The 54,321-nt window shown below is 42.2% G+C and overlaps 1 protein-coding gene across 1 annotated transcript; it reads left to right on the top strand.

Moving 5' to 3' along the window:
* The first annotated feature begins 33,155 nt into the window (after positions 1 to 33,155).
* Positions 33,156 to 53,290, top strand: prickle2b (prickle homolog 2b). Its single transcript, XM_063474579.1, has 8 exons — positions 33,156 to 33,644; positions 39,192 to 39,375; positions 45,155 to 45,268; positions 45,978 to 46,115; positions 48,042 to 48,245; positions 48,842 to 49,028; positions 50,049 to 50,933; positions 51,090 to 53,290. Exons 2-8 carry the CDS (start codon positions 39,244 to 39,246, stop codon positions 52,040 to 52,042), a joined length of 2,613 nt encoding a protein of 870 aa, XP_063330649.1. The 5' UTR covers positions 33,156 to 33,644; positions 39,192 to 39,243; the 3' UTR covers positions 52,043 to 53,290.
* The last annotated feature ends 1,031 nt before the right edge of the window (positions 53,291 to 54,321 follow it).

Raw genomic sequence — 54,321 nt, 5'->3', positions numbered from 1 at the left:
TGACAACTAGACATGAGATGAGTTCACTGCTGAGCTGTGTGGACATACCAGGTCACAAGGCAAATTCCAGGGCTTTTTGTGGCTGCACGCGATAAGCATGGCCTTGAAAAGTGTCTGGATCACAGCTCACACTCTCTAAGGCTTCACTCATTTCATTGTGCAAACTTTCTAAGTTGAAATGTGAAATTTGTATCAGGATATCTTCTTGCACCTGAGCGTTTCGCGAGATGGCTGAGATTCTGTTCTTGTCGTTTGCATTATTAACTCAAAATGTGTGTATGTCTGTAAACGTCTGTGCTAACAGCAGCTCCAAGAGCTACTTGGAATCAAATTAAGGAGATGAGGTCAAAAGAGAAACTTGCATTGGTGGTTCTCCCTATAAATAAAGTTTTTACTGTCTTCTCAGATTTAAATGATTTGGGAAGGAAATGAAAGCTCTGTTCCATGAAATTCCTAAATAATGCATGTTATTAAAAATATTGATATAATAAAATGGCTCTATTCTATAGAATGATTCAAATTTTTTCTAAAGGAATAATCTAAAGTGTCCACTTACTTTTCCAGTCTGATTACTCTGTTTTGCAGACACTGTTTGATCAGTCAGATTGTATGTGTTTCTATCATTGCAAGCTAGATGAAGGGGTCTTGATCAAACTGATTCAGAAAGCTGAGCGTGCCAACTGATTGTATTGCACTTTCTTTTAGTTTTACTTTCTTTCTTCCTCTGCATTTTTTCTGAGCAGCGTTCAAGTTTTCAGAGAAATTTGTTTCTAGAGTCTACAGTTAGGGCTCAAGAAAACAGTTAGCATGTTGCGTCTACATAGGTTCTCTGTGGGTACTCCAGCTTCCTCCCATACTCCAAAGATATGGGTAGGATTTAGGTTAGTTAATGACTCTAAATTCTCTCTTTTAACCCGGCACATATTGGTAACATGTCCAGGGTGTACCTGGCCTGTCAACCCATGGCAGCTGGGATAGGCGATGGATGGATAGATGGAGTCTGCAATTACTTTGTTCTATTAGCAGATGTGCCTTGCCCATTTAAATTGTGCGCAAGGCATGTGTCTGTATCTCAGACATCAAAAATAAAAGGAAAAAGTCTCATTTACAGCACCGTAGAATTACTGCATATACTATACATCCTTACATAAAATTAAGAATCAGTTGTTTTTGGATTTTTGTTTTGTTTTATTTCCTTGTAAAACTAATATTTCTACATTATTTTTTTTTTAACTTTCTGATATCCTCCTTTTTTTAAAAAAAAATGTTGTATAGATGAGTACTGTTTCATATATAGGTCTTTTTAAATTGATAAAACAAATCTTTTATAGCAATAAATTACTGTGTATTGAGAGAACGCTAGAATATGAATAACTGCAAATCACACACATAATTGATCTGTACATAATGGGCATTTAGTACAGGTCTCTGCTACAATGCTGCAGGCTTTCTTCTTAAAACAATCAACTTTGATTTTGCAGTGTTTTTGGCCACCTCAGCTTTGCTCTCTTCATGTCTCTGGCCCTCATTTCCTTGTCTCTGTGGGACCGTGGGGTTGATTGATAACTTCATTTGTTCCTCAAGGGAAGAGGGGGATGAGTCGATGACTTATCCTCACTGTGTGTAGATGGAGGGAAGAGGAGATTTTTTTTTTTTCCCCCTTTCCCTCTCTACATTTTCCTGGACTCACCTCAGGCTCTCTTCACCCACAGCTTCTTTTCAACCATGACAAATGGTCTAATTTTTTAAAAGCATTAGGTCGGTCGTTAGGAAAGTGAGGTGTGAGGGCTTTCTTTTGTCTCAGCAGAGCTCTTGCAGTGTAGTCAGGGGATGCCCTTTTCCTGCTTGTTGCTGCTATTTTCTTCTGCACAAATGGGACCAATTGTGCCTGGCACAGCAGGCTGATTCTCAGAATATTTTGAGCATGATGGAAGGCTTTTGTACCAGATTTGAGTGATGTGGACTGCGGCAGATCAGTTTCCATAGTAGCCAGAAAGAAAACACAAGATGTGGTGATTTGTTGCCTATAACTGCTTTAATCTGTGCGGATGTTGCCAGAAATTGTGTGTTTTTAAAGCTGGTGACCGTAATCTTGTTATCATAATTGTTCCTGTATGACCGTCTTTTTTTGGGGGTTGTCATGTTTAATCCGTGTTTCTGTCTGTGTTTGATGTGTAAATGTAAGGAGAAAACCTGTGCATGTACTCAGGACACAGAACAAGTCTTTGTTGTCAGGTGCGGACAGGAGCCTCCTCTCTTGGCTGCGGTCCTGCTTGTTCTCCTGAAATCCCTCTAGATTTACAGCTGTGAATCTAGCTGTTCCACACTCCTGAGAACAGTAGGTGCACAGTGTGAGCGCCACTGAAGAAGTGATGACATCCTGCCCACATCACAGTTGCTGAGTGTGCCAGAAACCTCAAGCTCACACCGGTGCAGAGAGATCCTGCTTTCCTGTGCTCACTCTCACTGCACCGTTTCTCTTCCTGTATTTATTTGACATATGACTGGCAGGGAGGAATGGGGGTTACCTCCCTTCAGAGTCAGCCATTTTGGGCTTTGGTTGGTTTAGGAATCGGCATCCAGAGACCCATTACAAGGACGCAGTCAGCTTGGGCTGATTTAAGTTATCCGTTGCTCACTGAATGAACATTAGTGCAACTTTGACAGAAGAGGGCTTTTTTGAAAGTGCTCTAGCAGATGTTTCCATAGACTGCTGCCCCTGTGGATATAGAGGAGGCAGAGCAGACTGATTAACTGCTGAACAGGGACTACTACATTAATACTCTACTTACTATAAACTTAAAGATCAGTCCTTGTACAGCTGCGGCCAGCTAATTGGCATTAAAATTTAATACAGTTGAACACTGGTGCTCATTCATGCTGCATCCTTAAAGTGTAATATCTGCATCTTCAGGGTCGAAATATTAAGCTGCTATGTGGAAAAGACAGAACACACAGGCTTCATACATTCATGTGCTGCCACATAAATTAGGAACATTTTCCAGTTAGCTGGAGTCAAATTTGTCGCCTGTTAGTTCAAGAAGACCAATCTTTCATCGAATTCATACAATAATCCCATAAATAATCCCATAAACCCAATGTTGGCATAAAAAAGCGCTCTTAACTAAAAGAAGACTTTAACATTTGTCACTGCTATTGGCCAAAAAATTCTCCAACATAAAAATGAGGTAAAAGGGAAATCTGACAGTTGTATACTTTAGTTTAAACTGTGTATAATTTGTTAACGCCGGTGCTTTAGAGGTAATGGGAGGTGTGGTACGATGCATTGAAACAGAGCTCAGCTAGACATTTCTACGTGTTCTAGTCTAAGCCAACTTTCTCCTGTCGTTACTAAATATTTACTGTATGGTGCAGTCATACCTTCCAGTGATGGGCCCGGTGATTGCAGATAATTTTTTGTCTGAGACAGATTGCAAGTACTTGCGGTGACCCCTTTTGATCACAAGTCGATTTGTACAGGTTGTCTGGTGGGACACAATCTATCTCAGAGCAGTTGGGGTCATACTCAAACTGTCTGCAATCACGCTCAGACAGATTGGCGAAGATTTGCAAATAACTGTCGCTACTTTGCAAATGCAGACAGATCACCAGCAGGTTGCAATCAGTCTGAGTCGGTCTGCACCGATGAGTGCAACTTGTCTATGACACATCTCTTTGCAGCAGGGGACTCAAGTGTGAAAGTGACACTGTTGAGTTACTGGTCAGTCTAAGTTCCTGCCCTCACCTGTGACCACAAGCTCCGGGTGGTGACAGGGTGAGATTGCAAGCAGTGGAAATGAGTTTCCTCTGAAGGGTGAGGAGCTCGGTCATTTAGGAGAGGCTCGGAGTAGAGCAGCTACTCTTCCACATGCTAGTTTAGCCAACTGATGTTGTTGAGGTATCTGACTAGGGTGCCACCTGGGAGCTTCATAGGTGAGGTGTTCCAGTGTTCCAGGCATGAGCAGGCCCTGGGGTAAATCCAGGACATACTGGAGAGATTACACCTCTCAGCTGATTTGGGAGCACATTGGTGTGCCACTGGAGGAGATAGAGAGAGGGAGGTCTGAGCTGCTTAGACTGCTGGCCCTCATGACCCAGACCAAGATAAGCAGCAGGTGATGGATGGATGGATGGATGGATGGCCTTTTTTTTTTTTTTCAAACCATATGTAGTGAAAAGTCATAGACATTTAGGGATGAAATCAAAACAGCTGCAGAACTCCATGTCAAGCATTAAATAAAAATGTCAAGCATTACATAAAAATTACTTATTATTTTTATTTTTCTTCTGGAATGTGTTCTTCTATGAAAATAATAACTACCAATAACATGCTAACTCTTACCCACATGTTATGTCAATTTGCTCATCCATCAACTCTCAACTCACTTTAATCTTCACTTGTACTTTCTAACTCTCTGAAAAATAACAGAATGTGCATACTCCAACCAGGAATGTTGCTTTTGTTTGCACCAAAGTTTTGGTCTAAAGTTTGTTGAAATCCTGCTTGGTCTTCTGAATCCTCATGCATCAACTCTACGTCTCATTATCGCATGATGTCAGCAAAAGAAAACTGCCAGAGCATTTATGGGTTAAGTGCAAGTGGGGAATGAGCTTAGGAAAAACGCTGACTGCTGCTGTCAGGCCGTGGGTGGGGTTAATGTTGTGGACTGTTTGCCCTCTCAGCAACCAGCTTGGTGGTCAGCCCTGATTGCATCCGTCTGTTGAAAAACTCTGTCGTTCTGTCACTTCCTCTTTTGCTTTACTCACACACATACTGCCCTCACCCTGCTGACCATCTGCAAGCTCATCTCCTCATCACCCCAGCTCAAGGCGATCATTTCTCTCTCTCTCTCTCTCCCTCCCGCCCTCCCTCCCACATACTCACTGATCACAGAGCAATGAAAACAGATTTTTTCAATTAAGAAGTGCTGCTGAAAGTGTTTGCTTCAGGCTGCTGCACTGCTGCGGCTCTCTTTGCCCCCTCCTGAGATTGTCTGTCGGTTAGTGTGTTTCTTCCCCCCTTCCACCTCATTCCCAGCACAGCCAGAGGGGAGGGCAGGAAGCGGTGAGTAACTTTTAAACATTGTCATCTTTTTTCCTTGAGCTGATTTGCGGAGACGAGTTGTCTTTGGCATGATGTCAAGATTTTCCCCCTGGGTGGTGTAAATTGGGCATTTTTGACACCCCCCCCCCCTTTTTTTTTTTGAATAGCTAACCCCCTTGGTGATTGATTAGTTTTCTTAAGGCTTGTCTTAACAATATAGATTTGAAGGAATGTTTTAATTTTGGGAGTGTGTGCGCATACCACAACTATCTGGCCAGTCTGTGATGTGCTTGTTTAGGTTTACATCTGCACGTGTCTGTGCTTCCAAAAGCATGCGTAACGTTAAGTGACTCTGCCAGCAAGTTGGTGTGCATTTGCATCTCTGTGATGTACGTTCTCTTTTTTTTTTAGCAGTAAATTATCACAGAGTAATGACGACTGAGTTAAAAACGTCACTTCGGTCTTGTCTTTTCGGTTCCCTCGAGTGCTGCTTTGTTGGGCTGCCAGTGAAGCTGTCAGAAGTGGGTTGCTTCATCTTTAAACAAGGGGGAAAAAACATGTGTGTCAGGGGAGAAAGAATAAAAATGGTTAAAGGTGGTGGGATGGATTGAATTAGAGGAGTAGAGGAATCAAAAGTGAACGACAGAATGGAGAAGAAGGAAAGGCAGTTGAGAATCAGCACCTTGTCATCTCAGCTGTTGTGATTTAGATTGGCTGACAGCACACGAAGCTCCCAGCATCTCACAGCTGTGTGACATGCCTACCCTGTTTTATTTTTAACCTGGACACCTAAATTAGGCGTCTAGGTCCAAGCAGCATCCACACCATTGTCTCCAAAGCCTGTATGTATGTGTGTGTGTGGCTCCTTGTCTTTAGATATGCATGTGCCAGGGTGGGTGTGCAGGCTCTGTGTTTGACTGCGTCAGTAGATGCCTATATATGTCAGTGCTATGATATTCTACCACACAACGCTGAGCGCTCCTCTGTGCTGTGCTCTGACTCAAATCGAGTCAGATGTGACAAGTTTAAGAACAGTTTACATGTGCAAGATCCGGGGTTGGCCCACCAGCCTTTATTGACCGTGTGAGTGTGTCCGTAAATTGCCAAAGTGCATTCCACACAGACGTGCTGCCAGCTCTGTTGATGGCACCCTCGTGTGAGAGGCTGGTAAAAGACTAACATGGAGGGGGGAGTGAAGGGGGAGAGAAGAGGGGCTTGGATAAAGAGCAACTTCCTGTGCTCCAGGGAGCCGACAGTATCTTCACCTGGCCTGTGAGCAACCGTCCACAGAGACTACACCTATTTAAAAAATATTGAGCAAAATCATATCATCAGGAGAATTAAAATGGATTTATTGACAGTTCCTCTCCTGTCATCCTATTACCACTTGTTTCCGGACCTCAAGACAAAAACATCCCTCACTACAAGGTTTCTCTGCAGTGGAAGACTAGAATCTGCTTAACCCACTAAACTGGAAGGAAGAATAATGTAAGGGGTCAGGGATGATCGGAGGGGCATGCAAAACAGGGGGATAAATGGATTAAATTCTGAAAGCAGATCTTTAGATGCTCCTCAGGCGGTGAGTGTGGCAATTGAGTTGATGAGTGAGCGGTCCCCACACCCACAACCCCCATCCTTCCTCCTGCTGCCTGCATTTGTGCACCATGAACCGATCAATATCAGGGAGTTGGCTCGCAGTGGTGTATCAACTTAGAGTTACATTGATCTTACTTGCATTGATCTTACTCCTAATTATGTTTTATAGTCTGAATACGTAAACACATCTATACACTCTAAATGTAATAGCATTAGAGAAAACATCATTTTTACTAATCACAACATCAAATTTATAAATGATGGAATTTTGGTTGCATTATTTTGAAGGCCCACCTTTTTAACACTTTGGATTTAGCTGTGAAATTTCACCTCCCACATCATTCCTCACATGTCCGTCTTCTCCTGGCAATGTAGCACCGTCACAGCCGTGAAACGAGATGCATGTTAATAAATAAGATTAAGAATCCGCAGCCATGTTTGTGTGGTCAAAATAACAATGATACTGTGTAGCAGGTATAATTTTTGCCATGTTCAGTACATGGAAAGTGTAGCTGTCATAGTTCATCCTCCAACACATCACAAAATCCTGTAGGATTCGTCCTCTAGGCGCTGTGAATATCTGTGCTGTTCTAACTAGTAGCCGTGTGACTTCGTAGCAGGTGAAAGATCAAAATTCTGAAATGCTGATGTCAATACAGGAAGAGTGAGGCTGCCAGAACTCATATTTTTCATCTTCTTCTTCTTCTCCATGACTCTTTTTGTACAAACATTCACTATAATTCGTGCAAAAATGAAATGATAAACATTCCCATCCTGCTGCCAGCGCAGCAAAAATGTACTTGTACTTGTCAGGCTCTATGCGCCTCAAACAGCTGGACGAAGAATATAATTTAATAGCAGATGAAAAGGCACGAGATACAAGGCGACTTTGTACGGACAAGAAACAGAGTTTGCTCATGTGCAGTACTTTGTCTTCACCCCCACCCACCATCATCTTCCACATCTTCTTGTCTGTTCTGTCTGAATCGTGTGACAGCACTGACGCTGTACTTTATCTCCATCCAGTACTGGACGACATCAGACACATAGGAGACATAGCCAGATGCTCGCTCTCAGTTTGGCTAAATTAGAGCCAGTATGATGGTAGTTGAATGAAACAGCAGAGAAATTGGGTAACTGGGTCATGTCACATTTACCACTCCTTGCAGGGGGATGAAGGGAAGGGAGTAAATGGGGTCATTTTAATTTAAAAATATATCTGCAGCAGCCTAATTAAACAACTGACTGCAATTAGAATTCTCTGTGTACTTAGACTTTTTATCACACTGGCCTGGTCTTGGATGTGTTTGAATATGCACACGCTTACGTGTACACAAAGCTCTGGAGACAAAGAGTGCGTCCAGAACAGGCTTGCTGCCACTATGCTCTGCCAAGCTCAGCCACTGATAAGGTTGACCACAGGGAGATGTCTGCACTCAGGACCCGTCAATCAAAACACAAGAGTCTGCTTCCACCCCTACTTCACAAGAGTGCGATAGGAGAGATTAGGGGGAGGAGTGTTGTGAGTGAGAGAGATGGAGAGGCAAGGAGACAGATATAGAGTCTCATGGGCATAAATGGATAGAGGTAGTCAACTAAGGGAGAAGGGGGAAAAACACGACACAATCCATGAAACTGTAAAAGATTAGTAAAGTGAGCAGACAGTGATAGTGTGTTTGTGCCTGTATTCTCTGTGTAGTGGATCTATACAAGGAATGTGACCCGCTTGTCATGTGGCAGCCAAACCACCTATCTTTAATAATGCTCCATACTTTCACCCACTGTTTTTTTTTTTTTTGTTTTTTTTTGTTTTTTTGTAAAAAAAAATGTACTGCCTAAAGCCTTGATTAGGTTACAGAGGATAAGTCAGTTACCATAAAAATCTCATGCAAATCAAGTCATTGTCATGCTGAGACCTGGATGGAACAATAGAGCTTTGTTGAAGGCTCGCGGCAGAAGACATTTTTGGTAAACACAGCCCAGACTAAAAAATGTCTTAAAAAAAATAGAGGCCTTATAGCAGCAGTGTTTTGCAGCATAAGGGGTTGCTGTGAGGTGCAAGATAACTTGGGTGAGGAATGGAGGCACATAGCATACTCTAGTTGAACTTTATCTCTCAGAAAATTTCTGCTGACAAGGGAGGAAATTTGTTTTTGCTTATTTTTGGAGATCTTTGCATCACACTTTATTAATTTCTGTCCTCAATAAGACACAGAAAGGGAGAAATATGTTAACACTTGACTCTCTTTATCCGTTTTTGGCTCCTTCCTTTGCTCTCCTATGTAGACTCGTCAGTGATCAAAGATGCTCCAGATGTTTCTTTTTTACGCATCATCGTTCACCATCTCTTGGCATGGTTTGAAAGTGGCTGAGGACCTCTTCCAGTTCTGTTGAGTGTTCATTAAAAGAGAAGTGATGGATTTGGCTTTTGTGGGATGTGCATTAGCTTTAGATCTCTTGCAGGATTTAATAGGGGAAAGTGACACATACACAGCCCAGTTGCAGTAGTAAGGGCAAGCTCGTTTGATTTTTGACTCTTGTTGACTCTCTGTATTCTTATCATATAAGGAATAAAGTGCCCTGTAACAACACAACACAACACACCACCTCTGTCTGTGGAAGAAGTTTCATGGTGGAAAATTTGGCAGTGGAAATTCTTTGTTTTTGATCCATCTGCTCCATGTGCCACACTAAACAGAGCTATTTCTGGTTTCACAGCAGGCTGAGGAAGTGCTGGCTCTCTCACAGTTCATTAAAGTTTTGATGGAAAATAATAATGAACTGAATTACAGCTCCTTATTACAGCTGTGTTCATAGCAGTTTTTCTGTTTTTCCCAATGCATTCAAGTTTCATTATTTACTGTAAGCAATTCCCACCTGGGAAGTTTGAGGACGGCTTCTCCATATTGACCTCAACCAGCAGGCTCATGGTGATGTATTACGTTTCTACTGTCATATGTCTTCTGTTTGGGTCACCCTTAACTAGTCCCAAACATGGGGTGTACTCTGAAACTCATGGCCACTGGTAGGCAAAAACAAATATGCCTATATGAAATTGAGAGTTGAATAAAAGGCATTTCTGCCCAATTCCAAATATAATGAAGGCATTGGGTTGGCTAAAGACCTTAGATTTTTGTCATGTCAAAGATTTTTTTTTTTTTACACCATGTGTCTAAGTTGTTAGAAAATTATTAGCTATGTTAGCAAGCTAACAAATAGGCCTATATGTTAGCAAGCTAACATAGCTACACTAGCTTGCTAACATAGTTCATCAGCTCATTAGCTGTAGAAATGCTTTAGCTTAACATATATGTTAGGGGTGTAACAATTCACCAGTACCACATTTCATTTCACATGTGATATTGTAAATGTTTCTACTGGGTTCAGTCCTAATTTCAGAATGAAAATGTAATTTAATCTTATACAGCAGCAACTTGTCAATCACAAGTTAGCCCCATGCTAAAGCATAGCCTGTTTTGTCCTTATCTTTGATGCTAAAGCTGGACTACAATTAAAAAAATGAACATCATGTTGTATTCAGAGACTTCAAACCAATGACTGAGACCATAAACTCCTCAGGAAAATGTTTATTGAGGTCAAGAGAGCCAAGAGTCTTGTCATAGATTTTTGTCCAACCAGACTTTTCTTTTGCATTCTTTGGAGTTGCTCCTTTTGAGCGAATGCAGGTTTAAGCCATTTACACACTGCGTTTACTTTTCAGACCCAGAAGCTATGTACATCTTTTTATAGACAGGATGTTATATGGTCAGGATCCCACAGTTTTTCCATTCCTCCTGCTGATACTTCATGTCTTATTGCACTGTTATCCACTTGGCCTATAAAAGGCTCAGTTTTACACTTTATAAAATCTTACTCCTGGATTCTTTACCCTGTTGGTAATCCATCTTGCTGAACTGCAGCTTTTGGACAGTTATCAGGGTTTTTTTTATGTTTTTTATTTATTTATTTATTTTTTGTTGGCAGACAGAACTGACAAGGAAGCACTTTCACGCTATGCAAAGTCAATGGAGAGTCATGAATTGTTTTCCCCTCTGGTGTGGGCAGCACTTATATGTGCTCTGTCTCTTTAGAGAGTGGAAAACACTGTTGAGGAGTCTACTGTAGGCTATATAAGTGTCAGTATGATCAGTGTCATAGGTGGCAAGAGTGAGTTGGGTAAGGGTACATCTGTTAATCTTTCAACTAAGCGTCATTATTTTGGCTGTTTGGTTCAAAATGATTTTTTGGTGTGATATGCCTCATTAAAATACATCTTCATGACTCAAAGTCAACTAAAAGATGATTAACAGTGAAATCATATGTTAAAACGCAGTGGAACGATTTACAGTCATAATGTGAGCATGTAAGTTGGCATTGCTGGTTAGCTGCTGTGTTGCCTGGGAACTTTTCTCCCGTCTCTATGGCAACATGCACAGAAATCAGAGTTTTCTCCACTCTCCTTTTATCCTTGTCTATTTTAATGCCAAGTTGCCATAAATACAGGACTTAGAGGAGCACTTCTGGTAATACACCCAGTTTGTGGTCCAACAAATGCTTTAATTAGGCTGAATGCCAACCATATGGGATAGCAGGTAGGCGTCCCACTCTTATAGTCTAAACACACCCACACACAAAAAATGCAATGTATACTCACATTATTGGGGTTTGGAAAAGTTGTGTGAGAGCCAATCAGTAGACTCTGGTAGATTCTGTGCTGTATGTGTATTTTTATCTTTTTTTTTGGGGGGGGGGGGGGGGGGGGGTTAGAAAAAATTAAAAGCCTAACTACTGCCCACAGTGACCAGTAGCTTAACTCTTTGGATACTATGGCCGTTTGCTTTGTTTCTACAACCTGAAAAGGGAGATTGATACCTATGGCATTCTTGTTGGCACTGAGCTCCATAGTCTATTGGCACTCAGCACTCACTAGAAAAAATGGAACCTCTCTCTCTCTCTCTCTTCCAAATTTAATACCGTAATATAAAAAAAATCTGCCAACAACCACGTCTGAGCCTTCCTAGTTTGTGCATACCTTGTTTATTAAATCAGTGTATAAAGGTAAATGTATGAATACTAGTGCAGGGTAGAAAAATATCTAGTAGCTGGTTGACAAATTGTAGCTAATCAATCTGTTCAGCAGTTCTGTGCAGAATCACTGTGACTGTAATGACATGATTCGGAGGTTTCTTTACTCAATTATTTGTCCCCAGTACAATTTTAAAGCACTTAAATTTGGCGTTAGCCAAAAAAGGGTAGGAACCTAAAGTTGAATAATTAGCAAAATGATAGACTTGCTGTCGTGCGTGTGTTTTGCATGCATAAAATGGACTGGCCTATAATCAGACACGTGTGAGGCTAACCCGACAGTCACTGGTCTTGGCCAAAAATGTTGGAAATCGGCTGATTCCAGTCCCTGGCTGATTGATCGGTGCATCTCTGGTTTTAGGGCTGCTCATTAATCATAATTTTGCCAGTTGTCAGAACTAGAGTCAGATGTTATCTACAACAATTAATATACTCGCGAACTTAAAACTTTTTCAGGACAGCAAACACAGTACACATGTAGATAACTGAAGCACGTCTAAATACTTTATTTTTGATTGTAGTAACTTACTGTATTGTAACCCTGTTAGCTTTTATTACACAGTGGCTGTCAGTATAAGAGTCCGTCAATTCCCACAACACTGGATCTACGTCACATACAGGTTACTTACAAGTCCACATTCTTTAGCAGGAAAGGCTCAGCCGGTAACACTCACTCAACCTCAGATTTCAGCTTCTCTCATCAGTTAACCACAAGCAGAGCACATGTTGCTCCATGGATAAGTGAAGGCTTGATTTGAAGAATCACAGCCAAATTAAAAATCTGACTGTTGCTTCAGAGCGCTGACTTTTAGAGTCTTATTGTGTTTGTTTGCGTAGGTTTCCTAATAATTGATTGATGGGTATGATCAGTATTGGTGAAAAAAAGTGTAATTGATGGAGCTTAAGTATAATGACCACGTCATTTTCATCGTTTTGCATTTTCCGTGGTAACATAACAACAACCCGTCAACCTTATACCTTATATAGCAGTGGCACAGAAACATCCTGCTGTCTGGATTGTAGACCACATTCATATGTGCTGCTAGGAGTCTTTTTGTTTATTTCTTATTTCATTTATTTTTTGAGAGCCACAGTTGTTTGATTCCCTGTGCTTTCAGTCCATATGGTAAGCAAGGCTAATAGGCTCCCAATGCTCTGTGCTTCAGGCACATATCATCGCATCAATCTTCTTCCTCCTTCTCTTGGAAAAAAAGAAGCAAATTGTGTTTTTTTGCAAAGCGCCAGACTGTTTACTTATACACCCAGCATTATACATCAGTGGTTCTCCAGATATTTCTACTGTCAAACTGTGATCACTGAGAGAAGGTGAATATGTAGTAGCTTCTACACTTGGCTAATTCAGCAGACAACGACGCAGAGTCGTTATAGTAGGAGGAGTAAGAAGAATGAAAAATGACCTGAGTTGAGGGGGAAAAGGAGACAAATCCAGAAAGGCAGTTAATGAATGCGTGGGAGGAAGGTTTAAGACAGAGGGACACAGAGGATTAGAGAGAGTTAATTAAAAACTTGTAAGAGGCTATTGAGTGAAGGTTAAACAAAGGTAAGTAAAGCGAGAGAGGGGAAACACTGGAGCGAAGCAACAATAAGAGAAAGTAGTGCCAGGCCAGGGGAAAGAAGACGGAGAAGCACAGAGGGAGTGTGTGCTAAGAGAGGGAGGTGAGGTGAAAGATGTATAGGAGATGCTGAGTGAGGGACCTGTACAGCTGTAAGTAGAGAGGTGAGGTTAGAGGGAGGCAGGAGGAGAAGGAGGGGAACTGAGAGCATTGCCAAGCTGTCCCAGGGGTGATGAATGAGGCCATAATGAAGTATCTGTGCTCCTCTGCCTCTGCTGCTGGCTGGAGAATACCGCAGCCTTGGCACGGCCAAGGGGCCCGCTCAATCATGCCAGGAGAACGAACACACACACACACACACACACACACACACACACACACACACACACACACACAGCTAAGTGCAAATACATGCACATATACACACTGAAATGTATGACAGATGATCTCTCCACCCGTAATGTCTCCATCACAGACATTTTTACCTCCGCTCCGTTTCTGTCTCTCCACCCAGATCCAGGGAGGCAGGAGTGTGGGTTTTGTAAAACAACCCATTGTTCGGTATGACAGGAAGGTAATGCACAAGGCACTGCGGTTCTCCACAGAAACACATGCACACAGCGAGCAATTGAAGTCAAGAAGATTGGTAAATTCCTCCTCTGCAGTAAACAAGTCCTGCTGTCCTGCGGTTACCAGTGCTGTCACCAGTACACAATGATATGTCAGTCTGCTATTTAGTCATTGTCTTCTCTGCATACTGAAGATGCATTGTTTGTGCAGCACTGACAAACGGTCTGTGCCACTTGCACACGTGTCTACACGCAAAAGGTTGAGCAGACTTCTACAATGGGCATCAGTGGGGGGAAGCTGCCTCGTGACAAAGACTGATTGAAACCACTGCACAGTTTTATTGTATGTGTGTTCAAACTGACCAGAACAGTCAAGGCAGCACAATCCAAAAAACAGCAGAGCTTGACTTATTCTCTGAAGTGCAGGCGTCACCTCATGTCCCTTTCTATTTATTGTTGTGTTGCCTGGCAGTGATGTAACAAATGAAAGCATGACCAGAAATAAGACAGATAGTTGATTTTTTTTTAATGATATTCAGGGTGCTTTGACTTGCAGTGTGTTTCAAGATGTAGGCTAATGTCAACAAAGCTCTGGTGACCCTTTCTACCAGCATCTGCATGTGGTTACCTGTCTTCTTGATTATGCAACGCCCCTATTTAGAGGTAGGCAGTTGAAACCACTCATTCACCCGTCAAATGGCAGAAGTCATCTGGCATTCTTTGTCATGTAAAGGAATTTTTCCCTCCCAAAAATAACATTTTTATGGTGGATGTGTGCACTATTTGCATTCTTACTTGTTTATGGATCCAAGCACTATGAATTTTTCCCTGCAGTGTAAAATGGATTTCTGCTCCTCCTCTACTGTCAGCGTTCCAGAGGGGAAGCTTTGAATTAGGAGGAAACAGCACTGTATGTACAGTATAGCCTGAACTTTGCTGACAAACTGCTTTTTTTTTTTTTCTTTTTTCTTTTTTTCACTGATCCTTCCCAGAAGACCAGAAATGGGAGAGAGAGAGAGAAGGAGAGCTGTAAGGGAAAGTAGGACAGGGACGATGGGATGGATCTCTCATACTCTCTGTTTCCTTTGTCCGTGGCTGTCCACAGCATCTCTTCTCTGTGCCCATGCTCACATTTTAAAATAAACTTTCCAGTGCCTGTTTCTACAGTAACAGAAGTCATTTAATTATGTCTCGTGACAGATGTCCTACCAAATGAGAATCCCACCCCAGAGTCTTGATGTTGCACATGTATAGTTATAGTCTTCTATCTGGTGCTGTGCAGGTAGGATAGACTTTTTTTCTGCCAAGCTGCTTTTGGCTATTGCCTTATTCACAAGGGGTCACCACAGTGGGTAGTTTTGCAGGCCTTCCTGATGCAGGCTCCCGAAGTGATTTGTGTCTCCTCCTGAGGTTGAACCGGGGATATTTTTTTTTTCTTGTTATGCAAATGTGTAACTCACTATACTTTGGCATGCTAGCTCTAGCTAAAAGCAATTTATAGTACCAGGGACATCGGGGTGAACCAAAAGAGGAAAGTTGTGGTTTGTAAAACGTTGAGGGGATTTAAGAGTCGGGTGATAATTCTAGATGCATCACTGTAAGTGACTGCATTCAGATTGCACATAGGTCTGGTATCACACTGGTACTGCAGTAAAAAAAACAAAACATATTTGTTAGAATTTCTTTAGGGTGATGGTTGTGACTTTAAGTAAGGCAGTAGAGTTTACAGTAGCTCTGTTTGTCCACACACTGCAGCTCAGCTGGTTTGTACTCCACTGTGGCCAGTTTATCTACAGGAGCTTTCCTCCCGCTTATTATAACAAAAACTGTAAGTAAACCATGTGCTCTCTCCCTCTCTCACACTCACACTCACACACACACACACACACACACACACACACACACACACACGAATCCTAAAACTCCATGGCTCGTGTGTGTGTGTGTTCCCTCACGCTTTCATTTTTTCAGTTATATAGATAATAGATAAACACACAGTTAGAACTGGAGCGTGTCCTGGCTTATCATGTTCAGGGTGGTGGAGGTCACTGGAGTGCTGTGCGTGTGTACTTTGGCTCAGTTTCATACAGACATGTAGTCTGTAGATTGGTCTTGTTCCAAACAAGTCATCCTTCCAGTGAACCAGCCCACATACAGTACTCCGTAACATGTTTCTCAGTCTCTGAGTTGCTCTTTTCTCTGCTTCATATCTTATCTTTGGGGCATTGTGCTTTACTTCTGTTAGCTTTGCCTTCTTTCTTAATATCTTTTATGAAATTTAGCCACTAATGGTTTAGACATGAATTCCTAACAATCTGTGATCCATGTCTCCACTGCTGTGTTTTGCCTAATCTTTACAGAGAGGAATGCCGCATTGAAAAAAACATCATTCGCCCACCCATAGCATGGACTGCTGAGTTGTCACAATGAACTGCTAAGGTTTTTGCCACGTCTCTTATTCAGTAAGAGTTTGTATGTAGACTTGTGTTTGATTTGTGAAGGAGGAGAATGGAGTGAGAGATAAACATCAGCTGTGATCAAATACAAAGGAATGCGGAGCGGAGGAATGGGCCGAAAAGCAGGGAATGATCTAGTTTAGCTCATGGAAGATGAGGAAACCAAAAGATGCATGCGTGGGTGCAACTATTGAAAGATGTGCATTTTTCTTGTGAAAAAACTTTTTAATTGATTTACTGCCTCTGCAACAGCATGTGTGACTCAAAATTGTTTTAACGCCATTGTAACCTAACCCTTACTTATCGAATGCTCCATTTATGGTTATGGAGAGACATGGGAAGAACAGCTGTGTGTTTTGGCCTGCTATAGGATTTAGGCAGCAGGTCAGTGTTGTTTAAGAGTTTAGCCTAACAGGTTAATGCAACATTATCATAGACTTTCTTTCCTTTTTGGTTTCTATAACACTGACAGGAATTCCCCGTCTGGCTCCCAAATGGCAAAATCTGAGTAATCAGTTGAAACCTGCTTGATAATCAGTGGATGCTACTGAAACAGTGGTTCTAGAGGAAAGACTGTTCCCATAAGTGTGTGCGTGTATGTAACCAGGCCAGAGACGGGCCTTATCACTAGCCCTCCACTCCTGGCCAGACCTTAATTAGCACATAACTGCTTAGCGCAGAGCTGGCTGGGCCCAGGGAAGTTACACGCACCCCCAATCACAATCAAGCAATAAACATGTGAATGCATATTCTGTACAAAAACCCAATGAGTGCGTGTGTGTGTCGGTTGTGGTTTATAGATTGCGTAAATGAATCTGTGTGTGAAATCTTTATGTTAGTTTTGCAAAAACTATCTCAGTGTTCAGCTATCACGGTTTAAACTAAACTAGCTTACACTCACATTTCCAAACCCAACATTCTGACGTTCATAGTCCCAAAAGTGAATTCATTTCAGGGTTTTCTAAAGGTTTCTTTGTTGGTTTAACAGAGCTGTTTTGAGCTATTCTTTCCCAGTAGAATCTCCTCCCACTCTCCCTTGCAGACTATTGATGTTTCATGCAATCATAAAGGGATTACTTTTAAAAGAAAGAATAAGGAGAATTATGTGTTTTTAACTGCCCCATAAAGCCAAACAACGCGGTAAAATTCAGTTCTCTAGGAATTTTTCACTCAATAGATTGACCAAAAGCTTCAGCTCATTATGACACCTCAGATTCTCGTAATGTGTGTGTGGGGGTTTTTTTGTTTGTTTTTTTCAGATCCAACAGGTACAATTTGCACTAAAAATGTTCCTGAATTAATCTGAATTAGCTCTCTATTCATTCATAAAAATCCTGATAATGGTCACGTAGGCTGGCTTCAGCAGTATCGCTTGTCTAAACCGCTCCTAGCACCAACCATGCCAACAAAGCATGTCATGACATCAGTCGACTCTCGTGAGAGCAAAGTCTGCTCACGTTACATTCTTTAGTTGCGTACACCATTCATCCATTTCACCGTTCATTGAAAACATGGTTAAGCTTAATGAACGCTCTCTTTTCAGCAAGTTCATGCACAGCACTGTTTATAATGGCACTTCCACAGTATACGTGAATCACCTCCCTCTGGACTGGCAGCCTGGTCTATCGCTGACCTATAACTCACACAGTTAGGTTGTGAGACAATTATTACGTCTCGGATGGCAGATTTCACTCTCTGGAAAACCCAGACCACCCCTGAATGTTCCCACAGTCTCCTACAAGGCCCTGACCGCAGATAAGACACCCCCAGCCCCCCAGTACTTTGAAAGACTGTTATCTTAATGCACCCACCACTGTGTAACGAAAGCAGCTGATTTTTAAAATAAAGTTCAAAGTGTTACTTCTCTTTCTGTTTCCTCTTCCTGTTTCTGTATTCAGTTTCACACACTAGCAAAGTTTTATAGCTGTTCCTCTATTACTTAAACACAAACACCCACACGTGCAGGCGACAGTCATGGTCTTTAACCCCCATCCTCCTGCCAGAAGTCAAAAATGGCCCCACCCTTTGCTTCGAATCTGTGCTAGTCGCCGGAAAGCTTTTAGTTTCGTCTCTTCTAGTGACCAGCCCTCTGCCCATCTATCCAGCCAACCAGGAGTTGCTGCTGGAAGTTTTAATGGTCTGTCTGCCTCTCGTAAATCGGCACATGAAGTCAGGAGATTTGGGGGCTGGGTGGGTCCTTTTGATCTTGGACAATGACCTCTAACTTGGTGGTTTCTGACATCCCCCTTCCTCTACATGTCTACACACCAGACTTCATCAACATCCTACTACAGCAGCAAGAGACATTTCCTGGATGATGCGCTTTGAGCTGGCCTTTTTTATCCTTTTCTTGTTTTTTAAAGACTGTTGATTTGTTGGGGGATGAGAACTCATGGAGGAAAAAAAAAGATGCTTCATGGCCCAAACTCTGTTTTAATGAGAACAGACCACAGCTCCCCTGCGCAGCGCTGCATGTGGCTGTCGACCCCCATCAACAACCATGTGAAGATAATTGGGAACAGATCCACGCTACTAATTAATCTAAATAGTACAGTTAGATGGAATTTGGTCCACAAAGTTCCTCCACATATTAATGAAGACATGCACGAGGACATCCTCCTATTAGTGGTCAATTTGTCATTTATCTGTCCTAAGTTATTGAGGGAACATCACAGATGTCCACGCAACACGAGGAAAACGTGACACACTGTAAGACTCCCCCAGAACACGCGTTTTCATGTTTGGCCTCAAGTCGTTATATTGGAAGTTCACTTGTCATGTGTCTGATCAGAGCTGCTGGAGTTTGCTCCATTGATCCAGCTTCACTTCCTCCTTCTCCAAAGCATGGCGTGTCTGTGTGTAAGTGAGAGCGTGTGTGTGAGTGCACGCATGTGCTCTGGTTCTTGTATGATGAAAGACGCTGAGATGGAACCACGTTGATGTGAATCTCCACTTCCCAGTTGTATCTTATCATTTATTCGACTGCGCTCGCTATCTTTGTCTCCTTCCTTCGGAATTCTTATGAATCCACTCGCAATCACGTTGACGCCATTACTCTCATTTGCACCTGCAGGCACAAACATGCCCTTTGGCTGGCGTATATCTTCCCCCTCTAAGACTCTTATTTAACCCAAATCTGTCACATTCCACACTAAACAAAGGTGCAATTACCTGGAGCTCCTTTTGATCAGGCACCCTTGCACTTCAGAATAAAAATAAATAAATACAGAACTGATACCCAACCATGACAAAAACTCTTTCACTGCTACCAGTTGAGGATTAGCCCTTCGGTTTTTGCAAACATTATTCATCCTTCCTGTTAACTTCTTTGTTGACTTCACCAAGGGACACGCAATAGCTCCTCCCATCCTCTGCTTATATCCTCTGATGCCACATTTAACATCTGCCTGTATGTGACACATTAGCCACCACCTGCTTCCCAGCTTAATTGTTCACAGGATCTGCAGTCCAATTCTGGTAGCTGGTAGCTATCTTGTCATTCTAAAAATACCCTCCCCTTCTTTTTAAAGCCGTAATCCTGGCCTTTAGTCTGCTGCTTTGTACAGTTTGTTTCCACAATGTCTTTTTCAGATCATCTCTGCTTATGCGAGCCGTGGTGCGTTAGTACAGTTCAGCACAGAGATGGTATGTGCTGATTAGTGGCCAAATGAGCTGCAGCAAAGCACCATTATACTGTAAAGTGCTGACTGCTCAAACAAACGTTATACTCGCATTTGCACTTTAATCATATTCTTTCTTTGTGGTCCTGCGCTGTTTCGCAGCTGCAGTTCCCCTGACACCAGCATCCACAACTAAAGCTGTGCCCCAGCATCATAATGTAAGCTCATTCTGAGTGAATTATGCCCACATTTTCTCGTGACTGTATGACAAGCATGTGCAAGCATGCATCTGTATGTGGAAATCCAATTCAGTAAAAACTAAAACATGCATACTGTATCAGTTGTTTTTGTTGAGTATATCCAGTAATTTATGGATGGATGGATAGATGGCTGCTTTATTTATTACACAAAATTGGGAAAATGTTTGGAAATTTCTGGTGACAGTTCTAAACTGCAGTCGTCAGCTGATAAAGAATATATATTGAATAGCTTATTGTCTACTTCTATAGAAGCAAGAAACTTGTGTTGGATAAGTCAGTTTACTGGTCGTATTATGTGTGCACTGGAAAAGAGACATAAGTAAAATACTAAAAAAGGGCACCGAAAGATTGAAGGTTGGCAAAGTGAAGCTATTGCTCGCTGGTGTCTTTCATTGCGAGAAATGTATAAGGTCAGTTTGTGGTTGGGGTTGGGAAAAGCTCAAGGACGGGATCGGTAAAATCGTACCTAGATGAAACGCAAAAGTGTTTCTGTTATTTAGCGTTTGTTCTGCATCAGTGCCTGCCTGCTCCTTTTTACTCTCCTCTACTTCAGCCAAGCCCACATGAATGCCAGTCCTTCCAAAAAGAAGAGCGAGATAAGTGGGTACCTTTAATCTGACATGTGAAGGAGAACCTTATATTTATTCATGGCAGAGCACAACTGCTTCAAATTTACATTTAGTTTCAATTTCTATGTGATCCGTGGAAGGGTAAGAAGCACACACGCACATGCACACACAAACGTTGTGATATGTACACACCCAATCCCTGGTTGTGTCCCTGACCTCTGAGGTTTGGCTGAATAGCAGACCATGGTGGAGCTCTGAGTGCCGGCAGACCAGATGTGGCTGTCTAACCTCACAGACCTAACCTAACAAGCGGCTGCTTGGCCAGTAGCCGTACAACCGCTCAGCTGCTTAGCATTCTGCCTAGAAAGCCACCGGTCACGGTAGCAAGCCACCAGTAGGGTGCTGGCTTTAAAGAGATGAGGTTTTCCCTAATGTCAGGGAGCTGTGCACACCATCTTAAAGCTTCACGTTAACTAGGTTTATTAAAGCCATATCCTTATGTCTTTGTTGGTTTGTGTGCTGCCTCTTAGGATTTAATGTGGCTTTGGGTCAGTGGTAGAATCAGACAGTTTTGGATTCATGCTGTTATTGCTTATTGCTAACAGCACCGAATTCGAAAGTACTCAGTAATGTTTTGTGAAGAAATTGTGGCTTTTTCCTGCAGAGATGCATAAAGAATCACCAGTGCCGATTCACTGCAAACTAGCATAACGAATTTGATCCCTCTGCAGAGCTTTTCATTGTTTTTCTTTTTCATCTAGCGTAAAACTGTAACAGTAAGCTCATGGCATTCTAGACCACCCCCCCCGATTACTCATGCGCCACCACAAATGGAAAGTTTTAAATATAAATGAATGCATAAATGCAACATTTTTGTTTTTTCTGGGGGGTTTTGGGCTGCTGGTTGTGTCCTCCACTTCCAGTCTAACCATCGCGTGATGGCAGCTTTCAGTTTTAACAGGCTAAAAGCACAGTCCAACCATCTCTGCAAAGAATTCAATTCATTGTCCTTCTCCTGTGTCGTAGGTTTCAGTCAGCTCACTGTCAAGTTGTCCAGAAATCCTCAAGTTGATGATCAGAGCTTTCAGGGTGACACAGGAACACTAAAGTTTGCCCAGCATGCCCACCGTGAGGGTGATAAATTTCACCCCTCTGCTCTAAAATACTCATTTACAGCAGTGAAGAAAGCCCAGTGGTAAAACAGCTACGCTGACTTTGTAGCATTGTTTCTCTTTAGCAGACCGATTTAAATTATTTCAGCTGAAAGTCTGTACTTTTCTCCACACCCCTCAATCACTTTTTGTCAGCTCCCTTCAGGAAAAAACAAAAAACTTTTCTTACAGTGCTGAAGTCGCAAAAGACAAAACCATGAACAACAGGAATAAAATCCCATCAACAGATTACAGACTTGAGCGTGGCTTGATTTCCAGAAATATGTAATACATTGCACATGGGCACCAAATGTGTCCCAGATGTGATGGGGTTCATGTGTTGTTCACGCTGTTCTGTCTGCACCCCGAGATCTGTGCTGTGTCATCAGAAAACTCTGCTCTCGCTCATATCGGCTTCCCACCACGGGAGACATTTTCACGAGCTATTGTTTATGACTACACATGTGTCTATTCATTTTCCAATTAAGATCCGGGGAGGCTTGTGATTATTCTCAGTAAATCCAGCTGACTCATCCCATGTATTGATCGAATATTGTTTGAGAAAGCGACTGTCTGGCTCCCTGCTGTGTCCGTTCAAACTCTCACCTTCTTGACTTTTTTATTCGTAATCAATAAAGTTCACAATAGTTAAGCGGCACGCTGATCTCTCAGTAAGATCAGGGGATCAGATGGACAAGCAGCTAAATGCAAAACAGCTCACGAGCTTTTCTCAATGTTTCTGTGTCAAGAGGTTGACCCTCGAGGCTGGAAACCTACCTTCTGCCATCTCAAGCCCACACAAAGCAAAGTAAATTTATATTTACATCTGTATCTCCAAGACTAGAAAGGAGTTATTAGTACCTGCAAACAGAGCTAAAATTGAATGTGTAGCTTTAGTAATGTGACTTTTTGTCATTAAATCAGGATAACTAAAATAACAACCCTTTGATTTCATAAAAAAAAAAAGAATAAAAAAAAAGAGAAACTCTTACATTTTTAAAAAAGCATCTGAATATGAAGAAGCGGCAGCTGGACAAGCTGCTAAACGCTAAATCAGCTTAGAAAGACTGACAGTAAATGAGTATAAACACAGCAGACAGCTTATATTAAGCTGTTTCAGTTACAGACGCTAATATTCAGTAAAGCAGACACGATATACACGACATTCATACCACACCAAATGTATTGGAGCTTCCTGATATATTTCTTTTTCCACTCTGTGAAGATGACATATTTTATCCAGTGGGTATTAAGAGTAGATGCTGAGCAAATAAAAGGTGGCAATGTGAAGATTTTGTCAATGAAACCACATCTTGCAAAAGGTGAATGTTTGTTACTTTTTTTGTAATGATCTCCACCCGGACTTTGTCTGGTTTATCTCCCCTTGATTCTCCTCCCAAAGGTTCTTTATAGCATCACATCTCTCTACACATAACATTAATTTTAAATTAGTTATGTGAAAGTATTTCAAAAATCCAAATGTAAAAAAAAAAACAAAAAAAAACGTTATGATCCTTTTGTGTTTGTGTGGCTGACTTGCTTGTCTGGCAAGTCTTATGCATTTTGTGCCTTACCTGCTTTTGATGGTTTAATATGGACACAGGAATTTGCTGAAGCAAGCAGAAACACCTGATATACGGACATGTTGTTTTTTGTTTCAAAACCATGTAAAAAATGTAGCCAGCTTACGGTAAATGCAGACTGAAGCCAGCAGATTTTTTGGTAGAGCAAAATATGCCTGCATGTTGTGGTGCTCAGATTTAATTGGGGTCTGCGAGGTAATCTTCTGTAAACACAGCAAACAGAATACATTAGTCTTGCCACAAAATGATGGTAATTTAAATGTAGGTGGGAACAGATAGACATGTGCAACTAAATGGGACTGCAGGAGCTTCTGCCCAATTATTGGTGTTGCTGCAATAGCTTGTATCATGACCAGTGGTCATGATACCTAAACAGTTCTCCCTGACATTCTGTTCTAATGCTTGCATACAATCAGGGTTAACAAGCCAAATCTATAGGTTAATTTCAAGTATTCGTAAATGTATTGGCATGAGGTTTGGCTGCAGATGGATGGGCTTGGTGTTACCATGTGCTCCTCCTCCCCGCTGTGTGCCTTCTCCTCCTCATTGTGTTTCCCTCTCAAGCTTTGTCTCGCAGGCCTCCTGCCTTTCCCTTTTATGTTTCCCCCTCTCGCTTGGTCTATCACCCATTGATGTTGGTTTTATGATCTCTTTTTATGATCCCTCTCTCTCCCTCTGTGTCTCTCTCACTCTGAGAGCCTCTTGGTGTGTTGCTGGGATGGAAGAGCAGACTGAATGTGATTCATTCTGACGCCAGAATCAGTCTTGTGGCTGGCACAGTCTTGGCATGCAGATACACACACATCGTGACACATGCGCTTGCACACACACACACATATATATACACAGCAGCCTTTCTTGTCCGGAGTTTATTCTACTGGCTGGTATGCTGCCCCAGATACCAGACAGAAGCCAGAACAGGCACCGAACACACTTGAGCTGCAGCGCTGTGATGTGATTAGACATGGCGGATATCGACTGTGCCTTTTTACAGATTAGTATGTCACTCTCTGTTATACTACCAGTGACTGAAGGCTTTGCTTGATTTTTGTGGAAAGCGGTAGCTTGTAAAGACTGATACAATTGTTTGCATGGTTGTGAGTTGGGAGTGTAAAGAAATGTCGCACATGTGTTTTTTGGCACACACACACAGTGTGTGACTGTGTCTTTGTGTGTTTCTCTCCAGTCAAAGGTATTTATGTGCAACCATTGCCAGCATCACATGTTGAGCCCATCAACAGACTCAAAAAAAAAACCCCCAAAGGATAATATACAGTGATAACCTGTTCATTGTGTCATGAAGAAGATTTGATATTTTTAACTTTGAGGAAGTGATTTAAGAGCCACTCTACTGGTCATTCCTAAGCCTGTATGAAAACTGGCAGATGTAATGCTGATGAGCACTGGTTTGTCATTCCTTTAACTCAAACCAGCCTTTGGCTGTTTTTCTTCCTGTCCTCTCGTGCTCTCTCTCTGTTTAGAGGTTCTTCACACATGCACGCACATGCACGCACACACAGAGGGAGCTTTATTGTCATTTTGGTATGTTCATGGTTGTCGCTTAGAGCCAAACACACAAATAATACTGAAAGCAACAGAATGCCTCATTAAGGACAACAAATTACACATGGCCAGCTCTCTTTTCTCTTTGTTTGTGTTCTTATTTCACACATATATAAGTGCCTATCTTTAGTGTGTCCTTGTCTTCATGTCTGAATACTTGAAGCCTTATATAGTCCTCTTCCTCCTCTCATTCAGTCAGCAGTTTTTAAACACTGACTTCATTGATTCTCAGCTCTTCTTATCCTTTGCTCCTGCCTGGGACAGTTCTAACTAATCACATACTAACATTACTGTTTCCTAGTGTGTGTGTGTGTGTGTGTGTGTGTGTGTGTGTGTGTGTGTGTGTGTGTGTGTGTGTCTAAAATCACCTTAGTCTGAATGGAAATCGCTATACATGCATACAATTGCTCATGTGTGAATGTCTGTGTTTGTGTGCGAGTATGTGAAAATGCCCGAACCAAGCTGTGATGTCAGATGCAGGTCAGCAGAAGGACATTATTATTAATATTATTGTGTCTGGAGCTCCACAGTGGGTGTAAGAGGTCTGTTTTCGGCTTTCCTGTGGCTGATCACTGCGGCCCCAGTCGGGCTACACAGAGGCCCGTCTGTGGCCTGCAGGACCAGGAGCCCGCGGGGTGAATAAATACGCTGTGAAACGCGTGTTAAGAAAGGTGTGAAAGAAATCCGAGGGCGAGACGCTGCGTTTTGTGTGAAACCACTCCCTCCTCTTTGCCACTGCCGTGCACATGCTCCCTCTCTCACACACTTAAACACACACACAGACATACGCTTGCACTTTTCCTTTCACACACACCTCGCATGGAGGTTCACAGTTTAAATAAACAGCGGCTCAAGCAGCGGGGCCAGGTCTGGCGTAAACTGCAGCAGACCGGGATGATTTTTCTCTTGGGGTAATGCTCTCTTTCACATATTCTTAATGGTGCTTTAAAAGGGTAACGAAGGGGAGCAGCTGTAAGAGGGGAGTGAACTAGGTGACGAGAAAGCTACAAGTGGGCAGAGACTCCAACATGACTACCTTTTTATGAGTAAAAATAATTACTCAGACCCGGCATTCAGAAGACGCCTGCAGTACGTTTTAAAATGTAGTAGAAGGTCTGCATTTACTCAGAGATGCGCTCAATTGGAAGGTTTGACCTCCGCTTGATAAAAGTTCTTTAATGGGATTTGTTTGTCTGTGTGTGTGTGTGTGTGTGTGTGTGTGTGTGTGTGTGCTGTTTGCTGTGACTCATCCCTCCTGAGCCTTCTCCTGCAGCTTTGTCTGTCCTTGCGTGCATGTGTTTGTTGCCTACAATCTCAGCTCTCAGCAGCAATCGGTCAATAACACTTCAAATTCACCGTTTTCATCGACCCCCGTGATGAAACACACAGCAAGTCTGTCACGTCCTGGAAATGGCAATTTCTCCTCCAATCCATAACGTCCACAGGCCTTTGGGACCATGTGGGGATAGGGCTGCGGCGGCTGTATTGACTGAGTGGTGTGTTGTGTATGTGATTGAAATCTACTATTCATCCATTCCCGTAAGGTAAACATGGTAACGGGATGAACTGAGGGAGATTAAATAGCTCAAATATGACTTTGGTCACTCACTACAGGCTTTCAGTGTCTGATCTTCTTTTTGATTCAGATGTTTATTATTTAATATACCAAACAAGCTCATACAGACATAATCTAATCTCCTAGTCTTGTCATTTTGTCATTTTCTCCAATAGATTTTGAATAAGTTTCTATGTTTCTTTGAGCTGGGCCATTATTCCACCCTCCCAGCTTAAGTATGTTTGACAAGGTCCTATATCACTGTTCTCAGTCTGATGGCGAAGCTGGAAATAACAGACAAATTAGAAATGGATTTGAAAAGTTTTCAGTGACTTTTGAACAACATGCTCTGCCTCTAGTTCCATATTTTCCCCCATACCTTTTAAAGCCCCATAAATATAGTTTTCCCATCCGTTTTACTGATTCATCTAACAGCCTCTAAATGTATTGTTTGGGTATGTCTGCGTTTCATAGGTCCGTGTGTGTGTGTGTGTGTGTGTGTGTGTATGTGAAACAAAGTTGTCCTTCAAGCTTCAGTTGCCAATTAAATGCTTTGCGTGGAAAGACTAAAGAGCCTTGAACAATGCCGAACAGTGCTACTCCTCCCACCACAATTATGTTGCATCTTAAAGTCGGAGACAGTATAAATGCAGCAAACCCAACCTTAAGGTGTATTCCCACATGACTATCATGACCCATGCTGAAGCATTTTTACCCCAAACTGTACACAGAAACAGAGTCTGGTTTCCTGATGGGAACACGCAGACACAGTTCGTAATAGAGCTAAAGGAATACTCTTCTTTCCAGCCACATGAGTTGTGTGGAAAATAAATTGCAAACTAAACTCGTGGCACAGTTTTGCATAAGCTCAGCGTCCAGTTTTGTGTACATTTTCCAAGTGTACTTCAGAATGGATTTAATGCCCTCGGGCTGAGCTCCGTTTGATAGACTTATCCTGTCTGTCACTACTCTACCCACAAGTCCTCCAAAGCTAAATATTTGAGCTTTTCATAACTGAGTGTTGGATTTATTTAACTAAAAGTCTGAGCTTAAACCATGACAGAAGGGTTCTGGAGAAAGTGCATAGAATATGTCTGAATCACAAAGGCATTTTACAGTCTCCTCCTTCTCCACCTCCTTGTTCATGATTGTGACCTCATACTTAACACATTTCTATTAATTTTAGTTAGGTTTATTTATTTATTTATTTTAATCACATGTCTCTAGAGATTTGCAGCTTTGTTGTGTGGAGTGTGTGGGCTGATCGGTACTGACACCTATGCTTCTCATGAACATGACGACATGGTGGCGAGCTGGAACATCAGTGGAGACTGAATGAGAGTGCTGAGTCAGAGAAACTGCTGCGGGGTTGTGGATGTGGGCCTACTGGAGGTGGGTGGTTCATTCATGGAGTCGCAGGTTCATCATCTGTGGAGTTGTGGCTTTATGTGCTGCTGAGAGAGAAATGAGACCTTTATGCATTATTTTGCAGCATTGTGGTATTCAACGCAGACGGGAAGACTGAGCAGACATACCCTCTCACAAATCCTATATCCATATATTTCGCCTCATATCAAAATGTATTTATATTGCTTCTCCTTACCCATTTGTCATATCCCACTGCATCCACTACAGTATTTTTTTTTTTAAATTTTTTACTGCCTACCACTCTTTCCCCCACTGCATTTTTTCATACCACAGCGTGACCTAATTATGTTTTGAATCAAACTCCACATGTGGATTATGAGTGAGAAATGCTCAATGACAAACTCGTCGCTGGGCACAGCTAGCTGGAAACTGAGCCACATCGTCCTGGAGAGGGTTGCCTAGAGTGGAGATTGATGGCCTGATGGATAGATCAGGTGGATAGAGGTGGAGGGTTTGGTGGTTGTTTTCTTTTTTTTCTTCTGTGCTGAAGTGCCTTTGAGTAAGTGGGGCAGGAATAGCAAAAATAGTTTCCAGTCCCCTTGAAAAGTAACTCTCTAAGGTCATCTCCTTGCCCTGGGCCTTTATGCATGAAGCTGAGTGTCCATATTCAGTCTTTTCCCTCCCTCCTGTCTTTTTTCTTTCTTTCAGTCTCTCTCCGTTTTCCTTCTGCGGCTTAATGGCTTACACAGGCCTCTGTATCAGCAAGGCTTCTGCAGCAGGAGTAGAGTTTGTGTGCTAACGAACCCTCGAGCTAATTAGAATTTCAGCCAAGCTGGCTGCTCTCCTCATTTCCTAGCCATTTCCCTCCCTTCGGACAAATACAATTTCACCCCTCAACTCGTGCAGAATTAATCCAGTTAATGTTCAACACGGGATGAATAATGGCCACTTATCTGCTGGGAACAAGGGTACAGAGGAGCTGCTGGGCCCAGTGCTGTGTGTCACTAAATCTGCTTTCTAGGCAGAGTAGTTGGGCCAAAGTACTGATAGCCCCTGGAAAAAGGGAGGTCGATGTGCTCTAACTGAATATAAGCCCACTGAACCTTTTATACTAACTGGCCTCTCTTTCCCCTTCTTTTCTAACAGAGTCCAAGTGTTCCCATGAATCATTACACCCCTAATGTAGCGTGGGGGGATGTAAGCAAACAAAAATAAAGATTGAAAGCAGTCCTCAGCTTACCAGGATTATCTGTATTGCTTGACAACAATTTCCACATCGTCTCCAAAGTGCCACGCACTCGCCAGGGATGCTTCATTTGTTAATATGTAACCAAGTGCAAGAATTAAAAATTAACTCCAGTCTGCTCCTGGTTTTCTTTTAGACTGGGTTACACTTGAAAGTCACCGGTTCAAGGAGAGTGTCACCACACCACATCTAAAGTGTTTATAGCTGATCCGAACAGTTACACAGGGAGGCGGAGTTAAAATCCTGCTGTTGCAAAGTGTGATATTTGACAGTCTGCAGTAAAAAAGAGACTTTACAATTGCGTAATATGAATCTTGATATAAATGTCCACTGAAGCGTCCACTCCTGTGGAGGAGAGGAGCTACTCTGTTTGATAAAGAAGTCTATGGCGACACAAGCTTTGGCTTCCTGGATCTGTGGCCTCAGTAAATGGTTGTCTAGTCAGTTCATTGTCTCAGTCACTCATTTCACTTCCTATTGAATAGGACATAATGTTTAGGGTGGGCCTACCTTATGATTGGTAAGTCCAGACCATGTGACCACGTTGTGTCTCTCAGTTTTTCAGTTAGATCTACCCCTCGTTCATCAGAGGGTTCGCAGCAGAGCGTGGCTAGCCAGTGGGTGACAGCTCAGTGTCTTTGTCCATCTTTTATATACAGTGTATAGATAACAGCAGTGTTCCTTAAATTAACCAGTTTGTCGTGTGACTGCCAGCCTTTTCATCATCTTATTGAAACTGTTTTTTCAAACTACCTGACTGGAGATCTAGCAGCACCAAGCTTTTGGTGTTATAAAGCTGCTTCCAATATTGAGCTAACTGTAGCAGACAGATAAGAGTTGTATTGACCCCCCCCCCCCCCCCCCCCCCTCCCTTGGGAAATTTACTTGTCAACGCAATAGAATAAATATAGCAATAGAACAAGTAAGAAAGATAATTTAAAATATGTATATTTTTTAAAACTGTAGCAATAGAGATTATTATAAACAGATTATTTTCAGAAAGAAATGTAATATATATACTTTATAAACTTTAAAATAACTTTAGCTTTATTCAGGTTATGACCTGGTCTTAATGAGAGGGGAAACACATTTAGTAATACAGACTGGGTTAATGCTGCATGCTTGTGTTTATACATTTGTTATAAAGATACAGACAGTAAAGAAGTAAAGTTAAAAAAAATTACAGAGTACATGTGATTGACAGTATAATAGTGCAGTTCATTTTTGTGTTACATGTGCACTTGACATATTTTGTAGTCTAGACAGTATGGAACTGCACAATGGCGTCCACGCAGGGAACCAAAGGCACCCCTGCGAATTAAGGCCGTTAACGAAATTACTTCACATGGACCCTTGTGACCACTCACAGACCGTGAATGGGCTTTTACATTAGTTGGTGACTTACTTAAAAAAAAAAAACAACTTCTGCAGCGATGGGAAGTGAGGCTATATGGGAAGTTGGTTCTCTACCTCCCTCCCAGCATGTCAGAGCTATCAGCTGTTGGGTTGAGTCCCAGCTGCCTCGTGTGTTGACTCTACGGTGATAGCCATCAGCATTTGCCACATGAAAGGGTAGGAGACTAGTGTTCCTAAAAAAGCAGATGAGAAGTAAAGATGCAGAGGCCATGTTGGGATCTTGGCTATGTTTCAAATCTAGATAAAGACACTGATTTATCAGGAGTGCCTTTTGACCATATCAGACATTATATAAATCAGTTCCTTCCTTCTGGTAAGAGCTGACTAATGTTCTTGTAGGATAAGATCCTTTGAGCCAGTAAAACTTTCTTACATATTTCAGATATGCACCCAGCCCAGGGGTTAATGTATTTACAGTTTTGCTCATCCTGTGCTTTGATAAAGACAAAAAAAACACAATATGCATACTTAGGAAGGAAGGGAGTAAACCCGTTTGGCTCACTGTCTAAAATTACCAAGCAAAGGCTCCCTGTGCATGCCAACAGCCTATGCAGGCAATGCTATCTGTGGTATGTCCCTTGAGCTGGCCCCTACACTTTTATTCAGTCCTCTTGTGGCATTTGAAACAGCTCACTGCAGGTCTGGGAGCAGTTTATTAGGAAAAAGGGAATGACTGATCGAGGAAAGCGGCTGGGCCCGAGCCAGCTGACCCGTAACCTGATTGTTACGAGTACAGGACACAGTCGTCTAGGGCTTATAAAATCTTATGGAGTGCTTGTGAGTACAGCCTGAGCTGTTACTAGTATTCTTAGATTTCTAAAGGAGTTATACACGCAATGTTGCAAGACTCACCCTCCACATGTGAAAGGATCAGCAACAATGTCTGCGCAGGCTTTTATAAACCTTTTTCCCCCCTCATCTCTCATTTACCAGGTTTGTGTGTGTGTGTGTAAGAGAAAGGGTGAGTGCCATCGTGACAAATGTTCTTGTGCAGATGCCTACTGTAACAGAAAGTATAACACAGGATGTTTTGAGAACTTTTGCAAATGTTTGTCATAGCCTGTATATAAAAGATGAATGTAGGTATCATGACATCACCCACTCATTTTGAACTCTGACAAGACTGGTTGAGTGCTAACTGTAGATAACTTGGTTAGCAAGATGCATTTTTTTGTGTGGGTTCAAAACACAGAACGATACCTGCTTGGATTACTCATGCCTAATTAGAGAGCTATTGGCTACAGCAGGAGACATATTAGCGGAGAACTTTAGCATGTGTGTGCGTACTGACTGAGGTCACTGTCTCAGTCCACAGCACTATGAACACACAGACACACACCGTCAAACAATTGTCCACTGTATTTTGGTGAGTTAGATCTTCTTTTTTTTTTAAGTAAAGGGAACAAAATGGTTCACGTGTGACATGAAACTGTTAAAGATCTCTAAATTCATTTTTCGTACAGTCGATTTTCATTGCTCTCTAAGTCTTTTGTCCTTTTGTTTCAGCTAACGTCTGTTTCTCATGTTAAAGAGAGCTTATCTGCCTCTCTCTCTCTGGATGAGCGCTCATGTCCCTGCATGACCAAGTCAGCGTCCTGCTGCTGTTCTCTCTCCTGCCTCCCTTTCTGTCTCTCTTTTTGCCCCCAGCAACTGAGTCAGGCAAGTGGTTTGATTCACATGCAAATCCTGCCAGACCACCAGTCATTCATGCTGCTAATTACACTAGTGTAGGGATGCTGACTTACTGACATCACACTGGCATATTAGCATGCAGGACAGAGGAGAAAAGTGTGTGTGTGTGTGTGTGTGTGTGTGTGTGTGTGTGTGTGTGTGTGTGTGTGTGTGTGTGTGTGTGTGTGTGTGTGTGTGTGTGTGTGGTACTTGTTTGACCAACCAGAGAGGGCCCAGAATAACACAGGAAGTGAACAAATCTGCCTTCAAATAGAAAGTTGACATTGTGCTGTAATTTGAAACAAAATGTGAAAATAAAATGCTAAAAGTAATGGCGTTTACAGGAAGAACAAATATATTTCCTACTCAATATCTGAACAAAATAGTAATTTTGTATACTCATTACTCATTCATCACGGTATGAATTGACAAAGAACAGGGAAAAAACTAAAGTAGATGCCCCCCATGATATCGGTGGGTTTCATAATTACATGCAAACTTTTATTTTTATTTATGTTATTATAAATAAGAACTTAAGGTCCATTGAAAAGGTTTGGTGGCCTTCTTTTCACAGAATCATTTGCACTGCAACGGACTTTAATTTGATGTCAAAAAGAGAAGAAACAGTGTTTCAGTAAATAAAACTGAATATGCGTAAATAAATGCTATAAACACAAACGAGGAAGAAAATAATAGATCGACCAGTGAACCAAACTTTTGACGCCATGCTTCTATTTTGAAAGGGTAAACCGGAATCGAGCTATTAATCTAAGCGCACTTGACAAACGGGGGGAGGATTAAAGCGCTGCTGCTGTGTGGCTCTGTCAGCAGAAAGCAGAGCTCTTGGAGCGCTCTGGGCTTTTACGCACCGAAAGTCCGCGCCGATCTTCTCTGAGACTCGGCAGCAGTGTTTAACGTTACTGCCAAAGGAGAGCTCTGTTATTCTCGTTGAGCGAGAAAATCTTTTTTTTTCCCTCTGGTGGAATTTGCGCACTTACTGGACATACTGAAAAGAGGAATCCGCTTTTACGCACTTCAGACTGGCTCTTCGTTGGGGCTTTTCCTCGTTTGCAGAGCCCCCCCAGAGTGTATTTGCGAAGAGGAGAGGGTTGACAAAAGGCTTTTAAACGGCCGGGATAAATGTAGCAGAGGGGTGCGGATCACGCAGCGGGCGAGAGTGGCGTGTTTTCGTGGCGAAGCTGTTGGAGTTGGAGTTGTGTGACAAATTCTGCAATGAGGAACGCGTATTTTAAAACCCGCAACACCAGAGCCTCCGAGGTCACGGTAATGGCTTCTTTCGGTTGCAGTTTGTAAGAAGGTAAGGGGCACATTATTAATAGTGTTTGTGTTATTTTTTTGGTAGCTCTTGTGTAAAAGCGCAAACGGAGACGGGGACTTTAAAGGCTCGATTGATTGGGGAATGCGCCACCAGTCTGTTCATGAACTTTTAGTCCTGTCTGGCTTAATCCTGATTTGAATTTATGCGTAAAATAATCGCAGGACTGTTAAAGCACCCTGCCATTTTTTATTTAAATGTATAAACAAGTTGAACCCTCTACAAGATTTTTCTAGGGTGTTGCACTCTTCTGTTTCACAAGTGGGTGTTTTTTCGATTGTAAATAACACTTGAATGCAGATTGCTGAACTTTCTCTCTGTGGACGTGTTCTCCCTGGTTTATATCCCCCACCCCACCTCCTGTAGCGCACTGGTCAGACCAGTAATGTGTGCTGTGGACCGTGTAGCTGTGTGACATATGGATTGTATTTTAAACTGACACAACAGACAATAGTCTGCCCGAGCAAAGGTCTGCAAATTAGTATTTTCTTCTCGACAGTTTGCATTAGAGAAGGATCTGTATTTTTCTTTGTCTGATTATTTATGTCGGGTTTTTTTTCCTGAAGTTTGCTGCTGACTGTACGTCTTTGTGGCTTTGCATTACACAACTCAATGCAGATTAATTGATCTGTTAAGATAGTTTACTTATTACTTACTTTTAGCAGTGAAAAGCGCCGCTGGATTAGCACATGAATGGGCGATAATGAATAATGTGGAATAATGTGTGGCAGCTGGCTGCAGGATCGCTGTGCACCTCGGGTCCGAGAGAGCAGACTGACAGGAACCTAAACGCCTGTCCAACATCATTTCTGACATACGCAACTGTCCTTTGGGGGTGTGGTGATTCGGATGCTCATTGGTTCCTGCTTTTTCCTCACTGACGCTTTGAAAGAAAAGTCAGCGTGATATAACAGCAATATTGTACTTTCTCTGAAAGTGTATCAAGGCCATTTAATGTGTGTTGGGAACTGAAAGAGAATGACTAACGACCTGTCACCAGAGTGCTTCCAAAACAACATCTGTATTGATGCAAGTGTGACCCTTCCATGACCTCCCATCCCATCGAAAGTATTGTCAATTTATGGAATAAGTCAACTCACAGTGACTGAGTAATGTGAGCCTATCTCATGTATAGTAAAAAAGTGTCCCAGTGTGATGTTATGCAAACACAATCTCCTTTTATCCTTCCGTTTCATATTGGACCGATTCAGGTCCAATATGATGGCCTACATTTCCCATAATACAACTGTTAAAATATCCAAGCTCCCTTGAGTTATGTTTTCAAACTTTGGCCATTATAGACTTTGACAGCTGGTTTTGCAGGCGCTCTTGCTGCTTGTGACAATTAAAAGTGACCTTGCTGTGTTAACTTGTCAACCGTCTTCTAAAAAACCAGCTCACACTGTCAAAATTCAGTGCCAGCATAATAGTTTTTTGGGTTTTTTTGTTGAACATGCTGTAAAATAATGTTGCCCATTAGTGTAGACCAGGGCCTAGTTCAAAAGAGCAGGCTAATCTATAAGTGGCCATGACAGGTGGGTGCGGGCCTAATCTTGGCCATCAGCAGCACGTTGCAGCAGGTTCTTGCTAATTGGCCACACATGGAAAATGCCTTTATCAAGCCTGGGTTATGCCAGAGACACCTCAGTCGTGTTTGCCTGTGATTAACTCCTAATAGCTCTGAAGCCGAAAATGTAGCCCATAGGTACAACTTTGTATGCTTGTGTAGCTTGTATAGCTATAATTTGTGAAAGCAGAGCTGTTTCTCAAAGCGCCTTTAAAATTTATCTTCAAATATTACTGCCGGAAAGCTTGTATTTGCTAAACAAAAGGCAGTTAAAGAGAAAAGACTCTATCTTCTTCCGCTTCTTCTTCCAAAGAAAGCAGAAGCAGAGGGGGGGGGACAAAAAAAAACACTTGGAGTGTCCTTGCGCCCAGCTGTCCTGTCCTCTCCGCTCTCCCTTCTTGTCATGCAACCTCTGCTTTTTGTGTAGAGCTTGCATTTAAAGATGAGATTTTAATCTGACCTTGTGATACCATGGAAAAGCTGCAGTGGTTTCGGGAGAAAATGATGACTTCTGCTCAAAAGATGCACTTCTGTGAATTGCTCTTTATCAGATGGGGTTTTTTTAGTACCTACCTTACCTTCCTAAAACTTAATCATCTTTAAATCAGTACTAGAGCCTAACCCCACATTTCAGGCTTTCTAAAATCAATAAATTCATTGAGCCCACTTTTGTTTTGTCTTCAGATATTCAACTTAATCTTACAGCCTGTTTCATTAAACTGGGAGACTGTGCTTGCAAAACAACTGTACGCAATTGTAGAGCAGCCCAGTAGACCCTAGTTACATATTAAAATTACCCGTTACCTGGGATACGGTGCTCATCTTGCAGCGGTGGATGATGATTATAATTAACTTGAAATATGAACCATTGTCCACTGACATCATTGCGAACTACAAACATACCCCACCCACCCCATGGGCTTGATCAAACCCTCACTCTGACTGACCAATGATATATCAGCTCTCCCAGGGGACAAAAAAAGAAGCCCAGTCACATTTGAAAAAAAAATAACAAGCCTCTTTACTTGCTTCCCTATATCTCAGTCATTTATGAGGCGTCAGTGATGCACTTGACTTGTTTTACCAGAGTTTCTAAATCTGATCTAATTGAAATCATGTAGCTTACACGGGGAAGCTCGGGGATTACGTTTCAGTTGAGGGGAAATCCCAGGCATGTCCATGAAGAATGTAAATCATGGGGAAAGCAGGGGAAACGGGCCCTCAAGGTCTACAGACTCTCTGCTTTTTCTGATTTGAGAAAATCAGGACGTGTTTGGGGTGAATCACTGGAGGAAGGTCTCTCTGACCCACATCTGTACAGATGTGGGTCACCTCCTTCTGAGTGGACACATGAAAGGTGTGGTGTGAAGAGGCTTTCTTTCAGGTTTCATCCTTCTTAGCCCAAGGACAAAATACCTGCCTTTAAGTGTTCATATGTGCTTTATCTCGTGTGGTGGATCCACCTTGCGCTTTGAATGACCATTTTCATTGTGATTGTGTATGTTCTCATAGAATCATGAGATTCTGTTCCCATCCAGCAAATCATCTTTAAATCAGCAATAACTGTGAAAGTGCTGGGCTGTAATGAGGCAAGCTGCTTTGCCGCCGGCTATGGCATCATCCTCTTGGGACTGGGATTTGCTAAGCACCCTTCTCCCAGTCTGCCTGCTTGACAGCTCATTGATGACTTCATCTACATCTGTTCTGTTTATCATGGTCATCAATATTCATGACAGGGATATTTGCCCACTTCAGGCATTTTCTTAATATTTATGTAGCGAGTGTGTGAAGTCTGTGGCTGCCCTTGCACAATGACAACAGAAGTTTAGAGGTCCTTCTTTAGCTGGAGCTCAAAGCATTAGCTTTTTAGGCTTCTGCCTGTCGCTAAATAATCTCTCATCCATCTTCAGCTATGTATATATACATGTATTACAGGCATGTGGCTAGTTGTGGCATGCCAGTAAGACGTTTTGCTCGAACTAAATAAAGTGAGCTCCATGTGTTTCATTGTCTATCTCATCACTCAAATCAATCACTGCTAAGTCAAATTGGATTTTGAGCTTTGTTAACTAAGGCTAAACCCTTGGACAAGAAGTGGTTTTTTCAGGGAGAGACAAGATGAAGCATTATAGCCGTTTGGCTCAGAGCACTTTACGTTAACAGGCAGTTGACACAAACGCTGGGACAGTGCCAACTGTTATTGTGACTGAGTCTTAGCTTCGCAGCCCTGCACCCATCACCCATCAGTGAGCTCAACAGACTCAAGAGTCCACAGCTACAGTACAGAGCGAAGTTAAGAAAGGCTTACGGACATATCCAGTGGCAGTGTTTGAAAATAGGATTGACTCGGCACATGTACCTAGATTGAAATTCCAATCAGACCTAATTGCTCAGTAGTCATTATAGTGGGAACAGGTTCAACAAGTACCGTAAGGTTTAAAAATAAAGTCTGCAAGAAATATCGAGCAGTTACACGCTGAATACATCGCACTGCAAGAACTAATTCACAAGAAGCCAGATATTGCAGACTACTTTGCATTCATTTGTTTGGACAGACTGACACCTTGGATGGCCGAGGGATGTGTTACAGTGTCCTGACTGTCCCTAAGCTCCTCCATAGGGCTGTCTCTCAGACAGGCCAGCATCCATCTAAGAAGGTAATGGGATTGTCTCACCGGTTTGGCCGCCTGAGCGGCAGGAAGGGTTAGTGGGATGTGACCTCGTTGCCCACCCAGTTTCTATTTGCAGGGTTTAGAGCTGTCAAGGACACGGCGATCTGTATGGTTGCACTGTCTCTGTGCTTTGCATCAGAATGCAGACCTGGCACTGTTGGGCTACATTTTCATTTTGGCCCATGCACTCAACTATTGAACCCATATATTGCGATCCTTTTCTGAGCCATCTCGTACACAGCTGACTCTAATAGTAGCACAGTTACAAGCTGAGGTGTCTGCAAAAATACAGCTTTACTTTGATGAACAGCAATGATGTTATGGGCTTTTAAATCAACAAGACAGGTGAGCAGTCAAACCAGAATCATTCTTTATAAGCTTAATTTCAATCCTGCAATGATTAAATGAGCTGTATTTGGTGTTGAAACTAAAATCAGACAGTGGTACTGTGATTGGTGATGCATTATTTTATGGAAATGAAGTATGGATGAAGGGGCAATATTCTAACTTGGGTTAGGAAAATTATAGGAAAGAGCAGCTCAAATGATTGTAGACCCCCTAGTGCCTTAATGTGACCTTGCTCTCACATCTAAGTTTTCTGTGGGAATTCTCACACGGATTGCTTTCCCTGTTATAGATGGGTGGATCCCTTTGGCTAATGGGAGTGGGGCACTGTCCTCGCAAAGCATCTGCAAGTGGTTCTCGCTAACCTTGTACATAGCAAAGTGCCTGTGTATTGTGTTTGCGTAGTGCTGTTTTCCATCACTGTCAATGGCTGTATTCGGCCTATTTCCAAGGCATGCTTGACATTAGATCTTCATACCGCAGACGAGTGATGAGCATTGCATTTGTGGCACCCTATTTTACTGGGAAACCCACAGTGGGAATCCTTGACATTTCAACTGAGATGAATAAGAGTGCCTGTGGGGGAAAGAAAGTTGTTTCACAGACTTCGAGTTTGTGTTTCTTGGGCTAATTTTGAAAGAAAAGATTTTTTTAATGGTTTATTTTCGATTATTAATGATGGATGCTAGAGGCTCACACCATGTGACCTCTTGTTCTTCTTTATACATCACTCTATCAAACACAGAACTTGTTTAATAATGATCAGGGATATCATGAGGTTTAGATGCACAACACTGCCCAAACTATGAACCAGACTTTAAAGCTACCATTTAGACGATTGCTTTATTTCTAGACCATTATATCTGTCCTGAATTTGCACATGTAAGCACACATGTGACATTGAACTGACAGATGGGGTTTTTTTTTTCTGTTTGTCACTGGCAGGAAGATCTGTGTACACTGTAAGTGTCGTCGTGAGGAGCATGCAGTGACAGTCATGCCCGTAGAGATGGAGAAGACGGTCACCAAACTGATGTACGACTTCCAGAGGAACTCAACCTCGGATGATGACTCAGGCTGTGCCTTGGAGGAGTACGCCTGGGTTCCACCGGGTCTCAAACCTGAACAGGTATGTTTAGTCTTATTCTGCTATGGAGCACACGGTCTTCCAGCATTTCAGTCTTGTTAGTAATGCCATCTTATCACTTCTCTTGTCACCTTTTTTGTAAAATACGTGTAATTGTGTGTACCGGTCCAATCCTTTCATCTATTTTTTTTATCATGTGAAGCTGAAGTTTTTGTAAAAAATTAATTGTTGAGCATTTGAATTCACAGCTTTTTCGTTTCCTCCAGTGTAGAGAATAGAACACAGAGGCTAATTAAAGCTTGAACGTGAATGAAATGACGGAAGACGTGGGATCACATTACAGCGCCCTTTCAAAAGCTCCGATTTCACCATACACTGTAGTGGCAGTTGAGCAGTGTAAGTTTATACAGTGAATTAGGATAAGGCTTGGTGTTGTAAAATATGATCATGGGTTAAAGTTTAGTCTTTCAGGGATATGCACAGGCAGGTGTTAGTTCAAATATATAACACACTTTTAGTACAATAATCAGAAATCTAATACAAATTCCAACTATTCGTTTAGACCTGCATGTCGCCATGTGTCGGCATATATTATCTGCTGACTGCACCTTCTCCCAGCTAATGGATAACAAGGATTATGTGCTTCCAGCAGTTAAATTAATCTCCTATTCCTTCTCCCTGCAAACATGTTTACAGTAGGTTACATTGCCCTCACAACCACAAAGCTAAGCCTGCGTTAATACTAGAGATGGCACGATACCACTTTTTTATGTCCGATACCGATACCGATATCATAAATTTGGATATCTGCCGATACCGATATTAATCTGATATAGTGTGTTTTTTAATCAATAAAACTGTTTTTTTAATATCTTGCTGCATTTTGTATAAGTTCATACTCAAGTTTAAATAAACAACAACACTAAAGCTATTCTGTTATACCTGTATGTAAAAAAATACACTGCACCCAAAATATTTCATAGTTCAGCAATACTGATCAATCTAATAAACTTAAACCTACTCCATCCTTCCTATTCTGGTATTTTAAAGAGTACTTAGCAGAAATATTAAGCAACCTAACTAATAGGGTTGCAAACTCCCAGCAAAAAAAAAAAGGGAACCACCCCCCCACCCTCCACCTCATGATGCTTAATCAACGTAATCAACTTTAATTTGATGCAGTGTGAAAAAAAAAAATGCACAGAAATAAATTATTTTTCAAGAATAATTAAATAGATTCAACATCTTTCTTCTACAGAATTGCAGACTGCACAGATGGTACTTTCCCAAAGGAAAAAGTACTATAGCTTACTACGGTATATTAGACTTAACAGTTACTATATACAGTAATGGACTTCTATACATTTTACATCAGATTAAAACTTTGGGTGTAAGATTCAGATAATTATTTATTAAAAGCTAGACACTTTAAATGAGAATAAGAAAGAAAAGTATGTCTTTGTGCCCCCTTTTCCCTGTTAATGCCCTATCGGCCCCCCTGGCTAAACTTTGCTAGATCCGCCCCTGCACAGTTACCAGCCGTCAGCTACGTAGAAAAGGATCCTGGTCTAGAAAGTAATATTAAATACATTCTAACAACAGCGTATCAAGCTTAAACGTGCTGCTGTTGTTCAGCCGCTGGTTTCCTCTTTCTGGTGCAAAGTGGGCCAAAAACAAAGAAGAGAGACGGACTCGCGACAGAAAAGCCGATCAGCTGATCAATAAGCAGTTTCATGAAGTAGCAGCAGGAGAGGGAGGGAGAGAGAGAGAAGAGGCAGTCGCTCCATATATCGGTTGTTAAGCTTAACATGGGAATGCTTTACAAACATTCAGAGATGAACTTACACACTTGCTTTACTTCTCTCTGGGATAACTTCCTCGGATATGAAATGCTGGTTTGCTAGCGAGGCTACAAATACACACAGCCGCTCTATCACGTGATGCACACTGCTCCGACGTGCTACGGTTATGAGCCGAGTTACACCGTGTCGCAGGTTTTGTGAGGTGCTTTTTGATATTTAATGGATCGGATTACATTTTTTATTTCTCACCGATATCCGATCCAGCAATTTACGTCAGTATCGGACCGATACCGATACGTAATATCGGATCGGTCCATCTCTAGTTAATACATAAGCACATAAAATGGACCCGTGCAGAAAATCCTCTATTACAATACTTCACTTAACTGCAGGTGCGCACAAGTGGGAGGGTTTCCAGCTTTATGGGACAATAGCAACGTTTATTGAAGCCGGTTTCATTTTGTTGATGAGCTGAGCTGGTCAGTACATTGTTGGCACACCCCCCACTGTTTCGACCTCAAAGGACTGAGACCAGCTATTATTCATCCCTCTCCAGGGTCATGCTTACAACTCCGTAGTCACTTAGGTTCTCATTTGGTGAAAATATAACCTCGGGAACATTCAGGAAATAAAGAGGACTGGGCTGATTAGTATGGCAAGACCAGAATCCTAAACAGCCTGGAGAAAAGATTCAGGATTATTGTTTTTTGTTTTTTTTATTGCTTGATATTACTTGATTGACTTGATCATCAGAATGGAAAGAATATTAGACTGTTAAACTGAATCACTTCTAACTTTAACCTAACAGCAGGCAGCAGATGAAATGTGCCAGAAGCTGTAGCAGTTTCTATCTTCCAAACCTGACATGACAAATCATTCAAGCTGTGGAGACCTGGTGTGTGACTTTTTTCAGGAGAGTGGATATAAAGCTAAGACTTCAGGTTAAAAACTGCAGATCAAGAGTCTTCCTGCTTTGAACCGCGGAACTGTATCTGTCTCCTGTTCAGCCTCAAGTGATGTACTGCTATTCTATAATGAGACATTTCTAAGCAGGACCTGTGGTCAGTCAGGTGTGTCTGAGGGATAACTCAGCATTTAGGTTGGGATTGTTTCTGTCAACAAAACAGTGCTGTCAGCTCTACTTTCCACTATCAGGGTGCTGAAATGCAGAGACGGCAAAAGAATCTCTAGCAACAAATGGAGCCATTATTCACTGCGTTTGACATGTTATTGGGCCATTTTCCTCCCTCGCTAGTCACCTCGCTCTCTCCTCTTCATTGTTTAAAATAGGATTATTGGATGTTGCCAAGTTACCGTTTGTCAAGGGCAAGAATGATAACTAGCAGTGGTCTGTGAGAGATAAGCGTTTTCTTCATGTGTAAGAGCTGCAGTCTAATATGGAAACTCTGCTAAGCATCAATTCCATGTGCCATGTCTGTATAGAAATTCAATTTTAGGTTTTTCATGCAAACTTGTATCTTTGTCAGGTTCTAACATGGGCCGAGAGCCTTGAAGTAGATGAATTAAATAGAAAAGCGCCAGGTAGAGAAAGAAGCGAGGGCAGTTTGACCTTTTCCAAAATAGACCAGAGGGCAATTGGACTCATTCCGATCTGAGATCAAGAACAATAAAACCATCAGCCTCTGACTTGATTGCAGCCAGCAGCCGTGAAGGACGGGTAAATGATGGGTCAGTGGATGTAAAAGCTAGTTAGGTATTTGACAGAAAATGTGTAAAAATCCATAGTCCCTGGAGGATGAAGAGGACTAATGACTTGAATTACCTTCCTCGCTTTACCTTTGTTGCGCCACAGCGAGATTGATATTTGCTGAATTTGACATCGATAGATGGCTGTGATTCTAAAAATTTAATTTAATGCTACCCTGCTGTCCAAATTCTATTACTTCATGGATCATGATCAGATATCTTTATAGCTAGTAATATTCCTATAAACATCACTTCTGCTTTGTGTTTAGGTGTCATATGTTAGCAGTGTTTGGCACAGTTTTGCACCATGGGCATTCACACATCTGAGCAAAGACGTGAGAACAGGAGGGAAATGAATGAAAACGGCTGTTAAATCCTCTCTCTTAACAGTAAAAACACCCTTTTTTTTTCCTCCGCAATGTTTGACTATAGCTACCAGTATTTTCTCAGCTATATAATATCTGTGTCTACTAACCGCTGCAAAGTGGCTTGTTGTGAGAATGTCAGAACTGGTGCCTGGTGGTGTCTTTTTCCCCTGCCTGCCTGGCCATTAACATCAATAGAAACCAGCTGTGTGAAGCAATCTCTCTTGTCACTCATCTGTAAAGTCCTACCATTTGCTTCAGCCTTAAAAAACACTCCCTTTAGTACAGTTTGAAATTCTGCCCTGTCTTTACTTCCGTCTGTTTTCGATTACAGTTATTATCGCAAGCTGCTTCTTCTGGCTCGCTCTGGAATATTTGTGTGTGTCGTGCGTATGCATGCGTGTACGTGTGTGTGTATCTTTCTTTAGATCTTTTCCTCGGGGCAGTGTGCCTTTCACCTCCAGATTGTAACCCTGCTGTTCTTGGAAGCATGTTTTGTAATTTATCATTAACAGTGGGTGTGTGCGTGCATCACGAGTTTGTCTTTTTTGTTTGTCAGTGCTGTGTGATATATCGGCACTTGACCACAGTCGGTCGTTTTGGGACTATCCAGAGATTCCACCCCACCCTCAATGCCCGTCCTAAATTGTGCTCCTGAGCACAGATCTCATGTCCATTGCCAACGCCAGCTGAGAGCCAACAAAAGCAGAGCAGAAGGAATTGGGTTACATTTACAGCAAAGAGTCTCCTGCTATAAATTCATCCCAGTAACAAATGCGCTTGTATAAGTGGCTACTTAAAGGAAATGAAGATCGTCTTTGATGCTGGATGTGATGCCGCACCTTTAAAGAGATTTTTTGAAAGCTGCACAGTTTTGATTCGGGTGTTTACACACTGATGCACGTCTGCGTTATTCAGGTTAATCTGTTTTTGTGTGGCAGACTGTGTTATTGCCAAGGACAAGGCTAGTCGGTAAATCCATTCAGCTGACCTGTAGGCCATCAAGAGAGACGTGATCTTGTCAGCAAGCATCGATCACACATGCTGTCTCTCTCAAAGTCCTTGGTGCACATTTTGCCCATTTTTGCATCTTTCCGTACACAAAGATATCTTCCTCTACACTCACATCTTTTTAACTTTTTCCCTCTCACGTCTCCTCCTCCACCTCTCACCCTTTCTCTCTTTTTCATCTATCCTCAAACCTCTCTTTAAAAACCCTGTGGCTTTCTTCATTTGCCCCCCTCTCCAGTCACATTCATATATAACTGCCTGACCTCAGTTATACCCCCCCCCCCCATTACAGTGTAATAAAGAGTGTAATAAATAACACAGAAATGACACTCATTGTCTGCTGTGGTGATGTAAAGAATGTCCAAGTAATTTGAAATGTCCAGATTAGCATTAATCTGCTGCCACACGCTTGCATTGCTGGGGGCATACGTGTTGAACACCATTTCGTTTTCTCGTGTGTGTGTGTGTGTGTGTGTGTGTGTGTGTGTGTAATTGTGACAGGTCAGTAATGCATTCCCTTGTCAGTGTGCAGAGATGGAGAGGTGGGGTTCCATTAAGTTTCTACTGGTGGGCCATAAATCAAAGTGTGTGTGTGTGTGTGTGTGTGTGTGTGTGTGTGTGTGTGTGTGTGTGTGTGTGTGTGTGTGTGTGTGTGTGTGTGTGTGTGTGTCTGTGTAAGAGACAGACAGAGAGAGAGAGAGTGTGAGTGTGTGAGACTCCCAGTGGCAGAGCTTGATACTTTAGTCCTTGCACAGTTTTACCTTTTTAGCCCTGAGATGATAAAATCAAAACAATATCAAATAAAGGCTGAAATTTCTCAGTTTTTGTAGATGGTACAACAACAAAAGAAAGAAGTCACTTACTGCAGAATATTTGAGCACTTACCTTGTAATGAAAACAGCCCCTCAGTCCAAATGTTCTCTGTCTCTCCCTCAGGTTCATCAGTACTACAGCTCCCTGCCTGAGGACAAGGTGCCCTACGTGAACAGCCCAGGGGAGAAATACAGGATCAAACAGCTGCTCAATCAGCTCCCGCCCCACGACAATGAGGTGAGTCCAAACAGATGCCCTCCCCCACCACCTTCCATGCATCCATCCATCCATCCATCCATCCATCACCTCACCTCCTTCAGGGCAATACAGAGATAAGAGGGGGAGCGGGGAGAAGACAGACGCTTTAAAAATGGAGTCTGTCTCCCTAATGGGCGAGATAGGGAAGTGTTTATCGCTGCCTATTAAAGTTGGTTACATTAATAAATTATTACCACAGTTCGTTTGAAGAGATTAAAAGACAGGATCCCCGAGAAGGTCGGCTCTGTTTCCCACCTTAGTTTAGGCTAACAGTCAGCCTGAGCTGTTATTTCTTTTCACTTTATTAGGTGGGACTTCACAGAACCAATTTGTGGTCAGGTAGTGGGTGGGTTCTTAATTCCACCTACTAATCTGATTGGTCAGTCGTTTCGTCAGCTGCGATCTGAGAGCCAGTTATTCATTTGGTGACGTGGTTCCTGGTTAATCCTGATTCACAATTTGCACCCAGCAAATGCAGAGCACAATATCAGTACTTTTTAGCAATGACAAAAACATGATGACAATTAATTCAACTCTGGCAAACATTATACAGTTATTGAAATCTTTAAAAAAACAAAAAACAAAACTATTTCTATTCACTTTAGTTAGTATTCATTCATCCATCCATTTTCTGTCACCGCTCCAGTTCATGTTCTCGTGGTTTCATGGTCATGTGATCTTCATCCAGGTGCGCTACTGTAACAGTCTGGATGATGAGGAGAAGCGAGAGCTGAAGCTCTTCAGTAACCAGCGGAAGCGCGAAAACCTGGGTCGGGGCAATGTCCGCCCACTCCCCGTGACGATGATGGGGGCGATCTGCGAACAGGTAGCTGAAAGAAATGTCGAAAGCATAATATATACATTTGCCCTCCGTGTTATATATTGATTTATTTTTTATAAATGTCATTTCTATGTGGACAGAGAAGTGACAGAAGTGAGTCATGTGGCAGACATATGGAACGACGTGCTGGCATGTCAGCGGGGTTTAATGTTGACGTATATAAACGAGGGAGATGCGGTTAAATTACTATTGTGACCTTGTTGCACTTCAAACTCTTAAAGTGATGTGTGTGGGTATGGTGCCCCCACTTTATTTTCTTTTTTTTATGCCTCACCAACTATAAAAATTCTGAAATACAGCTTAGTTCATTGTAGTTGAGTTAGACTGCTCTAAATTCTCTAGATGCTTAGTGTTTGTACTCTTGTAAAATGGAAGTTTGGAGCTGAATGGAATGCCCGTTTAACAATAAACATACACACTTCATGCATCCGCTGGGCGTTTGTCATTTTATTTACAACAAGCTCAAACAAGGTGGAGATACTCAGTGCTGTGCTGGTGCTCCGGGTGTACAGCTGCTCTATAGCTCGTGTTTCTTATCCAGTTAGCAGACACACACACATACACACACACGAGGGAGTGGATTGTTGGGAGAGTTTGTATTGATTGAATTCTTCCCCCCCCGCCCCCCCTCCTTGGTTTCATGCAGCTCTAGGCTTTGTGCCAGTTAGATAACCTGATTGCAACTCTACCTCCGTCTCCACCTTCCCACCCCTCTAAATCTGCTTTGCCTGCCTGACCTTTCCTCCCGTCTTACTGGTGCTGCTGCTCGTTTATCTTCCCGCCTTCTCTGATTGTACACCTCCATGCCTCTCTCACACTTTTTTTTTTAATCTTCCCTACATATCTCTCTGTCAATAAATCTATCGTTTGTCCCACCAGTGTCCTCCACCAGCCCCTCAACTTCTTCTTTATCTCTCTGGTTCCCCCCTCCTGAACACACCTTTGTGCTCGCAGCCTTTTCAACTTGCATAATTGTGTTACAGACAGAGATTTACTGATCCAGTATGTTCAATTGCTATCAGCACTAACCTGACCTTATTAGAGATCCCATGGAAGGTGGACTTTAAGTTCATGGAAATCTCTTTATTTGTTGCATCTTCTGTAGCGCTGATGTGACTGTTTAATCCGTGAAACATTTTTAGTTAACAGAATGTTTTCTGGCATCTTTTGTGAGGCTAAACTGTCTTTTCCGGCCATTGATTGGACAGAACAACCAATTTACAGTGATTAACTTCGTCTTTAGGATATGTATTACTTGACTGTAACTTTTTGTAGACCACTCTGTCAATTGTATTATCAATTAAGAAACGGGCGATATTAAGTGATGATGATAGTGGTTGGAATTGCGGCCATTATCCTCTGATGCTCCAGTAAGTTTGACTAAAGGTCCAATAAATAGAGTTCATCCCAGATTTAAAACAATTTTACAGTTTTTCACTTCCTGTCGGATTAGATTGTAATTCCATCCCTCTAAATGAAGCAAATTGGATTAGACGGTCTTATGTCCTGTTTCCAATGAACCGTTTTAACAGGAATTACTTTACATTAAGCAATCAGTGATACCATACCACATATCAGGATGCTGGCCTGTCTGTTCATTAAAAAAAATGCTCCGCAGGCATGGACTTTCAGCTTTCCTTATGCTTTGAAAAACTCATTTGAGCCGTGTGACTTCTTGCTGGCTCTTGACACATGAGTCTCACGGGGTGGGTTTTTTTTTTTCACGTGCAAAGATTTTACATTATTGTATCAAAGAAGAGTTTCACTCAATTCTGTACTTTGAGGTTTAGACACTTTTTAAATAAGAAACGAAACAGTGCTCACATTGGATTCATATAAGAGAAAGCTGGTAAATTGTGACAAATAAACCCAGCGATCATTTAAAGTTGTTTCATTTCATTTTCTGTTTAGTGTGGAGGCCAGATAAATGGCGGAGACATCGCTGTGTTCGCATCCCGGGCAGGTCACGGTGTGTGTTGGCACCCTGCGTGCTTCGTGTGCAGCATGTGCAACGAGCTGTTGGTGGACCTCATTTATTTCTACCAGGATGGAAAGATCTACTGCGGCCGGCACCACGCCGAGAGGCTGAAGCCACGCTGCACTGCCTGCGATGAGGTAAACGCACATCACACGCAGACACACAAGGCTACACGTGGATGGTCATGTCTTAATAGGTACACGTCACCCACTTGGACAAGCTGTGCCTGTAACTGTGCCAGTAGGGCTATTTATAGTGTTTACACACATGCACTCTGCACTTACACATGCCTATATACACACCAAATTGCTGTCATACGATGCTTACGAGCTCACAGCACACTCCGTCACAGTTTAATGACTGCTGAGGTTTATCCAGTTTAAAGGGGTTGACTTTCAATATCCTGATCTCCCAGCCCATTAACGCCGACTCTTACTCTGCAAATGGGGACAAGGACTCTTTTGGCACTTAAATGCACCCCAGCGGTTTAACAGCAGCGTAATTAAAAGCAAATGCACCACCTAGATTTCAGTTCCTCACACACATTAGCCTCCTACACGAACTGGCGACAAAGAATGATCTAAGAGCGCCAAGCTGCAGAGGAAAATATGGTATGGCGTGGGAGGGCAAGCAGTCTTTGTCCTGTCATTCAGCACGCAGTAATAACCCAACTGAGGTTTTATCTCTATGGACTTTCAATAAACGATACTCTTTCTTATGTCTTTGTTCTTAGATCATCTTTGCAGATGAGTGCACCGAGGCAGAGGGCCGTCACTGGCATATGAAGCACTTTTGCTGTTTTGAATGCGAGACGGTGCTGGGGGGTCAGCGTTACATCATGAAGGAGGGACGGCCCTACTGCTGCTCCTGCTTCGAGTCCCTGTATGCAGAGTACTGCGATTCCTGCGGGGAACATATTGGTATGCTGCCTCACTCCCCATCATCCATCACTTCCATCTATTGTTTCCATCACTGTCCATATGGACTGCATTAATGACTAGAAGCTCATGCAAAGAATTGGTTGCTGAAAGGTTATTAAAGTTCCAAATACATAATTTATATATAAGAGGATTCAGATGCAAGTTTGCACAGAGAAGAAAAGAGTTACAGTAGCATGGATGTGGACTTGTTTTCAGCATTTTCTCATGGAATAAATTTCAGAATATTTGTGGCAAGGGTGCAAAACTGAGCGCCACAGACTTACCTTTACAAAGCACAGAAATGTATACAATATACATCATGCAGTGTGGAACTCAACATAGGGCAAAGGGATGACTATCACGTGACTTTTCAAATTATGGGCCAGTTTTTGGTTGTTATTTGTTTTTTTAAGTTTATAAAGGCATAAAGTGTCAGACAAGTGTAAAGACAACCCTGGCGAGAGAAGAAAATGGGGGATTTTTCAGCTGGAAACATTCCTATAAGCAATTTTTCTTTCTCTGAGTTCGTGCTCATGTGCATGCATGTGTAACTGCACACGTACGTGTGTGTTTCCCAGGACAGGATGCCCAGGTGTGATTTTTGGCACATATTTCTCTACAGATTTGCACTGTAATTATTAGTCAGACAGGATACAGAAAAGTATTTGGCCTCAAAAATAAAACTGATTACAAATGAAAACCACCAGAAAGCACTCTCAATCCAGATGGCAGTCATTAGCAAATAGCTGGTTTTCTTTTCCCCTGCAACTGGAAACATTCTCAAAATGCTATGTGTTTATACAATGCTGGGCGAGCGTCATAATGAGTTTACCCTGAAACACAGCAAAGTTGCCGCCTCTAGCTCCATTTTCCATTTTCTTACTGTATAAGCTATATGCAGTATGCTGCAATTTTACACAACACAGCTTGTTTAAATTACATTTTTAAATGTTATGCCCTTTGATGCCATGAATACATGAGTATGAGTATCTGTCATTTATGTGTTTATCTTTCCTGCAGGTATTGATCAAGGCCAGATGACGTATGACGGGCAGCACTGGCATGCTGCAGAAGGCTGCTTCTGCTGTGCACGCTGTAAACGCTCTCTGCTGGGTCGGCCTTTCCTGCCCAAGCAAGGCCAGATCTTCTGCTCCCGCTCCTGCAGTCTAGGGGAAGAGCCTAATGGCTCTGACTCTTCTGATTCGGCCTTTCAAAGTGCTCGCTCCACTAGAGAGTCCAGACGCAGCTCTAAAACAACAAAGAATGGAGGGGGAGGCGGGGTGCAGACTGAAAGATGTTCAGGGGAAGTGGACCCACTATCTTTACAAATGGATCTTCTGAGTCTGTCCAGTCAAACACCCAGTTTGACTCGTGAGCCACCTTCCTGGCAGAACCAGGAGCAAGCAGGCGATGGTTACACTTATGAATCCCAATCTGATCCAACTGCTAATCCCACACCTCTCCAGCTTCTTAGCCAGTGCAATGTCAGAAGTGTCTATAACCCCACCTGCTCTGGACAGAATAATCAACAGCAGGATTACAGGATCAAGGAGAATGGAGGTTTAAAGCGACCGCCTATTTCAGCCATGAAAGGCCACTCTCTGAATGAGACGTGGTTCCAACAGCAAGCTCCAGAAGAGTACTATCCACCCAAACTGAGGACCCAAAAGAGCTTCACTGAGGTGTCCCACTGCACTCAAAAACACAATGGCTTCTCCTCAGACAAGCGTTCAATTAGTTTGCACGGTTTTCAGAGGGACAGAGATGCGGGGCCTTCAGCAACTACCCAACAAACAGCAAGGAGCAGGAACCCAATAAATGCACTTAACTTGACAGAGCAACTGACCCCGTTAGAGCAGACCCCAAGAGGATCCATGGAGTCTCTGGCTCTCTCCAATGCTACAGGTTGGTGTGGTAGTAGTACTCACTAGATCTTGTTTTGACTTACAGTTTCTGTTTGGTGTGTTTGCATGTTGTTGCATATTAAGATGTTTCCTCAAGCTAAAGTGACAGTGAGTAAAAGGCAGTGATTACTCCAAATTCTACTCTGTTTCCTTACAGGCAACTCAGATGCTGGGGGAAAGCGTCAGGAGCACCTTTCACGTTTCTCTATGCCGGACCTGAGCAAAGACTCTGGAATGAATGTGTCTGAGAAAAGTCATGTGGACACCCTCAACTCCTCAGGGCAGTTTCGCAGCTCTGAGTCTATTCACAGTCTCACTGCTGGTCAGTCCTATATGGAAATGAACCCTCACAGACCCACTCAATACCAAATGCAGTACTGTGACCCTTCTGCCATGGGTGTGGCCATGGGTATGGGCATTACTCGTTTACCACCTGGCTTCACCTTTCAGGAGGAAGATGGGCTTAGTTTGGTGAGCAACGCCAACGCTTCACGCTTGCCTCCCATTAGTGAGCGCAGGGTGGGTGGTGGTGGAGGTGGAGGAAGGGGAGCCAGTATCCGGATAGATGCCCCAGAAGAGACTTCACAGAGGCGTAGGCACCACCATCACCGCTCTCGGAGATCCCGTCGTTCTCGTTCAGAAAACGCTCTCCACTTGGTGGCAGAGCAAAGACAAAGGCCTCAAGAAAGACCACAGCTACATGTCCGAGAGGATTATGACTGTTTCCCGCCGCCAAGGAGTGCAAGGGACCAGTTTGGTGGAAGAGGAGGAGGGGGAAGATACCAGCCCCAACTCTTCAGGCAGTGCCCCAGGACCACTTCAGACCTGAGTCTACAAAACCCTGGGGCCAACAGACGCACTGGCTTGAATCAGTACTCCTGGGATGATTATGATGACGATGACTGGTGCTCCACTTGCTCATCATCCTCAGAATCAGAAGATGAAGGTTACTTCTTGGGTGAACCGATACCCAGGCCCATCCAGCTGCGCTACCTCAGCAACCAGGAGCTGGTCCACAAGTATAACAACGCAGGAATGGGAGGACCCAACCGTAGTGGGCAGTTACACACCCGCAAACGCAGAAAAAGCAAGAACTGCATTATCTCTTAATATATTGACATTTGCTCATTATATAACTTTTTAGCCCTTTTCAGACATGCATTCCTTACCTTTAATCTAGCAACATCTGAACATGTTACTTCAGCACTTATCAAGGCACTGGATAAGTTTGAAAGTATGCCGTAACATTAATGGATTGGCTTGGACAATAGTAGGATTATGTGTGTCTGCTCTGAGTTGTTAAGCTCACTAACGGACATGATTATTTTGGAAGTTAAAAAGCCAGTAATTGGCAAATCAGACACCAGTTCTCAGTAGGTGTCTCATGGTCTCACTCTGCTCAAGGAAGCCACAAACCCATTCCTTTTTGAAAAAACTTAAACACAATAAACTGACCTTTTTCCCCCACACACCGGACAAAGTTTTCATATCCTGCATTTTCCACATTTAAGCACCAACGCTGGTCAGTGCATACCTCATGGACCAGTGACTTCATGTATATATATAATCTTAACATACTGTACTGAAGATAGACTGTGAATGATGACTTTAACCTATTCTAACCTGTTCAGAAAACATTAATAAAAAGCAATGTAAACAAGTTAGTTTGCTTCCAGCTGTTTATGGAAGTCTTTCTTCTGAGCATATTACATACCTGCAGTAAGTTAGCAGCAAGATTTTTGTGGCACTTGGTTTTTAAATTACAATAAATTATCTTTAACGTGGAGACAGGGATGATGACCCTGTAGACTTTAGACAAATGACCTGTCATAGTTTTTAGGCTACAGTTTATAAAGTGTCTAATCTGTTTACAAAAATGTATGGATGTGGATGTATTCCCATGACTGCAAATCGCCTGGCAGATATATATATTTATTAAATGAGAGCTGATTACAGCCAGAAAGTTTTAAAGATTTTAGTACGTATATATGACATGAGGACAGTCTCCTTCCTTCAGTGCTTTCTGAGTGAAGCCATGAGAACATTTATGTAAAATGGACCTACATCTGAATGACAGAACCCTTTGACTTAAACAAATTCATGAAGCTAGCAATGTTACATATATCCCATGTCTGAAAAGGGCTGTTGTTCACCTTGTGTACACTAAAATTCTCCATCTGGAACAAAAACAAAATCACCTACTCCAACTATTCAGTGTTATTTATCATTGATTATGATGTAATTGAAAGTCAGTGATGAATTACAGTCAGTTAACAGTAAAAAAACAAGTGTTTGCATGTTTTTTTTCCTTTTTTTTAACTTTTCACAATAACTCCTGAGTATTAAGGCGAACAGTTACATGTGCAGTTTTGTCAAGTCCCAATGTTTATCAAAAGCTGAGGTGCAATTTTTTTAACTTAATTTCCACGCAGCAAGTGAGTGTACATTACCAGATTGGTATAGTTTTGCTTTTTCATGCAATGTGATTTAGATATAGGATATAATGTACTATTGAAGTTTAATAGTATGTAAATAGATAAAAAAAATTAATAATTTCACTTAAGTTAATGAAGTCAGTGTACATATGGTTGTAAATGAAGCCTCACATATTTTTATATTTGTATAGATGGAGTCATTTATGTATTAAATATCTATAATGTAGAGATAGAAAAATGACCAAAACAACGTTATGCATGTGTTATTTGGCTGACCTGGTCCTGCATTTGGAATAAAAGAGTACTTCAGTGACTTTCACTGAGTGATCTGTATTTCTCTCCAGAGATCGGGCAAGTGTGCAAAAGAGTCACTTTGTCCATCTGTTTAATAGATAAATGAATGACAGTGGGCTGTAGAAGCCGGTTAAAGTCATCCTCAGATGAATTGTTCGACGGTGTATGCACTCATATTCAAACACACAGAGGTCCATTGTCCTGGAAACAGATGCCACTGCATTTCTGGTTTATTGCATCAGCTTGCACAAGTTGGAAACTGCTGACAAAGGTCTAGGGATTTAGTTATTGAAACCTGGTGATGCTACAAATATTCTTTGTTACCCATGCTAATGAGGTGGCTGAGACATTGTTGTTCCTGAAATTGGCCAAATTAAAAGCTGGTTTTCATGATGCCTAAGATTTTGGCCAATTACGTGACACTGACATTTAATTACATTTCTGTGAGGGTGAGCTGCATATTCAGTCTCAACCAGACACACTTGTGTCTAATTTGGAATACTTACAACATCTGCATCTCATTCAGGGGCAAATATGGCCCAAATGTCACAATGCACCTGACATCTGGCCCATATTATGTGAACCTGTGGCCATGTTGAGGCAGCCTGACTCACAGCCCAAAAGAAAGCTGCACATGTGGGCCATTTCTAGGGCCAATCA

Source organism: Pelmatolapia mariae, linkage group LG5 (assembly GCF_036321145.2).
Source record: "Pelmatolapia mariae isolate MD_Pm_ZW linkage group LG5, Pm_UMD_F_2, whole genome shotgun sequence".
Lineage (NCBI taxonomy): Eukaryota > Metazoa > Chordata > Actinopteri > Cichliformes > Cichlidae > Pelmatolapia > Pelmatolapia mariae.
Note: the sequence above shows the minus strand (reverse complement) of the source record. Positions and strands in the feature narration are given on the sequence as shown.

Excerpts from the sequence above, each read along its gene's own strand:
- prickle2b (XM_063474579.1), top strand. The coding sequence starts at position 39,244 with ATGCCCGTAGAGATGGAGAAGACGGTCACCAAACTGATGTACGACTTC. Across the intron at positions 39,376-45,154 it reads CGGGTCTCAAACCTGAACAG|GTTCATCAGTACTACAGCTC; the intron begins GTATGTTTAGTC and ends TCTCTCCCTCAG. Across the intron at positions 46,116-48,041 it reads TGGGGGCGATCTGCGAACAG|TGTGGAGGCCAGATAAATGG; the intron begins GTAGCTGAAAGA and ends TTTTCTGTTTAG.